Source organism: Nannobrachium achirus, assembly GCF_963921795.1.
Source record: "Nannobrachium achirus genome assembly, chromosome: 9".
NCBI lineage: Eukaryota > Metazoa > Chordata > Actinopteri > Myctophiformes > Myctophidae > Nannobrachium > Nannobrachium achirus.
The window spans coordinates 6,282,266-6,354,354 of record NC_137818.1 but is presented as its reverse complement, the minus strand read 5'-3'; the positions used below and the strand labels follow the sequence as shown (position 1 = coordinate 6,354,354).

General features: G+C 42.0%; 4 protein-coding genes across 4 annotated transcripts in view; all 4 read left to right on the top strand.

Annotated features, from left to right (window-relative positions):
• Positions 1–10,473, top strand: part of LOC308291821 (uncharacterized protein) — a gene marked incomplete at its 3' end in the record, with an annotated part of 54,713 nt that extends 44,240 nt beyond the window's left edge. The window contains exons 5-7 of the mRNA XM_080733953.1: positions 3,105–3,302; positions 9,646–9,791; positions 10,423–10,473. Of these exons, the coding sequence (XP_080590079.1) occupies positions 3,105–3,302; positions 9,646–9,791; positions 10,423–10,473 (395 nt within the window). The remainder of the gene's footprint in view (positions 1–3,104; positions 3,303–9,645; positions 9,792–10,422) is intronic.
• Positions 10,474–12,856: 2,383 nt separating this feature from the next.
• On the top strand, positions 12,857–24,564 carry LOC308291820 (atrial natriuretic peptide-converting enzyme-like; the record flags this gene model as incomplete). The annotated part of the gene is made up of 7 exons (XM_080733952.1): positions 12,857–13,063; positions 13,205–13,465; positions 18,290–18,583; positions 21,215–21,382; positions 22,082–22,213; positions 23,148–23,293; positions 24,352–24,564. Exons 1-7 carry the CDS (start codon positions 12,973–12,975, stop codon positions 24,562–24,564), a joined length of 1,305 nt encoding a protein of 434 aa, XP_080590078.1. The 5' UTR covers positions 12,857–12,972.
• An 8,582-nt stretch (positions 24,565–33,146) lies between these two features.
• Positions 33,147–46,431, top strand: LOC308291875 (protein ILRUN-like). Its single transcript, XM_080734013.1, has 5 exons — positions 33,147–33,491; positions 36,691–36,845; positions 38,108–38,305; positions 39,448–39,782; positions 42,047–46,431. The coding sequence occupies exons 1-5, from the start codon at positions 33,334–33,336 to the stop codon at positions 42,083–42,085; spliced, it is 885 nt and encodes a 294-aa protein (XP_080590139.1). The 5' UTR covers positions 33,147–33,333; the 3' UTR covers positions 42,086–46,431.
• Positions 46,432–52,889: 6,458 nt separating this feature from the next.
• Positions 52,890–58,479, top strand: LOC308291290 (uncharacterized protein). The gene is made up of 2 exons (XM_080733273.1): positions 52,890–53,273; positions 57,721–58,479. The coding sequence occupies exons 1-2, from the start codon at positions 52,976–52,978 to the stop codon at positions 58,452–58,454; spliced, it is 1,032 nt and encodes a 343-aa protein (XP_080589399.1). The 5' UTR covers positions 52,890–52,975; the 3' UTR covers positions 58,455–58,479.
• The last annotated feature ends 13,610 nt before the right edge of the window (positions 58,480–72,089 follow it).

The window sequence follows — 72,089 nt, the reverse complement described above, 5'->3', positions numbered from 1 at the left end:
CAAAACAAAACAACAGTGTTTTATCAGAATAGGGAAAACTATAGGACCTGGACCGTTGAAAATAACTCGGACAGCTTTAAATGAGTTAAATGTAGGAAGAGACAGAAAGAGAGAGAACGAGATTAAGATGATAAATGAGTGCTTTCAGATCATTCATGTTCCGTATTTTATTATTCCGACCAAAGGCTGGTGTAATGTTAGACACCACATTATTCAAATCATTAATTGCTAATTGTTCATTCCTAGTAATCAATACTGTGCCTTATTCCTTATAAATACTGCAGTTATTTTAGTGTACAGTATCAATGTTTATTCCTCCACAGACCCTCCAGAAAAGCCCTCAGTATCAGTGGATCCACCAGGAGAAGTTGTTGAGGATGTTCAGGGTAAGTGGACTAAACCAGTGGTCCGGGGACCACCAGTGGAGAGGGGGTTCCAGGTGCTCCCCAGCAAAATGATGGAGAGTTGGTAACCACATGGACCCTTATAGATCTTTAACTGAAGAGAGTAAAATGGTTTCATGGTTTCACTCTCGATAACTAAATATTTATGTTTTCGGTCTGAGAGGCTAAATCTCATCAAATGGTAGTCTGTGGCTCAAAAACTGAATAAATAATAATCCTTGACGTGAAAAAAGTAGAAAATCACTAAAATGTTTAGTTTTAGTTTTGTTTTATTTATACAACAACACACCTGCATCATTTGTTGAAGTGTGTTACATTTCTGTGTCCTAAAGAGGGCTTTTAAAGTGTCATAAATGTTTCTCCAACAGATGGTCCTAAGAACGTCCTTTTGGCAGTAAGTCCATCAGAAGATGTTGTCAAAGGAAGCTCAGTGACTTTCACCTGCAGCAGCAGTGGATCAAATCCACCAATCCAGAGTTACTTCATTTTCAAAGACAACACTAGAGTGGCACGGAAGAAGACAAAGACCATCTCTAACATCCAACCCAGGCACAGTGGAACATACAACTGTCAGGCAAAGAACAACATCGCTACAGTCAGTTCACCTGGAGTCATTGTTGATGTTCACTGTGAGTTTTTAATTTTATTAAGATCAAATGGTATTGATGACTGTGTGTGTGTGTGTGTGTGTGTGTGTGTGTGTGTGTGTGTGTGTGTGTGTGTGTGTGTGTGTGTGTGTGTGTGTGTGTGCGTGCGTGCGTGCGTGCGTGCGTGCGTGCGTGCGTGCGTGCGTGCGTGCGTGCGTGCGTGCGCGCGTGAGAGATTCGGTTTAAGAGAAAACCGAATGGAAAACTGGACAGTCGGAGGTCGCCTCCTGTAGGCAGAGGCAGCACTGGACTCAGTTGAGATTGCAAGGGAAGACTGCATGTCTCCCTGATGCAGACCACTCTGTCTCTCACGCACTGTCTTTACTTTGAAAGCAAGATTACAGGTTTTACCGACTAAACTTAATCTCTCCATCTGGTTTCCAGGCAACCATGCTCCTCACTGTATTCATCATGGCAATGAGCAAATAGCCGAAACCATGTCCCACATCTTAAATGGTTGCCATGTATACAGGCACTGGCGCCTAACTCTGTCCCCACTGGGGGGAGCACAAATCTAGGAGACATAACGGCGCTGCGCAGCGGCACCGCGAGAAATCGGTTATTTTCGGTTATAAAGTCGGCTAAAATGGGTATTTTTGGGTATAAAGTCGACTAAAACGGGTTTCCTTTAGTCATTTTCGGGTGTCTTTGGGGCTTCACATTGGCTATGTTATGCTAACTCCACACACACGCTGCAGTGGGTTCCTGGCTTACCTCAAGCCCAGGCCATGGGGGGGAAGGCGGGAACCATTGGAGCGAGTGTGTTCTTACCCGAACGGTAAAGCAAGACGGACACGCCTGATTTAGCCTGTATATCTCTCCCTCTGTCTGTCTCTCTCTAAGCTCCCGTGGCACCGTCATTCCACCAGTCGCAGATTTAATTCATTGAAAGATGTTGTAGTAGCGGAGCCCGGGAGGGGGGGCCGGGCTCCCCCGACCGGCAGATGTGGGCGAGCCATTGCTCCCCTTTGCTCTATTAATCAGGCGCCAGTGTATACAGGGGCCTCTACATATGTAGGCACGACAGAATTGTAGATTTGATATCAAAAGATATCTCTTCTATTTCTATGTCCTCCATCATGCTGTATAAGCACACTGCTGTGAAACCGAGCATGTTTAACCTGTGTAATGATGATTCTGTGTTCTCAAATATTACAGCTAACTACCCTGATGTCTTTGTTGTAAATGAAACCCTTAGGGAGGTGTTTATTCTCGAGGTTGGCTGCACTTTTGACTACACTAACAGCTTGGAAGAAGCCTTTCTAACCAAAGTGCTGAAATATCAACAGCTAGTGCAGACCATCTCACAGCTAGGCTACAGATGTAAACTTTTAGTTTTTATCTTTGGCAGCCTAGGGCTTGTGCACAAGTTGGTTGTGAGGGGCTTACTAATGGCAGGCCTCTCCAAAAGGAGGGCCAAACAGTTAGCAAGGTATTGCTCAGTGTCAGCCATTATAGGAAGCCGCTCAATTTGGAGGAGGCGTTGCTACCTCTACCCATGACTTATATTATGTCCGCTGTCTGACATGTATTGAATGAAACAATGATTAGCCATTTAGGCTCTTTGTAACTGGCTGTTCTTTCATATTATCAAACTGCACTGTCATTGTTTATGACCTTTGTATGAGGCTTCCTTGTACTTCTGTTTATGTGGTCATAAATAAACATTTCAATTGTGTGTGTGTGTGTGTGTGTGTGTGTGTGTGTGTGTGTGTGTGTGTGTGTGTGTGTGTGTGTGTGTGTGTGTGTGTGTGTGTGTGTGTGTGTGTGTGTGTGTGTGTGTGTGTGTGCGTGCATACAGTTCACCTATTGACAGAGAGAGTAGAAAGAGACAGAGAGAGAGACATGTTAAAGATGATAAATAAGTGTGTTGTTATTTGTGAGTATTGTCCAGTATTTTATTACTTTGACCAAAGCTGGTGTAATCTTCGACACAGTGTTATTCAAATCATAAATTGCTAATTGTTCATTCCTAGTGATCAATACTGTGCCTTATTCCTTATAAATACTGCAGTTATTTTAGTGTACAGTATCAATGTTTATTCCTCCACAGACCCTCCAGAAAAGCCCTCAGTATCAGTGGATCCACCAGGAGAAGTTGTTGAAGGCAGCAAAGTGACTCTGACCTGCAGCAGTGATGCCAACCCACCAGTAGACATCTACACCTGGTACAGAGACAGTAGATCTATCTCCACTGGTCCTCAGCTGGTGATGGACAATGTATCTCTGAGAGACTCTGGACAGTACGTCTGTCAGGGGTCAAACAAACATGGATCACAGAGATCATCACCTCACCATATAGATGTTCAGGGTAAGTGGATTTTTTTTTCTTTTTTTTTTACAGGCAGCAACACAACCCAACAGCATCATTTGTTCAAGACCAGTGTTGATTTTGACAGCACGTTTTGATTTAGTTTTAGTCATAGTCCTTTGAATAAAATTCCATTCCATTCCAATTTCATATTTGAGTCATCTCAGTGCCTCCGCTAGGGAAACGCACAGCACACACTGTGTGTAGGGTTAGCCCTGTTCATAGGACACACTGTGTGTAGGGTTAGCCCTGTTCATAGGACACACTGTGTGTAGGGTTAGCCCTGTTCATAGGACACACTGTGTGTAGGGTTAGCCCTGTTCATAGGACACACTGTGTGTAGGGTTAGCCCTGTTCATAGGACGGTTAGCCCTGTTCATAGGACACACTGTGTGTAGGGTTAGCCCTGTTCACAGGACACACTGGGTGTAGGGTTAGCCCTGTTCACAGGACACCACAGTGCAAGCTCTTACCAGCTTTGCAAGCTGGTAACGATCATCATCATAACAACTAATTATGTATTTGCTCCGCCTAAATAATCACGGCATGCATGCATGATGCATCCTGAACTTGTGTGCCCTGCTCAGAGCTGCTACTTGGAGTTAAAATCAACTCCAAAGACACCCGACCCACAAGACTTTGCATGCTCACTTTGCGCACGCACAGCGGCACCGAGAAGCCACTTGTGAGAAGGCAGGGCACCCAAATCACCACCCGCAGCACTGAGTAACCGGAAAAGTATTCACGACTAAATCTACAGTTTAGGCGGGCCTTGATGACATCATAATGGCTGATTTTAACACTTGTTTGCATGCTGAAAATAGCCAATCTACACTTGAGTACAAAACACTGATGCTGGCCTACAACCCAACCAAAGGTTTGACACCCCATACCTTCAAAACCTGATTGAACCCTACAACCCCACCCGTTCACTCAGATCAGCTGACACAGGGAAGCAGACAGAACCTTGGTTAAAACATGCAGGACAACGCTCCGCTTGTCCCACACTTTTATCCCTTCTGACACCCAAAATGTGGAAGGAACTTATCACAATTAGAACTGCAAACTTACTCCCTTTCATCCACCTTAAAGGAGTAGTTCAACCCCAAAATGACTTTTTTTCTATTGATTACTCATGCCATGGAGACTAGAGTTCAATAATATTTTTTGTTTTTTGTCGCATTCCTAAGACAATAATGTGATAACAATTAATTTACCCCCGTTCATTCCGGATGGTGACCCGTTTCTAAACGGGTCACCATCCGGAATCAATGGGGGTAAATTTACTCAAATCAAATTTTTGTCTTAGGAATGTGACAAAAACCAAAAAATATTATTGAACTCTACTCTACATGGCATGAGTAATCAATAGAAAAAAAGTCATTTTGGGGTTGAACTACTCCTTTAATCTGAAGACTCACCTCTTCAGACTCCACCTCAGCCCATAGCACTTACTGTAGCACTTGCTCTAGCCTCGACCACCTTGCAGGCAAAGACTAAAATGTCATTTAGATGAATACCAGAAGAGTCGCCGTAAAGAAACTCGCCCGGGCTGATGGTGTATGCCTTTTGATTGATTGATTGATTGATTGAGGTATGTAATAGACGTTTTGGATAGGAAAAGGTACAGTTCCATGACAGTAAAGTTCACTGATACAATGTCAACTAAAAAGAAACTTGGGTAAGGCAAAGCTTACTGTATTTGTTATTTTCCATTGAGATCCTTAATATCCTTCTATAACTCTGTAAACTATGCCTAAACGGTCAAACCTAACCTTATTCCTAACCTTAACCTCAGTAAAGATATGCGTAATCCTAAAGTTATATCTAACTTTATTCTCAGTAAAACAGAATAAAAATAACACACACTATCACACTGTGGTAGAGTCTGGTTCTTCTCAAAGTTGTTTTTCCAAGGGGCGGTTACAGAAAGATTCAAACTGACTCTATTGGTTAGACCTACAACCGATCAGAGTAGCAAAGGTGATATGCCCGCCCTACATGTGCATACTTGGCCCTGGTTGGTGTAAGCGTTATAATTTGTTTTTTTACCAGGAGTTACAAAAAGATTTAAACTGATTGTTAGATATACAACCAATCAGTGATACGCCTTACATTTACATACTAGGCACTGGTTGGTTTCTCATGACCTAAAGTCTGCACCACATTTGCATACAGGCCCCCGGTTGTTTCCTCATGATTTGTGAGACGTGAAATATTTGGATAGCCGTGCGGGGCCAGACCTAATCTGCAAAGGCAATTTTTCTTTGAAATGGCAGATCCGTCTGGCTATGCAAGGCTAGTGATCACAAGCAGGGGCTTGTGATTGGTTCTACTGAGTGAAGACTCCACCCCTCACTCTCTTCACACTGGGTGTGGTTTCACTGAGCTAGAGGCTTCAAAACGTGATGTCAAGAGCTCTAAGTCCATATTGTTTACAGTCTAAGAGCTCTTAGTCCATATTGTTTACAGTCTAAGAGCTCTTAGTCCATATTGTTTACAGTCTAAGGGCTCTTAGTCCATATTGTTTACAGTCTAAGAGCTCTTATTCCATATTGTTTACAGTCTAAGAGCTCTTAGTCCATATTGTTTACAGTCTAAGAGCTCTTAGTCCATATTGTTTACAGTCTAAGAGCTCTTAGTCCATATTGTTTACAGTCTAAGAGCTCTTAGTCCATATTGTTTACAGTATAAGAGCTCTTAGTCCATATTGTTTACAGTCTAAGAGCTCTTAGTCCATATTGTTTACAGTCTAAGAGCTCTTAGTCCATATTGTTTACAGTCTAAGAGCTCTTAGTCCATATTGTTTACAGTCTAAGAGCTCTTAGTCCATATTGTTTACAGTCTAAGAGCTCTTAGTCCATATTGTTTACAGTCTAAGAGCTCTTAGTCCATATTTTACAGTCTAAGAGCTCTTAGTCCATATTGGTTACAGTCTAAGAGCTCTTAATCCATATTGCTTACAGTCTAACTCTAAGAGCTCTCAACGGGGCTGCTCACGGGGAATTCCCGGGGACCACCGACTCCTGGTGGTCCCAGGAGTCGAACGGATGCCAAAGTGGTGGCGCCCCCAGTGGAGGACCCCCTCCACTGCAGCTCACATAAAATGCCGTAACTCGGGCTAGGAGCGTCCGGGAGAGCCGGGGCCGGTACCTATTCGTCCGCCAAGGCAACGCGGAGACCCCACCCCTCATTTCTCACATGGCCCTCTTCTAGCGCCACCATGAGGCCGATTCTTGCAAAACACATTTTTGGACACTGCTCCTACAGATTTTGCCCTAAAATCACACAAATCGGTACACACTATGTCTACACTCATGTCATCAACATGGATCTGTCCCATATAGCGCCACCATCAGGCCGATTTTTTGAACCACATTTTTGGACACTGCTCCTACACATTTTGCCCTAAAATCACACTGCGTGATTAGGGAGTCTTACTGGTTGGTTACAGTCTGTGAGCTGCTCCCTTGTTGTTACTGTGTCACCATATCACCATGGCGTTTTTGTTTGCTGTTGTACAGATACACAGGCTCCATGTAGCCTCATAAACCAGTCTCTCTTCCTGCCTTCATTCGAATGCAGATTCGAACTGAAGATGGGAGGAGTCAGTTTACTAGGCTAGGCTCCATGTACTGTTACACTCACACTGTATTTAACACTGTTGTACTGCCAGACAGGCTCCATGTACTGTTACACTCACACTGTATTTAACACTGTTGTACAGATACACAGGCTCCATGTACTGTTACACTCACACTGTATTTAACACTGTTGTACTGCTAGACAGGCTCCATGTACTGTTACACTCACACTGTATTTAACACTGTTGTACAGATACACAGGCTCCATGTACTGTTACACTCACACTGTATTTAACACTGTTGTACAGATACACAGGCTCCATGTACTGTTACACTCACACTGTATTTAACACTGTTGTACAGATACACAGGCTCCATGTACTGTTACACTCACACTGTATTTAACACTGTTGTACAGATACACAGGCTCCATGTACTGTTACACTCACACTGTATTTAACACTGTTGTACAGATACACAGGCTCCATGTACTGTTACACTCACACTGTATTTAACACTGTTGTACAGATACACAGGCTCCATGTACTGTTACACTCACACTGTATTTAACACTGTTGTACTGCTAGACAGGCTCCATGTACTGTTACACTCACACTGTATTTAACACTGTTGTACAGATACACAGGCTCCATGTACTGTTACACTCACACTGTATTTAACACTGTTGTACAGATACACAGGCTCCATGTACTGTTACACTCACACTGTATTTAACACTGTTGTACAGATACACAGGCTCCATGTACTGTTACACTCACACTGTATTTAACACTGTTGTACAGATACACAGGCTCCATGTACTGTTACACTCACACTGTATTTAACACTGTTGTACTGCCAGACAGGCTCCATCTGTTACACTCACACTCAGGGGAGGCCTTAGCTATGTTTCACCAGTTTCAATTGAAACGGGCCTCGGCCACCAGGGGGCCTCCAAGAGCTAGCCAGCAAGCCTTGTTCAACTTGCAAAACACGTATAACACTTTTTAATAATCATATAACCGTGTTAATATAACGCCATTTAGGTCAATGCTATAACATTATGTAGTGATATAATAATAATATATAAATAGCAGGCAGTCATTGACTATAAATCAACTTCTGTGTGCGATTGTTGCGTGGCTACTGTGGCCTGGGTGTGCTGGCGGTGGCGTGGGGGGGCCTCATCAATAGCTCTTGAAACGGGCCTCCAGATTACTAAGGCCGCCCCTGCTCACACTGTATCTTTTACTTCAGCTCTCCTGGTTCAACAACAACCAACAGTCAAGACAACAGGTAAACAATCATGGACAACAACTACACATCATTGTAAGCTAAAGGTTTTTCTTCTGATCAAAGTTATATTACAGTTTTACTGTGTATCCTATTGTCTCTGTACAGAGTCTGATGAAGTCAGGTTGGTGGGAGGAACCAGTCTCTGCGCTGGTAGACTGGAAGTGAAACACCAGAGTGAGTGGAGACCAGCGGCTGATCGTACGTCTGACTGGAACCTGAATCCATCATCTGTAGTGTGTAAACAGATCGGCTGTGGCTCTGCTGTAGACTCAAAATGGAGTCCTGGTGAACGTCAACCTGTATGGTGGATTACATCTTCCTGTCATGGTTCTGAATCTAAACTCAGGGAATGTGGAACAATGCACCATGGTAAATCAGGGGACCGACTGAAGGTGACCTGTTCAGGTAACAAACTATGACTTCAACGACACTAATCTATTCTGTATGTCTGTCTGTCTGTTTGTTCTGGTCCATAGTGTTCTATGATATCCCTTTCAGCAAACCAAAGGAACCGTGAACATCTTCTGCCATTCCCCCCCATGTACTTGCCATGATTTCTTCTATCTATCTATCTTTCTATCTTTCTATCTTTCTATCTATCTATCTATCTATCTATCTATCTATCTATCTATCTATCTATCTATCTCTCTCTCTCTCTCTCTCTCTCTCTCTCTCTCTCTCTCTCTCTCTCTCTCTCTCTAATGCATTTGGGTCTCCTTCCAGAATCGATGAGGGTACATTTATTTTAATCAAATTATTGGCTTAGGGATGCGATAATAACAAACATATTATTGAACTCAAGTCTCCATGGGGTGAGTAATCAATAGAAAAAAGTCACTTTGGGGGTGAACTACTATACTTTAAGACTAGTTTTTAAGGTTCTGTTTGCCTGTCTTTAGTGTTTAGTTTTTGTGTTATAAAGAGGATGAGCTTTTAAAGTGACATTGTAGTGGTTTGGTTATGGAGACTTCTGGGGTGGCGCGAACGCAGTAATATAATAAGGGGGGTAATAATAATAATAATAATAATAATAATAATGATGATAACTAGACTGCACTCTGTAGAGGTGCAAACTTGCACCTTGTGCACTCGTGGCCATGAATGTCCTACTTGTGCACCAGCAGAGCGTGCCTTGTTATTTATATCAGGTCGCACCAAGAATACTGGTCTCTCATTGGCTGTTGATGGTGACATCACCAGGAATTCTGGTCCCTGATTGGCTACAGGCATAAACACAAAAAGATGGTGACAGTACTTGCGCACTCTGCTGGTGCAAGTAATAATAATAATATAATAACAATAATAATAATGATGCACAACATACAGAAACTCAAGTTGAGGATAAACGTTCAGGGGTGAGGGGAATTCAATAATTTTCACGTCTGAAACGGGTGTTGCTGGAGATGTTGGGGATGTTGACCCCTCGCCACACAGCGAGGTGGTAGTCCCTGACCGCCGCGGACGCAAGGGAGCTCGCGCTGGAGACGTTATCCCCTCGCCACATGACAGGGTGGTAGTCTCCAATTACACACGACCTGGTGGGCGCCCGGTAGGATCCCCTGTACGCACGATCTTCTCCGTCTCCATCTCCTCCACCTCCTCCACCTCCCACAGTATTAATTATTGGCGACTCCTTGGTCAGAAATATCCATATTCCAAACGCCATAAAGTACTGTTATCCTGGTGCAAATACACAATTTATCCGTGACCGACTCCCATTGATCCTGGCCTCCATCCCACCGACTATAAAACAACTTGTCCTGAACGTAGGAGTAAATGACCGACAGTCTGTGAAATCGAGGGAAAACTTTAAAAACATCCTCGATCTTCTCCTTGGCTGTGGTAAACAAATCTTCATCTCGGGTCCAATCCCACAGCTGCACAGGGGGAGGTGCGTTTCAGCCGGCTGCTGGAACATGCATTACTGGCTGCAGTCTGTTTGTTCCTCCTGCGGTATATTCTATATTCACAACTTCCACTTGTTTTGGGCACGTCCAGATTTTTACTCCCGTGATGGTCTGTGCTAGGCAATAATTCACTATCATTTCATATGCAGCGCGTACTGTACAAAAACGCTGCCTGACTGCTGGTCCCACACAAAACTGGTCCCGGCCAAAACAAGGCCATTTCCGGTCACTCTCTGGTTAGTTCCACCAAAGTTTCCCGTACCTGCCTTGCAGCTGCCCCCTGGTGGTCGGATGGGCAAACTGCTCAACACATACCTGTCTTGATAACTGCTAGAGTTCATAAACAATGTTTAAAGCGTCATGTATGCATCTCAAATTTAACCACGGTCCCCCTTGCAATCAAAATCTATCCCAGCCATATCCATTAACTCCCCATGTTTTTAAGAATAGAAAAGGCCTGGGTCTAATTCATCTAAATATTCGAAGTATTTTGGCAAAGGAAAGACTGGATCATTTAAAGATCCTGGTATCTCAAACAAATCCTGATATATTGGTTTTGAGTGAAACATGGCTAAAGAAAGGTGTTACTGATTCGGAAATATCCTTAGATGGTTTTAATTTATTTAGAATAGACAGAAATGCCATTAGCCATTTATGTTAAATCAGGTTTTTCAGTCACTGTTTTAAAAGCTATTTCGATGAAAAAATATTTTGAATTTATTGGTTAACCTGGGGCCAAATAATTCTATTACTGTGATTGGGGTTTATAGACCTCCCTCTGCTGACTCTGGAGCTATCGATAAATTGGCAGAACTCATTTCTAAATACAGTAGCTCTGAAATTTTTGCTTTTGGAGATTTTAATTGTAACTGGGTATCAAAATGACTACTTGAAGGAAGTAGGCTATGTGGTAATTTAAACCTAGTCCAACTAATTACTGAACCTACCAGACCTAATCCAAGAGATATGTCACGTTCAACTTTGATAGATTTAATCTAATCTCAAAATTATTGCCTCTGGTGTTTTTGCTCTGGGAGCAAGCGACCATTGCCCTATAGCCTGTATCAGAGATACTCGGATAAAGATGACCCACGAGAAGTTATTATAAGGAGAAATTTAAAACATTTTAGTGAGGTGGCCTTTTTAGCTGACCTCTCAAATAGTAACATCTATAACACTTTAGAAATCATGGACGTAAATCAAGCCTTGGATCATTTTATACAATCTTTTAACGAAATAGTAAACGTGCATGCCCCCTTTAAAAAACAAAGAATAAAATCTAGATCTAGTCCTTGGTTTACTACTGAGCTGTCATCTGAAGATACCTGCAGTTGGTTCCAGAGCTACCTTACTGGGAGATCTCAGTGTGTGAAGGCTGGGAGAGCCCAGTCAGGGTTTTTACCCATTTCCAAAGGTGTCCCGCAAGGATCGATCCTGGGCCCTGTTTTATTTACTTTATATATTAATAATATTGCTCTGTCTCCTAATAGATGCCAAGCTAATTTCTATGCTGATGACACCATCATTTATTGTATTGCTGACTCGGCCCAGCTCGCAAATGAGAACCTGCAGCTTTCATTTAATACACTTCAGGATTCACTTAGAAAGCTGAAGCTTGTCCTAAATGCAGGTAAAACAAAATGTATGATATTTTCTAGAGCCAAGGAGACTGATTTAAATAGTTTTCGTACTACCACCTCAAATGGTTGCATTATAGACAGGGTTGCTGAATACAAGTACCTTGGAATATGGCTTGATGACAAATTTACTTTTAAATATCACATAGACAATCTTGCCTGTAAACTTAGGCAAAAGATAGGATTCTTCTATAGGAATAGAGCCAGTTTTCCAGTGGCATGTATGAAAAGGGTTATTGAAGTAGTATTTCTCTCTGTGTTGGACTATGGAGATGTCATCTATGGAAAGGCTGCTCCTTCTGTCCTCAAGCCCCTTTACACAGTCTATCATTCTGCTCTGCGTTTTGTATCTGGTGAACATTACAGGACTCATCATTGCACCCTGTACGATAGAGTAGGTTGGCCTTCTTTGGTCGACAGGCGAAGTAAACATTGGTATCTGTTTATTTTCAAGGCAATTGATGGTACCTTATCATTGTATCTTAAGTCGATGCTGGACTGGAATCCTGTGACGTATAGGACACGCTCCAGTGACTGGCCCACACTAAAGGTCCCCAAAGTAAAAACTGAACTAGGGAAGATAGCCTTTTGCTTTAATGCCCCAACCACCTGGAATGAACTACAGCTTACATTCAAGATAGGTTCTCCTAACATATGGTCATTTTAAATCCTTGATTGCAGATCTTCCTGCAAATGTCTGCAATTGTTTTTAAACTTGTTTTGTAAATGATCTGTAAATGTTTTGTAAATATTGATTGTACTCTGATGTATCTCGACGACACTGCAAATGAGGGCAACCTCAATGTCTCTCGAGTATAAATAAAGGTTTGAATGAAAAAAAAAAAAAGAAACAGAGCACATGAGCGGAGTGGGCTCTTGTCCCGCTCGCTAGTCGCTCTGGTCGGACACCATGCAAAATATTCAGACATGAAATTATTGTTATTGTTCTAGTGGAAAATACAGTTGCCTATACAGTACATTAATCAAAGACGTTTATTTGAGCATAATTATTCATCTTTATTCCTCTACAGACTCCCGGGCAATTATCTCAGTAACAGTGGATCCACCAGGAGAAGTTGTTGAGGGAAGAAAAGTGATTCTGACCTGCAGCAGTGATGCCAGCCCACCAGTAGACTACACCTGGTACAGACATAAAAGTAATATCTCCACTGGTCCTCAGCTGGTGATGGTCAATGTGTCTTCTGCAGACTCTGGAAACTACACCTGTCAGCCAACAAACACACAGAGATCATTACCTCACCATCTAGATGTTCAGTGTAAGTCAGCTAAACTTTTTGCCTTCTTTTTTTCTACTTTTCCTTTACAGACAGCAACAGAACTGCATAATTTGTTGAAGCACGTTTTTTTTGTGTGTCAAAAAGAGTGCTTTTAAAGTGACATAAATGTTTCTCCAATAGATGGTCCTAAGAACGTCCTTTTGGCAGTAAGTCCACCAGAAGATTTTGTCAAAGGAAGCTATGTCACTTTCACCTGCAGCAGCAGTGAATCAAATCCACCAATCCAGAATTATGTTATTTTCAAAGACAAGACTATAGTGGCACAGAAAGAGATATTTAACATCTCTAACATCCAACCCAGTGACAGTGGAATATACATCTGTCAGGCAAAGAACAACATCGCTACAGTCAGTTCACCTGGAGTCAGTGTTGATCTTCACCGTGAGTATTTCATTCAATTAAGATCTTTATCAGGCCTAAAATGTATGCTAATTAGTTGTGCCGGGCCAGTTAGGGCCCACTGCCCAGTCACAACTCTACAATGTTCCCAGTAGGCGAAGGAAGAACTGCCACCCCAAATTATTATTATGACCTTTTTTTATTGAAGGATAAACCCCTTGAGATGTAGCATCTCATTTTAGAGAGGGTCCATATTGAGCAAACACAGAACAATACATTACATGACATTACATTACATACAGTAACACAGTAACACAATACATCCATACATACACACAAGACAGGGTCTCTCCCAGAGGTTAATCGTTGAATGTTTCAAATCAGCCTCATGGTGGCATTAACAGGTCACTTCAGGTCCCATAAATCCTCTGATAGTGACCTCTATTCAATTAAAAAACGTCTTTCTATTAAAACATTTAGTGCCGAAAACGGAGATCCACCGAGGTCGGAGCTCTCCGTCTTTTGATCTTTTTAATGTAAGCGTATTAATATCATTGTTCGTTACTGAGAGAACGATCTTTTGATCTTTTTAATGTAAGCGTGTTAATATATATGAATACGCTTATATATATATATATATATATATATATATATATATATATATATATATATATATATATATATAATATAATATATTAATATTACTGTTTGTTACTGAGAGAACGATCCTCGGTTGCTAGGAGACCGATGCAGGCAAAGATAACCCGGAAATGAAAAGCACTTCTCCATCCAGTTCAACTTCTTCTTCTGCAGGGAAATGAGATCATCTCTGGTTCTAGGTTTCCACAGCGCCCATATTTCATTTGCACGCTGTTTAGTGGACACTAGATGAAACTACAACAGCCAGAGAAATATTCTTTCCTATCTGGGTGAATTCCAACACATTCACGGTCATGTCCGCACGGACACGGTAAAACACTGAAAACCCTGGCAGAAGCTACCGAATAATTAACTGCCAGGTATTAATGACCAGGTGCGTTGTTGAAACAAGCAGTTAAAAGTAGGTTTTCAAATACAAGCCTAGAGGGCGATGTTTACTATGATACCATGTGACTCTTCCTGGTCAGCAACAAGGAAGTTAAAAAAGAAGGAAGGGAAACCACGTGACCGCCGGGACCGGCCATGACGCTCGCTGACGCTCCCCATGGGTGTCAGAACTCACACCGGAAGTGCGATGAAATACGTGACACTGATGGAACCGGCTAGATCAGCTCATGAACAAACCTGGAAGAAACACTATTTAAGAACGACTGAGACCTTTGTCTTATAATCTGTTCAGGTATATAAAAGAAAACATATCACAGGTATTTTTTTAAATCACTTGCTTTTCGATGTGCACAGTACATAATTAAATAATAATAACAACAGTAAATAATAATCATTTCTGTCTCCAAAGTATCGCGAGATTTGGTTCCCAGACAGGAAACGGTGGATAGTCTCTCGATACTTGGCATGTTTAGAAACATACTTTGTGCTCTTTAGATACTGCTATAAAATGACAGAGTGCACACATTGAAAATCAACACAGCAGAAAAATAATTGTGACATGCCTTCTTTTATTTTCCTGAGCTGAGTATGTTATAAAGGTGTCAATTGTTCAGAAATAGTGTTTATTCATGAGCTGCTCCCAGGCTGCTCCACAGTCTTCCACTGACTCCAGTGCATTCTACCGAACTTCCGGCTGCAGTTTGGCACCCATGGTGCGACGAATCTGCCGGTTAAATTGCGAGATAGCGAAAGGGGCGTTGATGTATTTACCTCCTATTTACCTTGGTCAGCAACACAACACAACCAAACCAGACATGCTTACAGCCCCAAGGCATTTGGGGCTGTTCGCATTTTCTGGGGTTAAAATGTGCGGTGCGTGCAGCGCGGCGCTAAATTGTGGACCCTTTGCGGTCGGGTCGTGTGAATTTGCGGTCGGGTCGGTTAAACAGTGACTTACTCATTTACAATACATGTAGCAAAATTGGACTTGTTGCCTACCACCGATTGTTCTAGATATAATGAAGAAAATTAAATCTACAATAGAAATATAATATAGCCTACAGATAGTTATAGGAATATCCTAATATTTAGGGACTTGTCTTTAATATACAGGCATAGACAGACACAATGGCCGGGTTTCCCAAAGCGATCTTAAGCTTTAGGATGGTCGTAAGGCCATCGTAGCAGCAAAACTGTTATGAAGGCTCCTGTCAATCAAGAGCTTCCGCAGGCTACGACGGCTTTCGGGAAACCGGTCGAGAGTGTACAAGGGAACCAAATGGGCTGCTATGACGGGTGAGCGCACCTTCCGAATGACTTCAGCAAACCCATCGCTTGGTCTCCAAAACGATCGTAGAAGAACCTGTAAAGGCTCCTGTCAATCACGCAGACCTGTCTTACGAAGGTTTTTTTTAAAGGTGCCCTGGGGCGCCCTTAAACCCTTTGTAGTGAAGCTGATCACTATAAGTATAACTATAAAAGTATATAAAAAATCGATCTAAGTCAAGTGGATGGCAGAGTATAGCTAGCTTAGGCTACACACCTGCTATAAAAATAAGTAGGCCTAATATAGTGAGGGGGAAAAAAGAAAGAAAAAAAAAGATGAACTATATATTTGTTATGTTATGCATCTGTTGGGTTGCTTGAGAGAGCGCACCACAACACAAAATACTTACATAAAAATGAAGAGCTCCCCATTGGTTCTCAAAGTGTGGTCCGGGGACCCTTGGGGGTCCCCAGCTAAATGATATATAATACTGCACGGAAGCGGGGATAGAACCCGGAGTTTCCACTTGTCAGTCCAACACACAAGCCATCGCGTCAATCGAGCGCTGAATTTTCTTGGCAGGGCTGTTGTATTTAGTTAGGAAGTTATATGAACCAAATGGACCCTCATCTTGGGTATGTAGCCTGCTACGTGCATGTACAAATGGGACCATTTAATTGTACAGTACACTCTCTGAGTTACACGCATGATGAGGGTTCATTTGGTTCCTACTTCAACCTTGTTGCCACCGCTGTTGGCTTGGCGGACTGTATGTTAGACTGATGAGTCAAAGCCTCGGGTTCGACTCCCGTTTAAGTGCATCGCCACATATCAAGGACCCCTTGGGGTCCCCGGACTCACTTTGAAAATAAAAGCTCTATAATATAGTCTCATGGTAGCTTATATAAATATTTAAGATGATTTAGACGAACAGTTAAGTCGTAGTTTAAAATTAAAACAACTAGGCTATTTTGTGCAGCCGTTAAATCTTCCAAGTAGAGTTTAAAATAAAAACAAGGGGTCTGTGTGGTCAGTTAGCCTACCAACAAGTTTGTTAATTTTCAGCATTGTTTTCTACTTCTTTCTCGCGGGGCGAGTACAATCACACAACAGCTGAAATTCATTTGCGAGCGCAGCTGGTTGTGGGGATCAATCAGGACCCAGAGCCATTCAAGGAGAGTCGGTGCAGAGTTGCATCGTCTCCGTTCACATGGGGGCAGTGTTGGCAGAACTCTATAATACAAGGCTCTGGCCAGCCTAAGGGCATGCGTAGCCGGTTTTGAGAGAGGCGCGTTTGGGAAACAGCTTCGCCGTCGTACCGGAGTGTCCTACTACGGGCTCTTACGATCGCGGTACGACTTCGCTTTGGGAAACCCGGCCAATGCGTGCTGTGAGCTTGTAGATCGGCTATTTTCTCTACTTCTTAAATAGGCCTATTTGTTTTCTAAGATCATTTGTATTTTATTTATTCATGAAATTAGAAAAATCTTTTACATTTTTTTTAAATCATGAAATGTTAAGCTTTTTTGGTAGGGAATGTTTTTTGAAAATGTTTTGAAATAATTAAAAATGAAATGTAGGAAACCCAAAATGAAACAGTGTTTTAAATCGCAGATGATTTATTTAGTGGATTCTCCTTGCTGACTTTTTGTGACTTAATTGTCTCAGCCGAGCCTCATTATCTACTGTAGGCAGAAGGAACGGCACTAGCACAGCGTTAGTAGCATGTAGCTAAGCTAACCATAAGAAGTCCACAGTCACTCCACAACTACAGTACTACGCGACCACACTACAACAACTTTGCGAATGCTTTGAATTCTCTGCTTTGTGGCTCACAGTGGCTGTGTTGTGCTGAGCGCTGCCTGCAGTTGACATCACATGCAAGAGAAGGGAGCGCTTGTTTGTTAAAAAATAAAACGACCCGATCCACCTTCAACACTATTCTACAGACAAAACGGACGGATCCGTGAATAAGAAATAAACACTCCTCTTCTCATTGCTGCTCTGACAACACAACATCCCCTGACCCATCCAACATTTTTTAACAGATCTGCACGATGACCAATTTGGATTAAAAATGGCGATTTTCGCCGAAAAGCTACAAGTTGCATGCTTGCAACAGTGTTATCAGCGATAATGGCGTTTATCGTGCCATACTCAAAACTCTGGTCTCTAAACTACTTGAATTCACTATGATGTGTTCTATGAAAATTATTGAGGATTTAGTGGCTGTTGTTTTTATTTTTTTGCATTATGGAAGTTTAATCATATCTTGTAATTGTGTCTCTACCAGGCGATTAAAAACTCTCCGATTTCAGTGGTGCTTGTGCAACTTTGATGATTGCATTAAAGATATAAGGACAATCTGACTCTGATTATAAACCACTTGAACCTCAGCTTCTATATTTTAGGCTAGGGGGAACATAATCCAAACATCTACAATACATCTGACCACCTGTAACTGCACTGTTATGTCGCTCCCCTTCACACTGGGTGAGGTTTCATGAACAAGGCTTTACTTTTTTACCACATGTTCTGTTGTCTCTGTACAGCTGTCAGGTTGGTGGGAGGAACCAGTCACTGTGCTGGTACACTGGAAGTGAAACACCAGAGAGAGTGGAGACCAACGGCTGATCTTACATCTAACTGGAACCTGAAGTCATCATCTGTTGTTTGTAAACAGCTCGACTGTGGCTCTGCTGCTCACACTAAATGGAGTCATGGTTCTAAACGTCAACCTGTATGGTGGATTACATCTTCCTGTAATGGTTCTGAATCTACACTGAGTGAATGTGGAAAAATGCAGCCTGTTGAATCTGGGGACAGACTGGAGGTGATCTGTTCAGGTAACAAACAATGACTTCAACAACAACACTAATCTATACTGTCTGTCTGTCTGTCTGTCTGTCTGTCTGTCTGTCTGTCTGTCTGTCTGTCTGTCTGTCTGTCTGTCTGTCTGTCTGTCTGCACCATCTCATGTTCTATCTCTATCTGTATGTCCGTATGTCTGTTCTAGTCCGTTTTAGTGTTCTATAACATCCCTTCTACCAAAACAAAGGAACAGTGAACATCTTCTGTCCTTCCCCCATGTTTTAGTCTGGCCTCAAATTCATATTATTTATCTGTTTATGTAAAAACATATATTTGTATATAATACAGTAAGACGCCATAAGGAAGAGAAGCTCACATGGCTTCTTTGGCATGTATACATACCCTTCTGCTGAGCTGGTCGAGTCATCACTGTGATGTCAGAACAGGTCAGCTATATCCATATATGGAGTCTGTGAGGTCAGATGTAGAGGTATTGACCAGCTCCATATATGGAGATCTAGGTGATGATAGCAGTCTTTGAATGATTGAATATTTTATTTGACAAAAATTGAGAACAGTACAAGTATAGTCAATACAATACAAAGTAGTACAGTACAGTTAAACACCCTGTCTAAAAGTAGCATCCCACACAAGACCGTAAAAGGGTCTTGTTTATGTCAGAAGTCCATTTATGGATATCAAGGGTTTCATGAGGTCAGTGTCGTGATCTTCATATATGGAGATCCAGGTGATGATAGTCTGCAGTCTTGATTTGCTAATAATCTGAACATATATTCAGTAGCTGTTGGAACCCAGTGCTGCTAGGAGACCGAATGGCGAAATCATCAGCATACATGAAATGATTAATCAGAGTGTTACCAAGCACACATCCCATTCTAGAGTTACTAAGCTGTACAGAGAGGTCATTCATGTAAATATTGAAGAAGGCAGGGGAGAGAATCCCCCCCCCCCCCCTGCCGGACCCCATTCCCAACCTTAAACGGTGCAGATAGTGATACTTTATCGCCCCATCAAATCTGCATGCTCTGGTTAGCATACCAGTATGAGAGAATTCTAATAATAATAGACATTGTGGCGTTACCCACTGACCCACTGACCTGATCTGCCAGGTTTCATAGTAAACTGTGACATACGGTCGCAATAATATAGATTCTGGCAGCCGTGTGGCACCTGAGCATGGGTGTATGAGTATACACCCAAGCGTATGAGTAGCACAGCTTGGATGCAGCAAGTACTGGGATCTGATGGTAGGTGTGTCACTCCACCTCAGCAATCTATCTCCCAGGGGTCTAGAGCATTGTAACAGAACAGACTCCATCTCCCAGAGGTCTAGAGCATTGTAACAGGGACAGACTCCATCTCCCAGGGGTCTAGAGCATTGTAACAGGGACAGACTCCATCTCCCAGGGGTCTAGAGCATTGTAACAGGACAGACTCCATCTCCCAGGGGTCTAGAGCATTGTAACAGGACAGACTACATCTCCCAGGGGTCTAGAGCATTGTAACAGGACATACTCCATCTCCCAGGGGTCTAGAGCATTGTAACGGGGACATACTCCATCTCCCAGGGGTCTAGAGCATTGTAACAGGGACAGACTACATCTCCCAGGGGTCTAGAGCATTGTAACAGGACAGACTCCATCTCCCAGGGGTCTAGAGCATTGTAACGGGGACATACTCCATCTCCCAGGGGTCTAGAGCATTGTAACGGGGACATACTCCATCTCCCAGGGGTCTAGAGCATTGTAACAGGACAGACTCCATCTCCCAGGGGTCTAGAGCATTGTAACAGGACAGACTCCATCTCCCAGGGGTCTAGAGCATTGTAACGGGGACATTCTCCATCTCCCAGGGGTCTAGAGCATTGTAACGGGGACATTCTCCATCTCCCAGGGGTCTAGAGCATTGTAACAGGACAGACTCCATCTCCCAGGGGTCTAGAGCATTGTAACAGGACAGACTCCATCTCCCAGGGGTCTAGAGCATTGTAACGGGGACATACTCCATCTCCCAGGGGTCTAGAGCATTGTAACAGGACAGACTCCATCTCCCAGGGGTCTAGAGCATTGTAACAGGACAGACTCCATCTCCCAGGGGTCTAGAGCATTGTAACAGGACAGACTCCATCTCCCAGGGGTCTAGAGCATTGTAACAGGGACAGACTCCATCTCCCAGGGGTCTAGAGCATGTTGTGTAAGGAGATTTTGTGAGGAGTTGATTAAAGGCTTTCTGTTGTAAGAGTCTTTGTCTCTTTTCCTGCAGAAGACTAGTTTTTAGGCCTTTTAGAATAACCTGAGAAATGACCCCTTGGCTTCAATATGGTTAATGGCTAAATGTGATACGTTAGGCCTACAAGTGCAATATATAAATGGTAAAAATGGTGCATGTATTTACTATTTATATAGCACCTTTATCCAAGGCCCTTTACATTGAGCATTACATTAACCCACACACTCACTCACGCATAGACATTTTGACATTGACTCTCGTGGGGAGCCTGGGATCGAACTGTGAACCTCCCGGTTCCCAAGCGGCTGCTCTACCTCCTGAGCCACTGCCACCCCATAGAACAATTAAATAATACATTATTGTTATTGTCCATCTGACCACAACATAATCTCATGCTATGTCTCCATCTGGTCCAGACCTGTTCTCCAAGTGTGGAAAACCTGATCCTCCTGATACAGCCAAGCTTGCCAGAGGAAGGCTGTCTCGTCCTGGGGATCATCCCTGGCAGGTGTCCCTGCAGCGCAGAACCAAAGGCTCAGAGGAACCGTTCAAACATGCATGTGGAGGCGTCCTCATTGCATCCTGTTGGGTCCTCACTGCTGGTCACTGCATGTAAGGGGCACTAAATTACTGTTTTCTTACGGTATAGGGAACAGGCAACCTTAGGCATGGGCGGATTTAGCTTGTAGATTTAAACTAGACCAAAGTCAGAGAAGGTCATAAAAATAGCAAAAATAGCTGATCTACAAGCTCAATGTTCTGCATATCCACTGGAAATCTACTGTCTTGCCAATGATCTGTAGAGTACTTGAGTTCCAAGGAGATGCAGGTGGTCTTAATGAATTCTGGTTGTTTCTACAGTAACAGTTCTATGGAGATGCAGGTGGTCTTAATGAATGACTGCGTGTTTCTACAGTAACAGTAATATGGAGATGCAGGTGGTCGTGGGGAGATTGGATCATACGGACTATACAGAACATGGAAAGAATGACCAGATCATCCCTGTGGCGAAAGACATCATTCACAAGTCTTACAGGCAATCAAAGTTACCTGATGGTAGTCTATCGGCTGTTAGTAATGACATTGGTGAGGACATGAACTTAATGTCACTGACACAACATGATTAACTGTCAAGCCAGTTAGCATTCTGAATGTATTGACATAACTGTGGAGAAAGTATGCAACGTTGTTCAACATTGGCTTGTTGTAATGTAATTATATCATTTAATAAATGAGATGTATGCTCATCAGAGATGCTAATAATGTACCATTCTGCGTGTCAGCTTTACTTCAACTGAAGGCCATCCACAGTCCTCTGTGTGCCGTGGAAAGTCGCTATGTTAAAACTGCCTGTCTGCCGAACCAGCTCTTCCCTGATGGCATGGACTGTGTGCTTTCTGGATGGGGCCGCACTCGTATGTATCTAACTACACATTATCACCAGGGACGTGCTGGCCATTGGGAAAAGCGGGACAACTCCCGAACGACCGGTTCATTCCCGTCCGGTCCAGGCCGGCCATTAGGAAAAAATAATAATAAATGTCGGCCTTCGTTCCATTTTGGGGGCTGGGCGGTTTCTAAAAGTTTCAAATTTATACATTTTTTCGCAAAGCAAAGCCCTAGCTGCTTCATCATATAAGGCCGACAGCAGATCTACAAGCAGATCTACAAGCAGCTAGACAGCAGATCTACAAGCACACAATGCCTCGCGGTGCGAGGCGTTGTGTGCTTGTAGATCTGCTGTTTTCACTAGTTTAAATCATTTTTTAAATGATAAATGCAAAACAAACAGTTTTGGACATACAAGGTTTCCACCCGACAACGTCGAAATATAACTCATGTACAGTAATTGGCCCACTGGCTTGTCACTTGTCATGATCTGAAATGGCAAATCTTTGAGTAGCAGCACTCAATGAGGGCCCCTCCAACTCTTTTTCCCGGGCTGAATCAGGTGCCCAGCACGTCCCTGATTATCACTGATCTGAATCAATTACTACACTAACCATGGTATGTATCTAACTACACATTAGCACTGGTCTGAATCAATTACCATACTAAACATGGTATGTATCTAACTATACATTAGCACTGGTCTGAATCAATTACCACTCTAAACATGGTATGTATCTAACTATACATTAGCACTGGTCTGAATCAACCTGATGCCACAGACAGTTTAGAGAAGGTTCACACTTTTCTAAACCCATTGCCTTCACGAACAGTTTGTGTCATGTGCCATTGATGCATTTGGGCTCTTTACTGTCTATTCTTCTATATGCTATTAATTCATTTACCAGTGGAAAGTGAAACTTTAGATTGATATTGTCTTTCTGTGTTCTTGACCCCCAGGAGAAGAAACAAAAAGTTCCAGTAAGCTGTTTGATGCCCACATTCCCCTGATCTCTAGGGAGAGCTGTGATGCTGCCTACGCAGGACGACTGGACAATACCATGATCTGTGCAGGAGACATAGAGAGAGGAGTTGACGCCTGCACAGTGAGTGACTAGTAACAACAAGGAAAAAAAGAATGCTGCCATCAGCAGTATACACCTTCAGAGATGTTACAAACACCTTCAGAGATGTTATAAACATCACCCCATGTCCTCTTTCAAACTAATGCAAAATAAACATTCAAAATACACATATAGCTGTTCATTTCATACGTGAAGGTGCCGAGTTAACAGCATTTGTTTTCATATATTTCTTTTATATAATATAGATATATATATATATAGACAATAAAAAATAAATAAAAGATGAATCAAAGAAACATGGCCCCCTCACGTATTAGGAGGGCAGTATGAGTCACCAGAACCAAGGACGGGTGGTTTTGATGAATCTAACATGATTAAATTGAATTGAAGTTAAAATTGGTTAGGATGGGGGTGTGTCTGATCTTTAAAGGCCGTTTCTCAAAATGAGTTTTTCCTCATACTTCGGTACAAAGATCTCCACTTCAGTTGCACCCACATACACCAAACCTTCCAGTTTTATTCTTATCTATATCATGAAGATCTTTACAGAAGTGTTTGTTGATATATCATTCATAGCCTGATTTACATCACATTTTATTCCTAAAAACATGGCGAAAATAGTTTTTTTATGCCTGTTGACACTATTTTATGATTTATGGAGTGATAAAAAGAGATATCCCCTCTGTAATTAGTTTGTGTCTCTTATATGTCAAGAAAAGAAAACAATAGTTTTAAACCTGGCATTATCCAATCTTCAGATTTATGTACCTGAAAAGTGTGCAAATTGGGTATTATTAGCACATATAATGTCTAATTTGCATATATCCAAACAATTACAAACAGAAAACTTGTAATTCAAAGAGTCTTAGTCTTGATGTAAGTAATCACATATCATTTCAGAAAACTTGTAATTCAAAGATTCTTAGTCTTGATGTAAGTAATCAACTGGAAAAGTTTCATTGTGGTAGCTATTAGTTATTTTTTTTTACCCTATTCACCTGTAGTGTCTCGATCGCTGATTAATGTGATGGTATCTTACCATCACCTCTCTGTATTAAACATCCATACTGTCCTTCCAGGGTGATTCAGGTGGACCTCTGATGTGTAAAGGATTGGATGGGATTCACTATGTGGCTGGTTTGGTGAGCTGGGGGACTGCAACGTGTGGTGAGAAGAACAAGCCTGGTGTCTACGCCAATGTCCACATGTATGGGGACTGGATTAATAACACCATGTATGGTGTTGATGATTACGATACATATGAATTTGTATCGTTATATGAAGACCCCTGAGCGCAATCGACCCTGACCTCAACCTCCAACTCCACGTTAAGGTCATTCTGTCCTCATTTCATCATCTTAGAAATGTCACAAAAAAACAAATAGTTGTTGACCACCTCTGATCTGGCAAAATAATTAACGCCCTCTTCTCTTCTCATGCCTACACTACTGTAACTGTAACTGGAGAGAGTTGACCTAGACTACTGTAACTGTAACTGGAGAGAGTTGACCTAGACTACTGTAACTGTAACTTTAGGGAGTTGATCTAGACTACTGTAACTGTAACTTTAGGGAGTTGATCTAGACTACTGTAACTGTAACTTTAGGGAGTTGACCTAGACTACTGTAACTGTAACTGTAGGGAGTTGACCTAGACTACTGTAACTGCAACTGTAACTGTAACTGGAGAGAGTTGACCTAGACTACTGTAACTGTAACTGTAACTGTAGGGAGTTGACCTAGACTACTGTCACTGTAACTGTTACTGTAACTGGAGAGAGTTGACCTAGACTACTGTAACTGTAACTGTAACTGTAGAGAGTTGACCTAGACTACTGTAACTGTAACTGTAACTGTAGGGAGTTGACCTAGACTACTGTCACTGTAACTGTTACTGTAACTGGAGAGAGTTGACCTACACTACTGTAACTGTAACTGGAGAGAGTTGACCTAGACTACTGTAACTGTAACTGTAACTGTAGGGAGTTGACCTAGACTACTGTCACTGTAACTGTTACTGTAACTGGAGAGAGTTGACCTACACTACTGTAACTGTAACTGTAACTGGAGAGAGTTGACCTAGACTACTGTAACTGTAACTGTAACTGTAGGGAGTTGACCTAGACTACTGTCACTGTAACTGTTACTGTAACTGGAGAGAGTTGACCTAGACTACTGTAACTGTTACTGTAACTGGAGAGAGTTGACCTAGACTACTGTAACTGTAACTGTTACTGGAGAGAGTTGACCTAGACTACTGTAACTGTAACTGTAACTGGAGAGAGTTGACCTAGACTACTGTAACTGTAACTGTAACTGTAGGGAGTTGACCTAGACTACTGTAACTGTAACTGTAACTGGAGAGAGTTGACCTAGACTACTGTAACTGTAACTGTTACTGTAACTGGAGAGAGTTGACCTAGACTACTGTAACTGTAACTGGAGAGAGTTGACCTAGACTACTGTAACTGTAACTGTAACTGTAGGGAGTTGACCTAGACTACTGTCACTGTAACTGTTACTGTAACTGGAGAGAGTTGACCTACACTACTGTAACTGTAACTGTAACTGGAGAGAGTTGACCTAGACTACTGTAACTGTAACTGTAACTGTAGGGAGTTGACCTAGACTACTGTCACTGTAACTGTTACTGTAACTGGAGAGAGTTGACCTAGACTACTGTAACTGTTACTGTAACTGGAGAGAGTTGACCTAGACTACTGTAACTGTAACTGTTACTGGAGAGAGTTGACCTAGACTACTGTAACTGTAACTGTAACTGGAGAGAGTTGACCTAGACTACTGTAACTGTAACTGTAACTGTAGGGAGTTGACCTAGACTACTGTAACTGTAACTGTAACTGGAGAGAGTTGACCTAGACTACTGTAACTGTAACTGTTACTGTAACTGGAGAGAGTTGACCTAGACTACTGTAACTGTAACTGGAGAGAGTTGACCTAGACTACTGTAACTGTAACTGTAGGGAGTTGACCTAGACTACTGTAACTGTAACTGTAACTGGAGAGAGTTGACCTAGACTACTGTAACTGTAACTGTAGGGAGTTGACCTAGACTACTGTAACTGTAACTGGAGAGAGTTGACCTAGACTACTGTAACTGTAACTGTAACTGTAGGGAGTTGATCTAGACTACTGTAACTGTAACTTTAGAGAGTTGACCTAGACTACTGTAACTGCAACTGTAACTGGAACTGGAGAGAGTTGACCTAGACTACTGTAACTGTAACTGGAGAGAGTTGACCTAGACTACTGTAACTGGAACTGTAACTGGAGAGAGTTGACCTACACTACTGTAACTGTAACTGGATAGAGTTGACCTAGACTACTGTAACTGTAACTGTAACTGTAGGGAGTTGACCTAGACTACTGTCACTGTAACTGTTACTGTAACTGGAGAGAGTTGACCTAGACTACTGTAACTGTAACTGTAGAGTTGACCTAGACTACTGTAACTGTAACTGTAACAGTAGAGTTGACCTAGACTACTGTAACTGTAACTGGAGAGAGTTGACCTAGACTACTGTAACTGTAACTGGAGAGAGTTGACCTAGACTACTGTAACTGTAACTGGAGAGAGTTGACCTAGACTACTGTAACTGTAACTGGAGAGAGTTGACCTGACAACGAAGGCGGACTAAACGGGACTTGAGAAAATGCATTGTTTTCTCACTGTTGATGATTGTTTACGTTGACAAAACATGATGAGAAAGATGAAATGTTACCTCAATGTGGTGGTCATTAGAAAACATTATTAATGATTAGAAGAAGAAAAGCTCAGCTAACAGTAAGAACCACAATGTCATGTTTGCCTGTCCTGATTAAGGAAGCCTAAGGCGCTCTACAGACGGACAGCGGTTGCCGCCGGGGCTCCCGCTTGGATCTGCGAGGACCGCGCCGCGGTGATACACAAACACACTCGCTCTTTGAGTAAACGCTGCGCGGTATTTCACAAAGATGAACACAATCCATCTCTCACCGCCCGCGTACGCATGCACAAACGAGCACGCTCGCGGGGGATTTCACGGGGCCGCGCCCGCTCGCCTCGCCGCCCCAAAACTTCGCTGCGCGGCTGAAAAAGCCGCCCGCCTCCCGTTGAAAATGAATTACTAGCAGGCGGTGACCGCGTACCGTCTGGAATCCCCTTAAGTTGGGAGATATAGTTTTGTTTGTTTCATTTAATTAATTTGAAATACAAGAATGTGTTGTTGGCGAAGTGTTTTCGCCTCCCTAATATTTTGATAAAATGTAATATGAAATATAAGTGAAATGTGTGGTTTTAGTGTTAGGGTATTGTTTAGGGTACATAAAATACACTTTTTTTGATGAAGTGTTTCTTTTTTTTAACTTTTTGATTGATTTAGCCTGTGATAACATTTGTAAAAGTTCAGATATGTCATCAGGGTGGAATAATGTATTAAGACAACACCACCTAACTTTATGGCCTATTGATAAATCACAGTGAAATTAGAAACCTACTCCTCCAGCAGAGTGGAAAACAATTAAGCGCTAGTATAGTGGAGGGCCCCAAATAGTACGATATTTACAGGGAAATGGGCCGAAAACAATTTATTCATTTACGGACCACTGTTGCGAGAGGAAGTTTGGAGCCCTTAAATATTTTGCATTTATTTCTAGATTTGAACTTTGTAATTTTTTCCCCAATCAAACAGCTCTCAGATGGCCTCTATCGTTGGCAAAGGGATTTTGTGAGTTCCTAGAACTACAACTTATTTAGCTGTTTTTCCTGTATTACTATTATATCCTTTTATATCTTTTTTTAGCTTTTGCTGTTTTTCTGGGATTACTAGTTGAATCATTTCATCCCTTTTTGAATTTGTATAATTTTTGTGACTTTCTTTTCTGAACTTTTAAATAAACCTGGAATTATTGGAAATTAAGAACTTGTCTCGTGCTAGTTTCCTTGGCATCTCTATAATTCTGTTGAGTAATAAACCTATTAACTAACAACACTGTTTTGATTCTGTGTAATTACCCTGTACTGATAACTTAAGTGTTTCAAACCAAGCAAAGAGGGTTAACTTGTTTAAAGAGGTGGTGCCATAGTTTTGTACTTTTTCTGTTTTTCATGTGTCTAGGAGGTTGAAAGTACTTCATTAGACCCCCTGATGTGTGTGTTTTTTTTTTTTAAATGATGTATTCTCTTAGTATTTGTTTGTTTTCTCTTGGAGGCTGCCACCTTGTGGCCGAAAGTGTCAGTTAAAAAACACAGATACTGTGACACCCTTAGTATCAACTCCTCCCCAATTGCCATTCACCCAACACTGTGGGGTGTGGCTATACCAGCTGGGTCACCACCCACCATGCCATCCATGCATACTTAATGAACTGGGGGTGTGGCCACATAAAAACCCAATTTTAACTCTTTCTGTATACTTTTTTGGAAAAGAATCTTCCTCCTAGTATAATCATAATACCTGATAATCATGTTTTAGAGGGGGGGGGGGGGGGGGGGGAATCATGGCACCACCTCTTTAAAGTAGCAGTGGTCCAACAATGATGAATGACAAGCAGTAACAAGGGAAAAGAAACAGAGGAGAGGTCTGGAAATCATTTCCACCTCTTGAGGAGGAACTTCTGTTCCTAATCTCAGTGCAGAAACCTCGCTGAGCCATGGAAGTATGAAGAAAACAACAGAAGGAGACATACAGTAGGCGGCGAGAAGAGAACACAGTCCTCCTTTAAGATAGAGAGGGGAATATAAAGGGAATCCCCAGTTTGACACTATGTCACTGACATCTAAAGGGAATCCCCAGTTTGACACTATGTCACTGACATCTAAATGGAATCCCCAGTTTGACACTATGTCACTGACACCTAAAGGGAATCCCCAGTTTGACACTATGTTCATTGACATCTAAAGGGAATCCCCAGTTTGACACTATGTTCACTGACATCTAAAGGGAATCCCCAGTTTGACACTATGTTCACTGACATCTAAAGGGAATCCCCAGTTTGACACTATGTTCACTGACATCTAAAGGGAATCCCCAGTTTGACACTATGTTCACTGACATCTAAATGGAATCCCCAGTTTGACACTACGTCACTGACATCTAAAGGGAATCCCCAGTTTGACACTATGTTCACTGACATCTAAAGGGAATCCCCAGTTTGACACTATGTCACTGACATCTAAAGGGAATCCCCAGTTTGACACTATGTCACTGACATCTAAAGGGAATCCCCAGTTTGACACTATGTCACTGACATCTAAATGGAATCCCCAGTTTGACACTATGTCACTGACACCTAAAGGGAATCCCCAGTTTGACACTATGTTCACTGACATCTAAAGGGAATCCCCAGTTTGACACTATGTTCACTGACATCTAAAGGGAATCCCCAGTTTGACACTATGTTCACTGACATCTAAAGGGAATCCCCAGTTTGACACTATGTTCACTGACATCTAAAGGGAATCCCCAGTTTGACACTATGTTCACTGACATCTAAAGGGAATCCCCAGTTTGACACTACGTCACTGACATCTAAAGGGAATCCCCAGTTTGACACTATGTTCACTGACATCTAAAGGGAATCCCCAGTTTGACACTATGTCACTGACATCTAAAGGGAATCCCCAGTTTGACACTATGTCACTGACATCTAAAGGGAATCCCCAGTTTGACACTATGTCACTGACATCTAAATGGAATCCCCAGTTTGACACTATGTCACTGACACCTAAAGGGAATCCCCAGTTTGACACTATGTTCACTGACATCTAAAGGGAATCCCCAGTTTGACACTATGTTCACTGACATCTAAAGGGAATCCCCAGTTTGACACTATGTTCACTGACATCTAAAGGGAATCCCCAGTTTGACACTATGTTCACTGACATCTAAAGGGAATCCCCAGTTTGACACTATGTTCACTGACATCTAAAGGGAATCCCCAGTTTGACACTATGTCACTGACATCTAAAGGGAATCCCCAGTTTGACACTATGTTCACTGACATCTAAAGGGAATCCCCAGTTTGACACTATGTTCACTGACATCTAAAGGGAATCCCCAGTTTGACACTATGTTCACTGACATCTAAAGGGAATCCCCAGTTTGACACTATGTTCACTGACATCTAAAGGGAATCCCCAGTTTGACACTATGTTCACTGACATCTAAAGGGAATCCCCAGTTTGACACTATGTTCACTGACATCTAAAGGGAATCCCCAGTTTGACACTACGTCACTGACATCTAAAGGGAATCCCCAGTTTGACACTATGTTCACTGACATCTAAAGGGAATCCCCAGTTTGACACTATGTCACTGACACCTAAAGAGAATCCCCAGTTTGACACTATGTCACTGCCATCTAAAGGGAATCCCCAGTTTGACACTATGTCACTGCCATCTAAAGGGAATCCCCAGTTTGACACTATGTCACTGACACCTAAAGGGAATCCCCAGTTTGACACTATGTCACTGACACCTAAAGAGAATCCCCAGTTTGACACTATGTCACTGACACCTAAAGAGAATCCCCAGTTTGACACTATGTTCACTGACATCTAAATGGAATCCCCAGTTTGACACTATGTCACTGACACCTAAAGAGAATCCCCAGTTTGACACTATGTCACTGACACCTAAAGAGAATCCCCAGTTTGACACTATGTCACTGACACCTAAAGAGAATCCCCAGTTTGACACTATGTCACTGACACCTAAAGAGAATCCCCAGTTTGACACTATGTCACTGACATCTAAATGGAATCCCCAGTTTGACACTATGTCACTGCCATCTAAAGGGAATCCCCAGTTTGACACTATGTCACTGCCATCTAAAGGGAATCCCCAGTTTGACACTATGTCACTGACACCTAAAGGGAATCCCCAGTTTGACACGTCGGGGCAGAAAGGCTCTGGAGGTGTGTCATCTCGGGCTCCCAGAACGCAGGAGAGATCTCAAATTGAACAGATGCAAGACGTGGTGAGCTTGTAGATCTATTTTTGCCTAAGAAAGATCTGGTGCCCTCCCCCTGTGATGACCCCTCATTTCTCACATGGCCTTCTTCTAGCGCCACCATGAGGCAGATTCTAGCAAGATACATTTTTGGACACTGCTCCTACAGATTTTGCCCTAAAATCATGCAAAGCGGTACACAGTATCTCTACAGTCATGTCATCAACATGGATCTGTCCCATTTCCCATATTCCCTCCTGATTGGCTACCATTGCCTTCTAAAGTTTGTGTATGCGACCTAAAGGTCACTTATCTCCCGATTAGGGAGTCTTACTGGTTGTAAAATTATGAATAATAATGGTGGCTGGCCAATCGGGGGGGCACAACGTCTAATCAGGGGGCTCCCCAATGCCCCCCTGTGAAGCCGCCTATATGAGTAGGCCTATGTGTTTACCTTGTTTTAAGTCGCTCTGGAGGAAGAGTGTCTGATAAAAGCCTACGTTGTATCGTAGGTCAGTGGTTGCCAAACTTGGGTTCGGGACCCCAAGTGGGGTCCCCAAATTATTTAGCTGATGATTATCTTAATGTAATTTATTTTTCTCACTCAACAGTAAACAACATGCAACCAACATACAGTAGGCCTAAGTGTATAGGCCTACAGGGTATCTGCACATTTATAAAGTGACAATTTAAGGACTTTAATATCAAACTGGCCAAACTGTCAAATATTAAGTAAGCAAGAGGCGAACATTGTGAAAATATCCGATCTACATGCTCACAACACCTCACACTGCGAGGTGTTGTGAGCATCAGGGACGTGCTGGGCAAGAAAAAGAAAACATTGAATTCGTTTTTTTAATTCATGAAAAGAATTGTGCTTTTTTAAGGAATGTTTTTTGGAAATGTTTTGAACTAATAATAATTTAAAAACTAAATGAAGGAAATCAAAAAATTAAAGGACGCATAAAAAATTGTCTGTGACCCACAAATGGGTCCCGACCCACTGTTTGGGAACCAGTGTTGTAAGACATCTAATTTAAAGGAGTAGTTCACCCACCAAAATGACTTTCCTTCTATTGATTATGGAGACTTGAGTTCAATAACACTTTTTTGTATTTGTTGCATTCCTAAGATAACACATTTATTAGGCTATAGTAAATTTACCCCCATTGATTCTGGATGGGGATCCAAATGCATGGGCCTGGATGGGGGCCCAAATACCTCCAGAATCAATGGGGGTAAATTTACTATAATCTTTTTTTCCTTAGGAATGAATATACAAAACAATATTATTGAAATCAAGTCTCCATGGTGTGACTAATTAATAGAAAAGTCATTTTGGGAGTGAACTACTCCTTTAATCACTTTCAGGCCTTTGGTAGGGCGTTCCACATTTTAGCGGCATAGCAAAATATAATAATAACAGTTGAAAAAGGGGAACATAAATTATAATAGGCCTACAGTTGGAGGGGGTACAGCATTGTGTAAACAGGGCTATGTCACATTAGGGTATAAAGCCTTTTGGAACAAATAGCAGCGTTTCTTTTTTTTCTCATCTCAATATACAAAAAAGGGAAAAAAAAGAAAAGAAAAGAAAAGCCTCATATTTAAAATGTGTTACTCTGTTTATGGGTAACCTCGCCTCACCAGGTATTCTATTATGTAGGCCTATCCTTCTTTTATCCACCAGAGGACGCTGTGACTCCCCTCCAGCAACAGCAGCAGCAGCAGCGATGCTACAGTACCAGCAGTGGGTTCTCAACCAACCAATCATATTTTAACTGGGACCCCCCCCCCCCCCCCCCCCTGCCTGCGGCCCACTAATGGCTCCCCGACCCGGCGCTTGGGAAACCAGGCCAGGTGGTCACGTGACGCGCGTCACTTCCGTTGTTGTGGTTTGTGTGTCAGTTTGTTATGACAGTTAGCAGCAGCAGCGCTCACACTGTAACGGTAGAACCCAGAGAGACCCGCTGAGCCCGAGAGGCCTCGGACTAAAGTAGTGAAGCAAGGCCGCCCGGAGCAGCCTCTGTTCCGGCCACAGCAGGGTCCCCGCCGGCCCCCCCCGGGCTGGGGAGAAGGACGGAGGCAGACAGACAGACCAAGACAGACATGGACGCCATGGAGCTGGAGCTGGACCCGGACCTGGTGCAGCAGTTCAGCTGCCTGGGGACCACCGACAAGGACATCCTCATCTCCGAGTTCCAGAGGCTGCTGGGCTTCCAGCTCAACCCGGCCGGATGCGCCTTCTTCCTGGACATGACCAACTGGTGAGGCCGGGGATCGGGCCGCGGCCTTCTGGAGGGTTGGGGGTTTGGTTCGTTTGTTTTAGACTATTATCTATTACTGTCGAGTGTCGACATAATATCCGATACGTTTATGATATTTATGACTATATATTATTATAATAGCGGAAAAAGAACTGATCTACAAGCTGTCAGTATAGTTTATAGATTAGTTATTGTAAATATTGAAAGTCAGGTCTGCTATCTAGTGCTTATCTAGTGTTTCCCAAGCACTGGGTGGGGACCCATTTTGTGGGCCGCGAACCCTTTTTTGTGGGTCCCATAATTTTTGGTTTTCCTACATTTTGTTTTAAATTATTATTATTTCAATGAATAATGAATAGTAATAATTGAATAATATTAGTAAAATAATATCGTTTGTCCAAGTAATTCATTAATAAATAAAGGATCAAATTAGATACATCCCATAAACTAGAAGTACTAGTGAAAATAGCAGATCTACGCGTTGTGAGCTTGTAGATCTGCTGTTTTCACTAGTTTGGGGGCAAACATCTAATTTCTCTTTTTGGGTCTCGGGCTAAAACGTTTGGGAACCACTGAGTTCTAATGCATCTATGCCAGCAACCTAACTCTATTTGGATCAATAATAATTGGCCCAATCAGCTCTCACTAAAAAAGGGATTTTTCCTTATTATTGTTTGGTCGTATTGTTTTAATCTGCTGCGTTTAGGTGAATTAAAACTCTTATTTGTAATTCACCAAACACCAGGACTCCAGAATAGACCTGTTAGTTAGGACTCCTCCCCCTGTGTGTAGTCATGATTACATAATGACACTTTGTGTCTGGATTTGGGACGATAAGAGATATTATCATTTATCGTGATAAAATAAACAAAACAAAAAAAACTCACGATAAACGTTTCGTGGGGATTTACATTGATCATGATATCGTCCTCCGTCATGCACCTGGATTAATTCACCTTTATTTGCCAAGCTGCATATCCAGTACCACTTAAACCCTCTATAATTGGTAAAAGATTCTTATAATATGCATACTTGATACAATCAAATGTCTTCGAGCTCACAATGTGTCACAGAGCTTGTAGATCGGCTATTCTTTGGCAAATGTTCCGCCTCGGGATAATGGATGGAATATCGTAAATCGCAAATTTCTTTTGGTAAAAGGTAACTCTATAATTGCCAAAAAATAGCCCATCTACAAGCGACACGTTGTGAGCTTGTAGATCTGCTATTTTTTGGCAAATGTTCCGTCCCAGGATAATGGATTTTGATTATCGCGATAATGTAATAAATCGCGATTTATTTTGTCACAATAATCGTGATATCCATCCATCCATCCATCCGTCCATCTTCAACCGCTTATCCGGAATCGGGTCGCGGGGGTTCTAACTGAGACCTCCAGATTTCCTTATCCTGAGCAACTTCCTCCACTCCCTCAGGTAGTACACCGAGGCGTTCCCAAGCCAGTTTGGAGATAAAATCCTTCCATCTGGTCTTTGGTCTGCCACAGGGTCTCCTCCCAGTGGGACGCGCATCGAGGACCTTCCTAGGAAGGTGCTCGGGGGGCATCCATACTAGATGCCCGAACCACTTAATCTGACTCCTTTCCAAGTGTAGGAGCAGTTCTACTCCAAGTCTCTCTCGGGTGACTGAACTTCTCACCCTATCTCTAAGGGAGATACCAGCCACCCGTCTGACGAAACCCATTTCGGCCGCTTGCACCCGCGACCTTATACTTTCGGTCTTGACCCACACTTCATGACCATAGGTGAGAGTAGGAACGAAGATAATCGTGATTATGATACATGATACATACCCATTTTTCATGATGATTAACTGTCACCCAAATCATTGCGATTAACGATTTAATTGTGTATTTGTCGTTGACAATTACATTTCTGTTTGGCTTTGAAGTTGCACATGGCAATCATGACGCATAACTTTTAAGAAATTACTGACATATATGACAATTTTATACTTAAAAATTAATGTTACAAGTGGAAATAATAGCCAATCTACAAGCTCGCGACGCGTTGTGAGCTTGTAGATCTGCTATTTCCATACTTTTTGAAAGTGTTTGAAAATATATTAACATTTCTCAACATGGAAACGATTTTGACGATTATGCAAAATAATTGCGATTACCTCAAATAATCGCGATTATGTAATAATTGTGACAGTCCTAATCGTCTCATCTCTAGTGTGAGTGCTTTGGCACAGCGCTGGTGTATTTGAGTGTCAGCAGTAAATCACGTGATTCAGAGTAACTATATTATTATTGCCCAATCTATAAATAAAAATGCTGCTTCATGTCTTTTGGCCTGTGTGTGTCTCTCGCTCAAACACATGTTGCTGGCTGCTCTCCATGGCATACCGTAGTAGTGAGTGTATGGGTTTCTACATTTAGATTCTAGATCAGGGGTGGGCAACTTTGATGATGGGGAGGGCCACTATATTGTTACACTCACTCCAGAGGGCCACACGCATTCAAAAATAGCTAATTTAGCCGATCTACTGCGACGCGTTTTGAGCTTGTAGATCGGCTATGTCTACGACCCACCACACTTGCATGTTTAGAATTGGAACACCTCATCAGTGTTCCGATATTAACCTGAGGGCCGCATTATGTGAAGGTGGGGGCCGCATGTGGCCCCCGGGCCGCCAGTTGCCCATGTATGCTCTAGATTCAGACCACCTTGGACGCACTATATTGCTGTTGGAACAGGGCCTCCGCAGTTCAAATACAAATATTGGATTAAACAACCCATTTAGACCTCAAAGCATATCTGTGTCACTTTAGATTTGAACCACATTAAACACCGAGTGCCGTGCTGCGAGCTTGTAGATCTGCTATTTTTGAAAAATCGTGAACATTTGTGCAACTTTCAAGTCTTTAATATTTTTGACCCGATTCTATAAATGTCTTCTAAATCCTTCTTCTAAATCAGTGGTTCTCAAACCTTTTCATGTCAAGGACCCCCAAAATTACATGCATTTGGCTGTGGACCCCCATCTCAAAATATGTTGTTCCAGGGTCTTTGAATATATATTTTTAAAAGCGAACATTTGTATGTTCCCAGTTTTCTTCTGGGTGTTCCCTGGAGCTTAATGTATTGATGATATAAATGTATTGATCTCTCATTAATGTATTGATCATATAAATGTATTGATCTCTCATTAATGTATTGATCTGTCATTAAAGGAACCTCCAGGCCGCCATCGGAGCGTACTACGACTTTGAGAGTCCCAACATCAACTCTCCCTGCATGTCCTTTGTTGAGGACGTCACCATCGGGGAGGGGGAGTCTGTTCCCCCCGACACCACCTTCACCAAGACATGGAGGGTACAGAATACAGGTATTACTGTAAATATTATACACCTTAAATATATCCATATACCTTCACCCAGACATGGATATTATATATGCACCTTAAATATATCCATATACCTTCACCCAGACATGGAGGGTACAGAATACAGGTATTAAATACTGTATAAATATATCCATATACTTTCACCAAGACATCCGACGTCCAACCATTAATCATTAAAATGCGTCCGACCCGCGCCCCGACCCTCAGATTTCTCACCGTTTTTTCCCCTCTTTTCTTTTTCTTTGAGGAAGCCACTGATTTACACTGACTGACTTGCAAACTTGTTCTAATGTGCAGTGCATGCAGCGTGCCTGCTTGCTTGTTACGATTATTATGAATATTAAGCCACACTGTGGCTTGTGAAAGTGTTAAAATTGTACGTAGATTATTAAATAATATAAATAATATACCTCTGACTGCAGTGACTCGCTGCGTCTGGAAAATAGCCGACCTGTAAGCTCACAACGCGTCGCAGATGTGAGGCGTTGTGAGCTTGTAGATCAGCCACTATTGGCACAACACGCTGTGACAACGAAGTACTGTATAAGCCAGGATTTACTTGCTATACTTACTTAATGTGTGTGTTGGACGGACGGACGGACGGACGAGGCTTGCACATGCACAGTGCACTGCACACAACCACAACCGTGGTAAAATAAACGTCCAATTCGTACGTACGGTAGTGGGGAACACGGTGCGAACAAGCAGCGAGCTCCCTTCAGCACAACAACACGTTTACCTCAGCGTTTGGGACGTTCTCCGTGCTTTGGTACATTTAGCAGATGCTCTTATTCCAGAGCGACTTACAGTAAGTGATGACAGCACAAGGTAATATACATAAATTGCATAGAAATAGTAAAAACATTACATTTTTAATTTGTATCTTTATCTGTCGTTGAGGCGTACGTTATTCCTATATTCTCCATACGTAAACAAAAATGTGTAGCCTACAGTATGTACATCAAATAAAAATAGTTGAGTGAATTCTGAACCGCTATCCACCTGTTTTCGCGAGAATTTACTGTAGCATTATTTGCGGGACACAGCAGACATACAAGCTCACGTCGCGTCGCGTCGCGTCGCAGCTCACCGTTGTGAGCTTGTAGATCACACTCTGCTGCGGCCTTCACATTAGATTAGGCCTTCACATTATGCTTTTGTGTGTGTGTGTGTGTGTGTGTGTGTGTGTGTGTGTGTGTGTGTGTGTGTGTGTGTGTGTGTGTGTGTGTGTTTGTGTGTGTCAGGCTCGGAGGCGTGGCCCCCCGGCGTGTGTCTGAGGTTCGTGGGCGGGGACCAGCTGGGTCACGTCTCCATGGTGACGGTGCGGTCCCTGGACCCCCAGGAGAGGGCGGACGTCAGCGTGCAGATGCACAGCCCCCCCGCCCCGGGGATGTACCAGGGCCAGTGGAGGATGGCCACCGCCACCGGACTCTACTTTGGAGGTATGGATCTACAAGACTTTTGGGCAAAGAGATTTGGTAGAGGAAAATAAAGAATTTATTTACAGGTCCGTTTTACCAATAAATTATAGAGGGGTTTATATGCAGCTCGGCAAATAAACATGAATTGATCCCAGTGCATGACGGAGGACGATTTTTCGATAAATCCACCATACGATTATCTGTTTTTTATCACGATAAACGATGATAGTGATTATGGTCCCATCCCTACCATACATACATACTGTACATACAGTATATACCAGGCCAGTGGAGGATGGCCACGGGACTCTACAAGGGAGGTATGGACCTCCATTATTATAATTTAAAATTGGTATAATCTTTTTTTCTTTTTTTTAAATATATATCATCGTTTGGTAAGTTAATCTTTTATTCTAACTTGTAGTGTGACTAGAGAGACTAAACTGATTGATTTGCATCATGTGGGGAAGAAATACTACATGACGCTTTCTTTATTTCTTTTTTTTTAAATGTATTTATTTTCTTTTTTATAGGCTTTTTTCATGCTTAAAAAAGATAAATAGAAATCATTCAACTATTCGGCCGGGACGATTAGCGATATTATCGTTTATCGTGATAAAAAAAAAACCCAGATAATCGTATCGTGGAAATTTAATTTATCGTGATATCGTCCTCCGTCATGCACTGGAATCAATTCACCTTTTATTTGCCGAGCTGCATATCCCGTACCACTTAAACCCACTATTGGTAAAAGGTACTTGATAGTCTTTTTTTCACTCTCTATCAAATGTCCAAAAAATAGCTGATCTACAAGCTCTCAACGCTTTGCATTGCGACGCATTGTGAGCTTGTTGATCTGCTATTTTTTGGCAAATGTTCCACCTCAGGATAATGGATTTTGATTATCGTGATAATATCGTAAACCGCAATTTCTTTTGTCACAATAATCGTGATATGAAATGTTCATATCCTCCCATCCCTAACACAGATGTTACCTTGTGTTTTTCAGATGTGATCTGGGTGATCCTCAGATAACACAGATGTTACGTTATGTTTTCAGATGTGATCTGGGTGATCCTCAGATAACACAGATGTTACGTTATGTTTTCAAATGTGATCTGGTTGATCCTCAGATAATACAGATGTTACGTTGTGTTTTTCAGATGTGATCTGGGTGATCCTCAGTGTGGAGGTGGGAGGTCTCCTGGGCGTGACCCAGCAGCTGTCCTCCTTCCAGGCAGAGTTCGACACGCAGCCGCCCCGCCACGGAGCCCCGGAGGGACCCTTCAACCCCTTCGCCTCGCCCAGGAAGAGCAGGCAGCACCAGCGGGACCCCGGCGGGGAGGCGCAGGGCCTCTGGGACCCCGGAACCTTCAACCAGCAACAGCAGCAGCAGCAGCAGAACGGACTGTCACAACAGCACAACTCAGTGAACAACATATCCTCCTCAAACAGTCTGCAGCCACAGAGCAACCTGTCGCTAGTAGCCAACGACCAGGTAACACCCAAGAGGGCAATAGGGAATTTAAGGAAATTGTTTCTACTACCACAACTTGAGGCGGGACTACGGCTGCTATGAAGCAATCGCCGTTGCTGTCCAAATTGTTAAGTAAAGAGCCGTTGGCGACGGGGGTCCCACCTCTTTCACTGAACGCTTTGGTTCCCATGGCGACGCGTCTATGGAGCAGACGTTTTAGGCGCAACGTGGAAAGGGAGCTTCTGGCGTAGTAGAGATGGCTGCTACGACGGCAGGTTGATCATTTCCGGTTGCCGTTGTCATCTGCCTACAAAGCTTAAATAGCAAGAGGGCGGTACAGGCCCGTACTTCCCGTTTCTGCGTGACGTAGGTGGATACCTTTTTAGTAGGCGGAAGCATAATTGGAGTGAGTGCATCTCTCCATTCCGACATGTTCCTTTCCGACAATAACCCTATCTCTTACCCTAACCTTAACCTCTATGGAAGTGTTGCCACTCCGTCAATAAGAAGACAGCCCTAGTATTTACCTCTTGGACAGAGCGTTTCGACCCTTCGGTCTTCCTCAGTTGTGCCAAGATGACAGGAAGTGAGGTATAAATAGGATGTGTTACAGTACATATCAGGAATAGGGATGGAGCTAGAAACAACGGCCCGCTACAAACTCAATAACAAATGTATTTTAATGATAATATTTGTTACTTTTGTCAATAGGCTATATGCACATACGCCATTTTGTTCTACTTCCGGGCCTCTTTCGACTTCCTTCACAGGTGTTACCGATGATACTAATTAAGGCTGTTAGATTTATTGTACAGTGGTGCTTTCATTTCAAGGACCCCCATAACTCTATACAAATGGAATCAACAAATGGAAGCAAATGGACCCTTGCGGGTTCATTTGCTTCCATTTGTACAATCTCAGAGTTACACACCTGTATCGGGACATTTAATTTGGAACCCACTCAAGGACACTTTGAGACCCACTGGTGTAGCAGTTTCCAGTGAGCCAACATGCACAATATCAGCAACCTGACTCTGTTTGAGCAGAATGGAACAGAGCCTTCATTAGTATCATCGGTAACACCTGTGAAGGAAGTCGAAAGACACCCGGGAGTAGAACAAAATGGCAGACGTACATATACCCTATTGTCATCGTCATAGATGGTGGTTGGCCACAAACTCACAGTCACAAGTACAACTGGCCATTAAAAAAAGATACCAGCTCTGTTCAGAATGAATCTGTCATGTCACATATTTCCACACAATTTTAGAAAACGCTCAATGGTGGGCTTGATAAAAGCCCGACTCAATAAGCTGGATCTTGTAATGGAAGTTTTTGAAGTTACTATAAGTAGGTTAAACAAATCAGGAAGATGCAGGACTGCATTGTCAGGAATCAGACTTCATACTTTATTGTAGATCTCATCACAGCAGAAAGAGCCTTGCGTCTCCCTCCAGAGCTTCCCCCATGTCCCACACACATTTATACATAGCCAGGAGATGTACAGAAAGGTAACAACAGATGGTCAGTGGGCACTCCTTACATGGTCTCTATTCTATAGTTACACACATTTGAAATAGAAAGTGTGTGAGTCGGCCAGGGCAGGAATTTCATGGAGGCCATGAAGGCCATGGCCGTCGTTGCCCCTCAGTTTGGCCTTGTGCCCCTCCAAAAAATGTCATACCCTGAGGCCACAGTGGCCTTAATGCCCCAGATGACTGTACCACTTGTCAGTATGTAAACACCAGTGTCTGTTTCTTGTCATGTAGACACCAGTGTCTTTTGTTGAGTCCCCATTTTTAAACCAATCCAGTATCTTTGATTTGTGCTGAGCATGGATCAGATTGTTAATATCAATGTATTTATTTCACAGCAGATAGTCTACATATTACATTTTAAATCACTCTTAAGTTCCTTAACCCTTAAATTCAATCAATTCTTTCAATGGACCTAAATCTTGTTTCATTTGATGGCCTTCCTGCCCTGGCATTTGGCCGTTGTGCCCTCAAACAACGGACAACACCAAAGGCCAAGTGGCCACGCCCCTAAAATAACGAAATTCCAGGCCTGGAGTCGGCTGTTTGTAAAGGGTTTGTCAGGGAGGAACAGGACATTTAATGAATCAATACCACAATGATTGTTATATGAATTTTGCTACCACAGTCTGTACAGTAAAGTGCTCATTATCAATAGAAATGAACGAGCTCCATCAGGAATGCTTCACAATGTTAACGTGTGTATTTCTTTTTGTTTTCATCCCCCTCCCTCCTCCCCTCCTTCTCCAGGGTCTACAACATGGACCCTATCCGTTCGGACACTCTTAGAACAGGGAGGAACCATCCACGGGTCAAACTGCAGCTATCCATCTTTCCATCCTTCTATCTATCCATCTATCTATGGCTCTCACCGGTCAGTCAGTCAGAGAGGCGACCACGCGTTTACCAACGAGTCTGTGGCCTTAATAAGCTAGATGCAGAATAGACCAAAATTTAAAGTGAAAATCTTTAACTCAAATCTTTGCTTCTTGGGGGTCCCTGGAACAAAATATTTTGCGATGGGGTTCCGTGGCCAAATACATATCATTTTGGGGGTCCTTGAAATGACAAAGTTTGAGAACCACTGATATAGCAACATACTTTTTTTTTTCTTTTCCAGAAAACCGATTTAGAAGACATTTATTAAGGACCCCCAAAATGATATGTATTTGGCCTGCGGACCCCCATCTCAAAATATTTTGTTCCAGGGATGGACCCCCATCGCAAAATATTTTGTTCCGGGGACCACTAGAAGCAAAGATTTTGAGTTAAAGATTTTCACTCTTAATGTTGGTCTATTCTGCATCTAGCTTAAGGTCTAGATGCAGACTCGTTGGTAAACGTGCGGTCGCGTCAGAGAGAGAGAGAGAGAGACCACCAGTGTCTGACCGGCTGCAGAGAGAGAGAGAGAGAGAGTGGAAGTGTGGGCGGGGGGTTTAAATACAAACATTTTATGCAAAATAATGAAGAAAAAAAAGCGACCCCCACCCCAAAAAAACTGCCACTCCTGTCCGAGCCGTTAGAGGAAAGATGAGAGGTGCTGCAGAACCGGACACGAGAACCACGGCATAGAGAAAGACCCGGGGGATCCACTCTGAGTGCATGGGAGATCCACTGGGATCCACTGAGTGCATGGGTGAATGCTAAGTTAAAAGATGAGTGCTACCGTATATATGAGTCTTTTTAATGAGATGATAAGTTAGTTGTTTTCTTCTTCTTGATCTTTTATTTTGTTTTATTTTAGACGTTGTGTCAGAGAGTGGCGATACTACGGCGATGATCACATGAGTATGTTATAGCCCGATTTATACGTTTTAATGGGGTAGTTCAAGTTCACTCCCCTTTTTTCTGTCGATTACTCACCTCATGGAGACTCCATGGATATTCATGGATTTTCTTTTTGTTTTTGTTACATTCCTAAGCTAGAGATGGACCGACTGCAAAATTCTTGGCCGATACCGATCCACCGGTTTTATGAAGGTCTGATCTGTCAAAACCGATTTTTCCGATACCGATTTCTTTAGCTAAGAACTAGAAAATAAGGTTGCTCCAATACCCTTTTTTTCAGGCCAAGTAGGCCTTCAAGACAAACTTCAAATTGATTACCAATAAGCTAGAAGAACACGAATGCCAAATCAATCACAATAGTACAATATCCAAAATCACAGACAATATCCAGTCTAATATGACTCGTCTGGACAAGGCAGGAGGAAAGCAGGTGACGCAGGCTTTTTTTCCCCTTCTTTTTGGAGACGACATTGACACAGGATTATGGAATATATCCTTACATTGCAAAGGTAATCAGCACCATCTGTATTCTGTAGGCTGCCACTAAGTAGACTGGCTGCTACTTGCTAATGCTTACTTTAGTCACAGGACCAGAGCATCATGCTGTGCAGTGCCATAGACACAATCGGCAAATAAAACCGGTATTTATGTCAGCGACCTGCCGGTCACCGATTGGCCGGTTTGATATCATACCTGCCGATTTTTGATATTGGCCGATTCCGATTATCATCCTAATTTGATGACCAGCTACAATGGGGATTAGTCATTTTCAAAGTCACTTGTCTTTGCATTATGGAAAAGACTGCATCAACCTCTTCAGCTTCAATCAATGGCAAACGGGCGGATTTCTTTCTTCTTTCTTACAGGAACTGTAAAAAGAAAAAGGACAATGTATACATCAGAGGACAAAAAAAAAAGAGTACTTTATCCTCAAATTGAGTTCTGTCAGCGTGGCGGACTGGAGGAATTATGAACTATGTAGACACAAATGGAGACACAAAGAGCCTCCTCAAATTATTGGCTTAGGAATGCGACCAAAACAAAAATGCATTAATAAATGGAAATCTATGAAGTCAAGCCTGCGTGGGGTGAGTAATCAATAGGAGAAAAGGGGCATTTTTGGGAGTTAACTATCCCTTAAGGTCTTATCACGAGGTGTTTTGTATGGCACAAAGAAATAGCCGATCTATACACGAGGTCACACTAAATGAGAAGAACCAGTGTTCAGCGCATGTTGTGAGTTTTGTGAGCTTGTGTGTCAGCTATTCCTCTGCGCCTCACCAGCCCCTACCACGCAGGAGGAGGTTGAATAGAACAGAAACCAAACAACGGGTTTTGGGGGAACCAAATGGACCCTTTTTTGGGTTTGAGAGGCAAAATCTCATCTGTGTTTCTGTGGCTCAATTGCCGAATAAACAATGGACCTTGATATAAAAAAAGGTTGCAGTGTATGAGCTTGTAGATCGGCTAATCCCCCCCCCCCCCCCCCCCCCCCCACGTCAATAAATCGGGTATAAGTGTGTGTGTGTGTGTGTGTGTGTGTGTGTGTGTGAGTGAGAGAATTTGAGTTATGCTATGATAATTGTGTGTGCGTGTGTTGTGTGCATTGTGAAAGTGAAGCTGACGGAAATGGATAAAGCCATGTACCCTTTTTTTGCCAACGGATTCTGGCTGGGTTTGTTGTTTCCTGTTTTCTGTTTCCATGACCGGAGTTGCTTTTTTTGCAGGTCTTTCAGTCCGAGTTTATAAAAAAAATCACCTCGGTTAAGTTGGAGACGACGGAGGCGAGTGAGTTGCCGTGTCGAGCGAGTCGCTGCGTTCACTCGGACGGAAAGACCTGCACAAAAAGAGTACCGTGATATCAGAGGTCAGGTTTCTGCGCCCAATTATTAAAGGAGTAGTTCATCCCAAAAACAATGTCATATTTTCTATCAGTTACACACCTCTTCAATGTCTGAATGTGAAATGTCTTTTTAATTACTGACAGTTATTAATTGATTGATTGATTTGTTTAAGAATGTATTAGAAGTTTGCAATAGGAATAGGTTTCATGACAGCACAAATCACTGGTAGAAGGTCAACTAAAAGGAGATCCTAGGCTTATTTACACAGGAACCACTTTATGTATCTCATAACATTGAAAGACAGACGGATAGAACAGAGTACTTTGCATAGGATAACATCAATTCCAAAAGCAGAAAAAAAAATAGGGGGGAAAAAACATAAGGGGGCTATTTACAAGTCTCGAGTAGCAGCCGTCTGAGGTGACTTTTCAGACCAATTTTGAAGGAGGCTAGGGATGTGCACTCCTTTAAGGCTTGCGGTAGGGCGGCCGCGTTCCACATGTTGGTGGTATAGCTGGGGAACGAATTGGAGCCTTTTTTAGTGTTAAATCTGGGTTGAACATTTCTTCCACATAATTTCAATTTGTGGCATCATGGGTTGTGTAACTGATCGCAAAGAAGTCATTTCTTTTGGGTGAAATAGTCCTTGAACCAGGCTACATTTCTCTTTCAGTCTAAAGTTGAGCTCTGCGCAGCAGATTGTTTGTTCTTATTTCAACATGTATCTATTCCTACAATCAGGAAGCCATGTTGGAAAGACAAGCTATGTAACAATATCAATTAAAAAGGACCTTTAAGTTGTACATTCAGTCCACACAGTGTAGTTGATTTCTAAGGTTTTTACTTTTCGTTGAGGCCTCTGCCAACTTTACTGCTTGCTTCTCAGCATAATGACATGTCGTACCGTTTCCCTCCACTTGAGGGAGACATTCGGCAACACATGAGTTTGAAGATAAAGGCAGATTTCTCCTGTCACTTTGGAAAAGCTTATAGCTTGCTATAATAATGGATTAAATGTGTATTTAATTATAGGCGTTATTATGGGGAAGTATAACAGAAAGACACATGAACAGAACATTTGACTGAATCTTGGAAAACATTGTGAGATTATAATCTTTTATCAATACTCAAAGTCAAGTTACATAATGAATCTACCCGGGTGAAGATGGTTCAATATTGGCTTATCTGTTCGATCTGTCTAAGGACAGTGGTTCTCAACCTTTTCAGGCCGTGACCCCCAAAGTAATATTTGAACTGGGGAACAGTTAATTATCTGGGGACCCCCTGGGGGTCCCGACTAACAGGTTGAGAACCACTGGTCTAGGATAATCCTGGGTTGAATGTATTTGCTGAATGTTGAACAACCTGACGTTTTATTTTTATTTAATTTTCTTAGCCAAAGATTCCATACATCTATGAACCCTACCCACTTCATTGTTTGCAAACCCCCCTCATTGTAGAGCGAAAGAGAGACAACTCACAACATATCACATTGTGAGCTTGTACATCTGCTTATTATATCTGTGTGTTAGAAGATTTATGAACATTTTTGGAAAACTGACCATAAATAGAAAAATAAAATCAAAATGACTCCCTATTTTATTATTTTATTTTAATAAACAATTAAATTGAATAGCTTTGCTTGCTCTCAACGATCTATCCACTGAACGATGTTACCAAACGTTCGGCATTTGAACTGGTTTTCTAGCTGATTTAACGTATTTGGATTTGTTATTTTTTATATTTGCATATTAATGAACAATGCATATCAATGTAATCAGATTTAGCAAAATATGCCAATTTACATCGGCAGTCCCCATAACTAAAACTAAAAAAACAACATGAAAACAAGCAGACAATACTATAGTACAGTGGTTCTCAACCTGTGGTCCTTGAGGGGTTTCTAATTGTGTAGACTTCTTAATAATTAATGCAAGTAATGCAAGATGCAAGATGTTTAACAATAATTTAACTCTTGAGAGCGTAAAATAAAACAACATGGACCTGCAATTGGGTCCATTTGGTTTAATTTTATGCTCAAAAAATGGACCCATACATATGTGGTTTCATTTTACACTCAAGAATTAAAGGTCTATATGTTGAGGGTCCATTTGGTTACCAACTCTCCATCATTTAGCTGGGGACCACCTGGAACCCTAAGCCTAGGGTCCCTTCGCTTTTCGGGGTTTGATCCGGTCGGGAGTGGAAACCACTTTAACGCCATGTTGTAGTCCTAGACCAGGGGTCACAACCCAAAATGTTGAAAAAGCCATATTGGAAAAAAAAAAAAAAATCTGTCTGGAGCCGCAAAAAATTATAAAAGCATTATATATCATCATTGTCGGGTGGAAACCTTGTATGTCCAAAACTTCGTTTTATATTTATCATTTAAATAAAAGAAAAAATCACACTCGTGTGAACTGAGCGGTGGAGGCTGCGTGTGTGCGTGCGTGCGTGCGTGCGTGCGTGCGTGCGTGCGTGCGTGCGTGCGTGCGTGCGTGCGTGCGTGCGTGCGTGCGTGCGTGCGCGCGCGCGTGCGTGCGTGCGTGCGAGTGTGCCTGGCCTCAGTGGCCTGAACAACAGCGCCCCTCCCTTAACATGTGTGGTCAAAAAAAGTACTTCAGGCTACAGACAGACAGACAGACAGACACACACGGATACACACGCGGCCACGCTATGGAGACGGTGTGACCACCGCTCAAAAAATCACTAAACTAGCGAAAACAGCCGATCTACAAGCACACAACGCCTTGCACCGCGAGGCGTTGTGTGCTTGTAGATCTGCTGTTTTCACTACTTTTGTGCGTCAGTCTTGTATGATGAAGCAGGGCTTTACTTTGCGGAAAAAAAACATACACATTTGAAACTTGAAGATACAAGGTTTCTGCCCGACAGTGACGATAAAAAAATCGTTAAAACAAAAAATACATTTTTTCCCCCCATCTTTTTCCATTTTCACACATTTTTGAAAAAGCTCCAGGGAGCCACTAGGGTGGCGCTAAAGAGCCGCATGCGGCTCTAAAGCCGCGGGTTGCTGACCCCTGTCCTAGACGGACTACGCTTTGGCCGGAACTATCAAACCGGAATCAGTTTTAACGCAAAATATTCCCCTGCACTTTTAGGGCCTACCTAATAAACTCCTTGATGCGGCGTAGTTTTGCTTTTGGAAATTTTGTTTGGTGCATCTTTTAGTCCAACTCGTAGCGACTGGCAAGACTACACTAGGCTACTCTAGCATTTTAATAGGGATTGGGGAAACTAAACAAAGCAACGCCGCTTCTTCTGCTAGTGGTTCCCACCTAGAACGGATCAAAATCTGTTTTTAGCGGTCCACACAACGTGTGTGTGTGTGTGTGTGTGTGTGTGTGTGTGTGTGTGTGTGTGTGTGTGTGTGTGTGTGTGTGTGTGTGTGTGTGTGTGTGTGTGTGTGTGTGTGGGGTTGTCATATCACAGCAACACATTAAAATTACAGATCTTTTTTTTTCCATTTTTTCTTTTTTCTGTATGATGAATGTTTGATTAAATTATCACAGAGAAAATAAAATGTGTTTGTCTTTTATTATAGTCAAGGGCCCTTATAGGTAGGCCTACATAAAATGGTAATTTCATGCTAATCAGTCTAAAAGCCCAGATGTAGCCCAGGGCATGCTCTAATGATTTCGCTAGGGCGCCCGAGCTACAGTTTCATGAGTACAGTTCACTATACTGGTAGGCTACAAGGTCAACTAAAGGATACACCCACAAAAAGCCTTTTGCTTGTTTAAATTTCACAGACAGAACACAGTATTGTGCAGAAGATATCATCAGAAAAACTGTTGCAAAATGCAAAATAGGCCTAAATGGTATTTAGGGGAGAATGGGGACAAAAGTGCAACAGGCTCGTTTTCATGTAACACCGGAAGGTAGCGTCACCACATTTCTACCATATATGTAGTCCTCAGACATCCTCTATCACAGAATAAAAATGGGAGTTTTTGGACAAAGTTATTCAACCATTTTTTTTTTTTTTTACTCTTAACACCTTCTAAGCCAAGGGGAGCCCCTTAATGTTAAAACCGTACTATATCGCACATCCCCCCAGGGACTCTCAGCCACGTCGCACATTCCCGGACTTTGTCTTTAAAACCGGAATAAAAGCTTTTGATCCGAAAATCGGCGATCGTCTAACCTTCCCTAGTCACCACTCGTGCACTGATGGCTCATGCAGACCGTGCATGAAGCAGAGGTGACGTCAGCGCCTCTCCTTCTCCAAGGCACCTTCCACCCATCCGTTTACTGTCTACACACTCGAGCTCCTCCTGCAGCCATGCTTGGGGCTATGCTAGCGAAACTTTTCAGGTCTGTTCTTCAGTCACACATGGACTATTTGCGGGGACATTTACGTGAAAGGATCGCGCACGCGAAACGCACGGGGACATCGACGATCGGCCAAAACCCCCATTCTATCCCAACGGAGATCGAGAAAATCATGGTGAGTTACTGGCCTGGGGGGAAAAAAAAAAGAAAAAACAGCGGCGCTGTTCAAGATGGAGGGGCTGCGGGGTCATGTTTATAAACATAATATTATGTCTCAGATCACAATACAATAATAGAAATTTCACGGCTAATCTACCAACCCCCATTCTATTTCGGACTGCAACGTGTTAAGTAAAAACTGCAGAACCAGAGTCGTGTTCTGGTTAGTTGTGTGTATATATTAACAAAGTCAAACCTATTACACCCTGTAGACCCATTTGTACTTTAAACATATATGTAATGTTTACCTATCATGCTAGGTTCTCTTGTTTGTTATCTTGGAAAATGTTGCCAGAGAGAGGTGTGGGACGAAAGTTTGATGACATCTTTTTGGGGCTATATCACAGCAGATTAATGGCAAACGTTCACTTTGTGATGCAAGCATGACATTTGGCACAATGTCACACAGAGTGTACACCAGGCCTTGGGAGAGTGGGCACCAGGAAATTTGGGCACCAAAACGGGAATACTTTGACATCTTAGGGTTATAATGCATTTATAAGCATAAGATTTGGCACACATGTCCCTTGGAATATCCTAAAACATCCTAGAAGGGGTGCCCAAAAAAAAAACAGGAAGTGAGTTATGGACAAAAGTTAAAAAGTTAAACTGTTGACTGACTCAAAAGACATCAAAAGAATATCCAAAAGCCTAGACACACACACACACACACACACACACGGTATAGCTGCTCAGATTCACAGCTCCACTTCGAACCGAGGTTTAATTATTTCCAAATATGTGGTCTAGAAGTCATAATAATCGATATACAGAAAAAGAAAATATGGACATACTAGCTTATTACATGAACAAAGAGCACTTTATTGGCATATTTACTGCTTCCGTAGTGGTCAGATGAGCATGAATAATAATACAATTTATGAAAATAGGTACTTGGAATAACACAGAACAGAAAATGACCACGTGTTGGCTTTGCGTTGTTACATATGCATAATATATGCTACTTAAACATGCATTATGCTAATTAAACAAGGTCTTATGATTAAAATGGTGTCAGATTTGGAATTCTCATAGTAGACTTGTATGAAAATGACTACATGACTCCCAAAAGTTCATTTTTAGAGATGGCGCCGGGCGCCATTTTGAATTTGGCCCTCAGCAAAAAATGATTTTTTTTTTGCGAGGGACATGGGGGCTAAATCTTTTATAAAGGGTCCATAGAGGTCAAATCAATCATCAAACCATCCTTCCCAGAGGATAGTCACAGAACTTCAGTTTGAGACTCTACTATTAGATGGCCACTAATAGTAGACAAAAACCCACTTCCTGTTTAAAACATATTTGGGCAAGCCTTGTAGGATGCTAGGACTTTTTTGGGCACCCCTTCTAGGATGTGTTTGGATGACCCAAGGGACCTCTGTATCAAATGTCATGCTTTTATCCGCCGCTTAACGATTTTTCACTTAATTCTCCCTACTATTTGGCAATGTAAATGTTTTCTCATGCCAATAAAGCTCCTTTAAATGTAATTGGATTGCTTCCAAATGCAATTGTTATTTTTAAACCAGTGATTCTCTATTATGTCTAAAAAAATATCCCATAATATTCCACATTTTACTGCCACTTGCAAGGCTCGTGTTCCTAGACCTGGTTGCTTATTTCTCTCGCAAAGTGTGGCAACAGTCACTGGCACTGCTCTGTGTGCTCTGAGACTTTGTTTGAAGTGAGCAGCAGCAGAAGTAGGACAAGGAGAGGGAACATGATTAAATGCTGTGATATATTCTAATTAAACTCCTGGGAAATGTAGTCGAACCAGAGGTGAGTCAGTGTAATGTTTAAACTGTGCGGATGATGGATGTCTGTCTGCCGTATGTCTAAAAATAGTCACTATTAGACTGCTTTCATTGTTTATAGCATAATGCTACTCCAGTACTCCACATTAGACTAACCGCACGCGTAGCCACGTACAGTGAGGAGTAATGGGATGTTGGACTTATGGGCATCTCTCCTCCCTAGCTAGCGAGCTATAACCTCGCCTCACCAGGCTTTCAGCGAGCTAGCTTGCTAAATGTTGTTTTGTTGCCTGGTGACACACTAACGTCTGATAGATAGATTGGCAGGCAGAGCATTGTTTGGATGTGTATTGTACTTATGTTATGAATTATGTATCACGAGCTGATGTTATGTTAGCTAGCTGACGGCTATCAGAATAAGCTATCTCCACAGACAGACAGACAGACAGAAAGACAGACAGACAGACAGAGAAAAGTGGTTATTGTCTCCGCCAGGCCGAAAGGCATGGCCGAGACTGTTTATAGCAGCCCATCCCGTCTTTCCATCCTTTTCCATCCGTGTGTCCATCAGTGAACGGCTAATCTCCAGCACCGTTGGCACGATGGTATGGCAGTGAAACTTTGCACGCACACTCCCTGAAAAAAATCACGAACGACCATCATTTTGACCGGAGGGTTAGCGACTCACCCCACGGAGGTTAGGTTTAGGGTGAGGGTTAGAGTCGGGTGTTGAAAAGATGACATGTAGTTACAGCGACACGCTCCCGGTGCCAGAGCAGAACCTCTGCCCCAAATATGTCACATCGGCCTGTTGCAGCGCCACCAGGGGGCAGATCTTTTTTGCAAAACACATTCTTTGACAGCAGGCTACTCCGAGTCCTGACATATTGTGTCCAAATGTCATGCAAATTGATACAGTATCGCATTAGTCATTAAATAAAACGTGTCTCTCAGATTTTTCATATTCCATCCTGATTGGCTAAGATTGACATCCAAAGTTTGCAGTGGTCTGTTTTGATTTTACACATACATTCCCATTAGGCCAAGGAAGAAATGCAACTTGAAAATCTTCAAATTAATCTCATGGTGGCGCTAGCAGGTTGATTTGCGTATTTACCTATAACTGCAGTGATCTGTGTTAAACTTAGGGTTAGGTCTAGTAGCGACCAAGGAAAAATGTTTGCCTTGCATTTTTTGCATCTGCCTTTTAGAGCGCCACCAGGAGGCTGACTCGTGTAAAACACACTTTTTGACTCCCAAACACACAAATCAGTACACATGATCAATGAATGCTCATTTATATTTGTATTAAATTTGATTGGCTAATATACACTTCAGAGCCCATGTTGCCTTTATTATAAGGCTCAATATATTTTGCGGCTCCAGACAGATTTTGTATTTATTGTTTGGTTCAAAACAATAAATTGGAGTGTTTTAAACAAATCGGCCTCCTGGTAGCGATAAAACAGGCCCAAAAATGCGTGTTTTAACTTGACCAAGAGGAGCCATTTCCTTCTCATTGTACTCTGTCAATCACACAATCAATCAATGCTATTGTTAATCTTTGTTTTGCTCTCTCTCTCTCTCTCTCTCTCTCTCTCTCTCTCTCTCTCTCTCTCTCTCTTTCTCTCTCTCTCTCTCTCTCAGAGCACAACCTCTCCAGGGGGAACAGCATTCAAAAAAACTCCAACTCCACAAGTGTTGTTTGTTTTCAGTAGCCGTTAAGCCGCTAATTGTTGATCTTTACACATTATATAAGTACGTTACAGTTGGTGAAAATGTCTCCTAAAGGAGGTACAATTTGTCAAATGGAGTCTGTACGGCTGTCGATAAATGAACACATGACGTCGGTGGGAGAGGAGATATTGTGTGTTTTGGAGAAACAGCAGCGTGGTGTTGATGTTTGTAGTGTGAAGCTTAGTGTCAGAGTGTTTGTGTTGGAGCGCCTCAGTGCGGCTGCAGAGTTCGTTTGCAACCTTTTCCAGAGAGAGATGGAGACACTAGAAACTCTGCTGGAGAGACAGAACAAACTGCCGGACGTTGATTTTGAGACAGACATCCATCCTTACCCTGCAGGTTGGTAAACACGATTACATTATGTTCAACGTGCGCCTGTGCACGTGTGTTTGTTTGTTACGACCTGGCCTAGGGGTCACCAGGTTTAACACAGAATTGGACGGGCGTGTAGTGATGTTTCGATGTGCCGTTGTGTCGAGCGGCCAGTAGTCTGAATCACCAGTGAATGTTAACGCTGGTGAACGCTAACCTGCCGATGCTGGTGAACTACCCTAACCCTAATATGACTACTGGGGATTCTAAACAGCGGGACAAATCGGGATTTTGCCGTATTGGACTCCCTCCTTCTCAGTCCCCAAACATACAGCAGTCCTCACCTCAGACTAGGGGTGGGCGATACTGGCAAAAAGCATTATCACGATATGCTTCATGCAGTATCACGATACACGATATTATCACGATACTGTTTTATGCGAGTTTTTAGGTTTATTATGATTATTAGACCCACACAGATATTCTATAGATAATCTATTCATTTTTATGCTGCAGATAGAAAGATAGATAGCCTAATCTATGATTTTTTAATGATAACATTCAGATTTTTGATTAAACAATTATCATTTTTTACCTCAAAATATTTACTAGTTGGTGTGATGATGGTTCAGGTCATTCAAATGGGTCCCAGAAATGTTTTATGGGTTCCCTTAAAATGTTTTTTTGAGTGTTGTGAGCTTGTAGATCGGCTATTTTCAAAACAATTTGGCGGGACCTCTCTGGGGGTCTCGACCCACAGGTTGACAACAACCCATGCCTTACCATTGAAACTTCAGGGAAAACAAATTACCTTATGACCAACCAAAGTCAGGAGGTTTGTTATGATACAAGCTTTCTTTTTAGAGAATTACTCACTCATTATCATCCTAGCTTTTAGCTTTTCTACTAACACCAATGGCATGGTTTTATAACTAAGCCAATTATGTAATAGACGCAAAATAGACGCTACGATTTCACCGCGAGACGCGACGACACACGCATGCATCAATGGTGAAAACATAACAAACAAAGCACTTTACAAATCGCAGCAAAAAGCTACTTGTTTGTAGTTAATAAAAACAGAAGCATGGATTTACAAGGTGATCTAAATCATCTCATCAATACTGCCAGAGTGGAGACTCCAGCACAGCTTTGCAAGCAGTGAGATGGCTGATAGCGATAGCAGGACGGATAAGTACAGTAGTTTGCGTCCTGTTAGTTTAATGCATCCATTATGAAAAATATGCTCCAAAGAATGCAGGCCAAGCTGCATCCCTGCTTTACAAAGTCCCGTGAAAGTGAAACTAAATCGTGGGCCAGTGTGCCGTGCTGCTCGGTGCTCCTCAGCTCCTGCACACAACTCAGTCAGTGCTGTAGTGTAGACACTCTGTAGCCTGTCTGCGTGCTGCCCGGGGGAGGGGCCGTGAAAGCAGGGGACAGATCCCCAAGCTATACGACACGTTGAGCCGCGACACGTTATAGCTTGTAGATCTGTTCTTTTTGGCGAATTACACCACCGTACTATAGAAGTATAAATTAAGCAATCGAGCTGCGACTCATGGAACGTGCACTCGCTGTATATCCAGATTCCAGAGCCTTTTCTAAATGACTGTTTGTATCACGAGAGAAACGATATTCTGAAATGGCCTATCGTGGCAAAGCTGTATCGCCGAGACGATAATTATCGTCATATCGCACACCCCTACCTCAGACCATGATGTCCATCCTGCTTCTTTTCTTTCCTTCTCCACAGTATGCCTTATAACCACCGTCCTCTTCGTTTCGGAGTAATCCTTAACTTTTTCTATACTAAAATAAGTAGGAGTCCGTGCTGGAGAACTGTTGATTTAATAAACAAAAATATATGATATATTCCACAAAATCATGTGAACAGCCAGGGTTCCATCTTCAGTATCATCCGTATACAACACAATATCACATCACTGTTAGTCCATGGGCCATACGGTATCAAAAAGGTGGCAAAGGTTACCATGCATTTTATAAAAGCTCTATATCTGTAGATTATATTTTGGTATGATAACCCTTTCTTAGACACAGCTAAATTGGTGTTATCAGCCGCTAGATTTGTTGTCCCATTAACTTTACATTACAGGGAAAAAAAGCAAAAAATGAATCTGCTTTAAGTAGCATATGAGGGGTCAAACTAGGGGGTTTTCATGATGCTGAATCCATTACAAGCATCTGTTTTGCACAAAAAACATTCCTTGGGCTAAAAACTGTCCCACAAGACTGGTTTAGTGATGAAAAGTGATGAGTCATCACTTTTCACACTTTTGTGGGGAGCGTTTTAGCCCCACGGATGTTTTTCGTGCAAAACAGATGCTTGCAATGGATTCAGCATCATGAAAACCCCCTAGTTGGACCCCTCTTATGCTACTTAAAGCAGATTAATTTTTAGCTTTTTTTTCCTGTAATGTAAAGTTAATGGGACACAATGTGTTATGCATCCCTTAATACACCTCTGCAGCCTGCCAACTAAATTACTTAAAGGCACATACCCCTGGCCCTGTGTAAATAGCATAGGGTTACAGCCTCCAGGTGGTCTTTGGTCTTCCTTTTCTTCTTCTCCCATCTGGTGCCCATGTACAGTATGTCATTGCTATGTTGCAGTGGTTGTTGTGGTCCTGCCATAGTGCATGTGTCCAATCATCTTCCAGGGAGCGTGTCGCTGTTATATGTCATCCTTTCGACACCCGACTCTAACCCTCACCCTAATCTTAACCTCCGTGGAGTGAGTCGCTAACCCTCCGGTCGAAATGATGGTCGTTCAAAAGAGTGCGATTTTCCCCATCTTCCATCTACGTAGCTTCACCTCCTCACTCAGTGGCTTCATCTCAGCTCTTTCTAGCAGCTCTTCAGTTCTGACGAGATCCTACCAATGTACTGTATACAACGTAGGCATCTTTTAGGTAACAAATCTACAACGTAGGCATCTTTTAGGTAACAAATCTACAACGTAGGCATCTTTTAGGTAACAAATCTACAACGTAGGCATCTTTTAGGTAACAAATCTACAACGTAGGCATCTTTTAGGTAACAAATCTACAACGTAGGCATCTTTTAGGTAACAAATCTACAACGTAGGCTAGGCATCTTTTAGGTAACAAATCTACAACGTAGGCATCTTTTAGGTAACAAATCAACTGCTTTGTCTCCTTTGTTAATTTTCCATGTTTCACATCCGTATAGCAAGACTGGCCCCACTAGCATCTTGACACAGTTGAACACATGGGTGTTTACCCCTGTGTGGGCACCTGCTAAAAAATTGTTTTGGCGATTCAGAGGTCTGGACGTGCTCTCATTGAAGAGGTTTTCCGCGCTTGGAAATCCATCCGGCGAGGCAGCGTCGCTTCATCTCGATGACGTCGGGGCTTGTGATCAGTGTGGGTGGGGGAACTCATGTGCGATTCCATGTAAACCAGCACTGCAGCCGGACTGTACCGCACATTCCCAAACAAACATCGCGTCGCCCGTCGCGGTAATATGCGATCGTAACGATCTCGCTATGAAACATCAGTAGCAGACATGTTTTACTGTGTTTGATTACTAGTTTGTAGCGCTCTTATTATGCCCGTTTCTTTGGTTAGCAAGTAGCAAGCAACAGGCTAGCCACTTGCCAGCCACATAACACCAATAACAACTACATCATCTGTTTGCTACTGTTGTGATTGGTCAGGCAGTGAACCAATCGCAGAAGACTGCCTCTTTGGCAACACCCATCCCAGAAACTGCGGTGGATAGAAGCACGTTCAGACTGAATAATGGAGTGAAACGAAATGTCATTTCAGGCTATACCTGCACTTGAACTCTTACTAATACAAACACCTAAGCTTAACAGTACCAAACAGAAATACACAGTTCTTACCTATAAAGAAGAACTAGGCAAGTCTGTGTGCGTATGCAAACACATTCTCCCCTCCCCTCTATGACAGGCATCAAACAGGTCTTTTGACACTTTCATTGGTGAGATAGATCACTAACGAGCACTTGGCACTTTTATGGCCCAATCAATTACCTCAGTGCACAACCCATTTGGAGTTCAAAATTTGCCATTGAGAGCTATAGCCAGATCCCCCTTACACAAAACGTCCCAAAGGATGAATGTCAACTTAAACAGTGTCTTTCTGAAAGGATACACCACCGCAAAATATAGTGGCTGATTTAGGGAAATATTTGAATACATATATAAAAATAGGATGCATACAATGCAATGGGCGCCCAAAGTCCCCGGATGTAGTGTTCCGTGAGGCAGCATAGGAAATTGATTTTTTTTTGCTCACTCGCGGCCGCCGCAGTGCGTATGCTATCAGTTACCATGGGTAACCAGTAACGGGGCAGTGGATGTGTTAAGATACTCCAACTACCACGCCAATGACACAGAAGTAACTCTTAATGAAAAGAGACGAATATACAATATATTTCATTGTTGCTTTCATTTTATATTTTTCCCCAGATGTCCTACACTTCACCGTGTGTAAAGAGGAGGTTTCCCCTGAAGAGGAGAGGAGCTCCAGTCTGGTCCAGGAGGAACCAGAGCCTCCACACATTAAAGAGGAACAGGTGGAGGAGCCACTTCAAAGACCAGAAGAGGTTGATCGGCCAAGGCGGACATTACTAGCAGTGAAAAGCGAAGGTGACGACGGTGAAAACGGACAGCCCGTAGCCAGCACCTCAACAGAACACATGAGAACACAAGCTTATATCAAGTACTGGGTACCGGCAGCACAACCAACTACCGATGACCAGCTCCTCTCCGCTGCACACTGTTCCGAATATGACATCGCTGAGAACAGTGACGAGTGGGAGACCGGTGTAGATCAGTCACCTTTGAACACACTGAAGACACATTTGAGCATCACGATGTCCCAGGACCCGAAGTCATCACAAGAAGAGACCCACTCCGCGCAGATTCACAGAGGGAAGAAAAGCTTTAGTTGTACGGTGTGTGGCAAAGTATTTAACCATAAGGGAAAGCTGCAGAGGCACATGAGGACGCATACGGGGGAGAAGCCCTTTGTCTGTGAAGTTTGTAGCAAAGGTTTCAGTCAGTCGAGTAGTCTCAAAACACACATGTTGACTCATACGGGGGAGAAGCCCTTTACGTGTACGGTTTGTGGGCACGGCTGCATTCACAAGGCTAACCTGAAAAGACACATGAGGACTCATGCGGCGGTGGAAAACCCTTAGCTGCAGTTTGTGGCAAAGACTTTGGTCCGAATGCACATAGATTCATTAGGCCTAGTATTATTGAATGCTTTAACCAGTGAAAAATAGCAGATATACAAGCTCACAGCGAGCTTGTATATCTGCTATTTTTGAAAAAGTCGTGAAAATGTGTGCAAATCTTTGACTATATGTATTTTCAAAGCGAATGCTTTTAACTCAAATTTTGCTTCTGGGTGGTCACTGGAACTAAATATTTTGAGATGCGGGTCTGTGGCCAAATACATATCATTTTGGGGGTCTTTCACATGAAAAGGTTTTTTAGAACCACTGACATAGTAGTCTCTCAAGAACAGACTAACTGAGCTCCAGTTAAGTGAAAAGGACCTTTTCTTTGACGATGGCTGGCCAGATTGCTGACATAGAAACATAGGGTTTTTAAAAAAAATCTTAGAAGGATTCAAAAGACACTTATAGAATCGGGTCAAAATTCTAATTTTCACGATTTTTCCAAAAAAATTGTTAAAGCAAGAAATAATAATACACAATGATGTGTACCCATTCTAAATGGGTTAATTTTACAGATAAGCTGTTGGATGAATGGAAACAAATGCTCTTTTATAAAGGAGCAATCTGAGTTGATAAATGATACCAGACACAGACACATAATGTGATCTAGGGCTGGACAGATCCACAAGCTCACAGAGCTTGTAGATTCGCTATTTTCAAATAGCCTAGGTATACAATAGGGCAAAAGTCCTTAATGTATATTGTGTAATATTGAAGTTTTCAAAAGATTTTTTTGGAGTTAAAAGTATATATTTTTTTTTATCCGAGATGTAATGGAGTAGAAGTAAAAGTATTGGACATTGGAAATACTCAAGTAAAGTACAAATAACTCAAAATTGTATTTAAGTACAGTACTTAAGAAAATGTACTCCGTTACTTTACACCACTGATGAGTTCACATCAATATCGCCATCAATCAATATCAGTAAAAAAGACAAAGCCTATCCTTGCCTCCCCCCCTTTTTTTTACTGTGAATACCATTTCTTCTTCATTATGTTTTCCGACTGACTTATGATCATTTTCCTTGCATAGTACTGAGTTTTATTTGTCTGTCATTTAATGTTATATGAATCAAGTTCAAAGGGACCCTAATGGAAACAAGCCTAAAAAGCTTTCTTGTGGTGTTAATCCTTTCAGTTGACCTTGTACCAGCGAACTGTACTGTCCTGTACGTGTTAACTATGCAAACTTCTAATAAGGTATTCAACCAATCAAAACCATCATTTATAACTTTTGCCTCAGTTATTTTACGATGTATTAACAGTGATAATGCATTGTTGCGACCTTCAGGTCGCAGTTACTATCAAAACCTCCACCGGCTGGCTGTTTGTCTGTCAGTCTGTCTGTCACACGTCACATGTCACACTTTTGCCCTACTCGTATCTCCGCCACCGTTGCCCCTATCCATGCCAAACTTCGCACACACACTCCTTGGCTGCCACCCCTCATTTCTCACATGGCCCTCTTCTAGCGCCACCATGAGGCCTATTTAGCTAAACACATTTTTGGACACTGCTCCTACAGATTTGGCCCTAAAATCACGCAAAGCGGTACACAGTATCTCTACAGTCATGTCATCAAAATGCATCTGTCTCATCTAAAACCACCATCTGGCCGATTTTTAAAAAACACATTTTTGGACACTGCTCCGACATATTCTCCCCTAAAATCACGCAAAGCGGTACACAGTATCTCTAAAGTCATGTCATCAACATGGATCTGTCCCATTTCCCATATTCCCTTCTGATTGGCTACCATTGCCTTCTAATCTTATCTCCCGATTTTACAATTATTATAATGTATCACAACTATGATCATTTGTATGAAGCAAAAAAGAAAAAAAGAAGTCTGAGTATCCTGTAATTATGAAGTAATTGACCTAAATACTTGACCTTATGATAAAAGGCTTCATAATGTGTCATGATTGCATTTTCAGTACTAGAGACTGTATATTTTTATAGACTGATTAAAATGTTGTTTATTGAGACCAGGATTACGTGCATGTTTTTGTGAGGGTATCAACCCTAGGAGACACGGGGAGAACATGCAAACTCCACACAGAAAGGCCCTATCGCCAACCTGTTTTTATACTTGACCTTATAAGTCATTATTACATGCTTAATATGTTGTGATTATTGTTATACAGTACATCTTTGAGTGTTCATGAGGGTTCTTACAATGCATTATAATATTCTGATAACACTATAATTTTAAGTAAACTTTCTCCTTTCATAACAAATTATGTGAGCATAAACAACACATTCTACCTATAGGCTGTACACAATTCCACAATCAATTACACTCAAAGGTGATGAGGACCAATACAAGGTTAGTTGTTTTTTAACCCCTTAAACCCCTTTAGTGATAAAGAGTTTCCATCTATAGAGTATACTCCAGATCTTTTTGCCACAAATAGCAGATCTACAAGCTCACCATGTGTCGCAAAAGTGACACATTGTGAGCTTGTATATCTGCTATTTTAGGCTAATGTTCCCTCCAGAATATGGAGGGGTTGAAGTGGTTAAATCAGTAGGTGGTTAACAGGCTGTGTGTTAAAGGAATATTTGCGACCATAGGTCGCAGTTTAGTATCAAAACCTCCACCGGCCGTCCGTCCGTCGGTCGGTCACACGTCACACGTCACACCTTTGCCCTGCTCATATCTCCGCATCAGTATGACATCACACCACATGTGTACACAAACCTTTGTGTACGTTGCTGTGGCAACAGTCTGTTGTTGCTGGTCTGTTAGTGTACGTTAGCAACCACCTTAGCAACCATGGTTTTACCCTGATCAGGCTTTTGGGAACAAGCTGGACAGATTTTAAGTTGCTTTATTCAGAATAGATCATATTTGATATTCATTTCCTATACAAACCCATTGTAACCTGAATTCCATTTTAACCATGCTAGATTCATGAAAAGCGCCAGTCCTTTTCAATTATACAAACTGAGGCTGTGTTTCATTCAAGTCAAAGTAAACAGAGTCAGGGTGCTTCAGTAGTAGCCTAGTATCATTTGGTGACACCTCAGAATATCCTTGTAAATGTAACAACGTGTTTGTATCATTGTAGAATGTAGAATAGGTTTTTAAATGTCATATTATCTAGACGATATTTACGATAGACTATGCATTTAAATATCATAACAATCTATCACTGTCAAATGTGTATTTAAGTTGCCCAACATCCAGATCCAGAAAAAGGTTCATGCTCAACAGAGTTAAATAATTGATTTCATTTTGTCTAACATTTTTGTTATTCACTAAATAATGGAGGGCAGTCCTTTATTCACTAACAGTTACACACCCCCTCCACCAGGCGGAGACAGACAACAGTTTCTGAATCCTTTGCTGCTCACGCTTGAACACGTTGACCCGAAAGTGAATGCCCGTTGTTTATGTTCATCGCAAAATGGTGGAATCGGGATTCCTCGACGCGTAGGCACAGCTTTACACTATATATAAGTATATTTGTAGGACAGGACGTTGTGTTCTACAAGATCTCAGTCCTTACGATGATATATTATGACAAATTATCACTTTGAGCTTTAATGAGGGCAGGAGGATAAGGTAGAAGTTGCTCCTGTCCTGTTCTAATCTTGAAGCTTCAAGCAAGCTGCTCAACGAGACTCTACGGAACGGAGGGAACAGAAATAAATAAACGCTGAGATATGTTATGATTAAACTCCTGGGAAATGTAGTTGAACCAGAGGTGAGTGTAATGTGTATCTGTATGCCGTGTGTCTATAAATATAGTCCATATCATTAGACTGCTTTCATTGTTTACAATGCAAGTGGTTATTGTCTCCGCCAGGCTGAAAGGCATGGCCGAGACTGTTTTGCACCGTGTGTGTGTGTGTGTGTGTGTGTGTGTGTGTGTGTGCGCGCGTGTGCATGTGCGCGCACGCGATTGAGTGATTGAATAGTGTGTGCCAGCGGCTACGTCATTGTAGTCCTTAGCGGCCATCTTTTGGGACAAAACACAGGTGTTTCAATTGTTTGATTGCATAGAACTAATGCTTTACTCCAATCAGAACACCTGTGTAAGGCCGTGTTTACCCAAGAAATGGCCGCTCTTATAACTACATTTGGCACACCCTATAGGAAAGGTACAGGACAGTACAGTTCAGATTCCGTAATAGATTTCCCCCCTAAAAAAAACTGCACTAATGACACTTGTCTCCCAGATTTAGTTAAATGGTTACTATATCGATCTTAAATCATTGAATCGAACCAGTATTGTGAACCATGTATCGTGATGCGTATCGTATGACTATAGCTATTCAATTTATCGTTACACCCCTACTGTCAATCACATAATCAGTTGCTAATGTTAATCTTTCTTTTTTGCTCTCTCTCTCTCTCTCTCTCTCTCTCTCTCTCTTTCTCTCTCTCTCTCTCTGTTCCAGAGCTGAGACAGTGCACAACCTCTCCAGGGGGAACAGCATTCAGGAAACTCCACGTTTGTCATTTGTTTTCAGTAGCCGTTAAGCGTAATGTTGGATCTGTTGATCTTTACACATTATACAAGTATATTACATTAGGAACAGAGAGTGAAAATGTCTGCTAAAGAAGGTAAAATTAGTCAGATGGAGTCTGTACGGCTGAAGATAAATGAACAAATGACGTTGGTGGGAGAGGAGATATTGCGTGTTTTGGAGAAACAGCAGCATGGTGCTGATGTTTGTAGTATGACGCTTAATGTCAGAGTGTTTGTGTTGGAGCGCCTCAGTGCGGCTGCAGAGTTCATGTGCAACCTCTTCCAGAGAGAGATGGAGACACAAAACAAACAGCTGGACATTGAGCTGGACATCCATCCTTACTCTGCAGGTTGGTAAACATGTTCAACACATTATGTTCAACACAGGCTGTGTGTGCTTGCAACAGTTTGAAATATTCAAAATTATATAAATATATGAGAAACACTGGCAGGACCCGATTACCTGAGAGCCGAACCGAGAACCTAGCCGTTTGGGTTCCAAAATATTGACTTGTCCCTCGGGGCAGGGTCGGGTATGGTCCAATTGCCCTGGGTCTCGTTCGGGGCGGTTCTGAAATACATTGCTTTTAAAAGATACTGTTTATTTAAATATACGTATTAAACCCTTCAACTTTAAAATATATGTTATCTTTAATGAGACATGCATTGTAATTACGCTCCCAAATCCATTTTATCGATTGTTCTAGCTTATTGAATGAAATTACGTCGATGCGTAGACTCCTGGATCTATCTGAATCGGACTATGGTTCCGTTAAAAATCGGTTGTTTTGATCAGTCAGATCTTTATCAGGAAAGTGAGAGCACAGTAAAAACTAGAACGCTTTTTAAACCGATGTGCATACTCTATTTTCCTTTGTTGAGAACTGTAACCTGGGCACTGAAGTAGATGTGTGTGCACTAGCTTTTCATTGAACTGAGGTAGCACTACATGAACAAGATGTTAAATTCAAATTCGGTCTCTCATTGTATCTTTTCCCCAGATGTCCTGCGCCTCCCTGTGTGTAAAGAGGAGGTTTCCCCTGAAGAGGAGAGGAGCTCCAGTCTGGTCCAGGAGGAACCAGAGCCTCCACACATTAAAGAGGAGCAGGAGGAGAAGCTGCTTCAAAGACCAGAAGAGGTTCATCGGCCAATGCTGACATTACTATCAGTGAAAAGTGAAGGTGATGATGGTGAAAACAGAGACACAGAGCCTGTAGCCAGCACCTCAACTGAACACATGAAAACACAAGCCTATATAGAGTACTGGGTACCACCAGCACAACCAACTAGTGATGACCAGCTCCTCTCTTCACACTGTTCTGAATCTGACATCACTGAAGACAGTGATGAGTGGGAGCCCAGTGTAGATCAGTCACCTTTAAACACACTGAAGTCACACAAGACACAACGCGTGGAAGGACAGAGATTGTCTTCGAGCAACAAGATGAAATCGTCTAAAGAAACTCACTCCATGCAGAGTCGCACAGGGAAGAAAAGTTTTAGTTGTACAGTCTGTGACAAGCTGTTTAATGGCAAGCATAAGCTGGAGATACACATGAGGTCTCATACGGGGGAAAAGCCATTTATTTGTTCAGTTTGTAAAAACAGTTTTCGTAGCAACGGTGAGCTAAAACAACACACAAGGACTCATACGGGGGAAAAGCCATTTGTTTGTACCGTTTGTGGCAGAGGCTTTAGTCTTAGCTGTGTTCTGAAACGTCACATGAGCACGCATACAGGGGAGAAGCCCTTTAGCTGTACAGTTTGTGGCCACGGCTGTATTCACAGGGGCCATCTAAAACAACACATGAAGACGCATACGAATGAAAAGCCATTCACTTGTACAGTTTGCGGCAAGGGCTTCAGTCAAAAGGGCCATCTAAAACAACACGCGAGGATTCATACAGAGGAAAAGCCTTTCACTTGTACAGTTTGTAACGAATGCTTTCACGACAACAGCAATCTGAAACAACACATGAGGACTCATACGGGGGAAAAACCATTTAGTTGTACGGTTTGTGGCAAAGGCTTTGGTGTCAGCGGTGGTCTAAAACAACACATGCGGACGCATACAGGGGAGAAGCCATTCTCTTGTACAGTTTGTGGCAAAGACTTTTGTAAAAACAGTGATGTGAAAAGACACATGAGGTCCCATACAGGGGAAAGGCCATTCGTTTGTACGGTTTGTAACAAAGGCTTTAGTGTCAGCAGTGATCTAAAAAGACACATGAGGTCCCATACAGGGGAAAGGCCATTTACTTGTACAGTTTGTAACGAATGCTTTAGTGACAAGCGTAGTCTAAAAAGACACATGGGGACATGTGTGGGGACGGGGAAATAACCTTTAGCTGCTGTTTGTGTCACTTTTAGTCGGGGAGCCAAAGGCCCAAAAGCTCAAAGAAAAGGGTTTTACCTGTGACGTCATAACATACTTTTTATTTTTATTTTTTTCTATTCATTTGGTCATTAACACATGGGCGGCCAAGGTTTATAACATTTATAGCTGTTGCTGGTGCCACCATTGACTTACGTTATGTTTTGATGAGCCCCGCAAGCTTCGTGCGTGTGCACGTGCGTGTCCAGAGAAGATTGAGGAGGTACTCCATTTGTTTACAAACGCTCGCGAAACTCGCGGTAAAAAAATCGCGGTAAATTCGCGGTAAAGTGTCGCCGTGAAAACAATCAGCTCTCTGCCTCCATGGGGCTGTTTTTACCTCATTCTCAGATAAAGCCGTTCTTATGTTTCAAAGTAGAATCTAAAGCCATGTAAAATCCTTCCGTGTGGGGAGAGACAGGGGGCTTCCTGCCCTGGCTGGGTGACGTAATGGATTCAGGGCATGCAAAGGGAAGCTGCGGTCTCGAAAAGTTAACTATTTGTTGACTCGTCCCTCGACGATATAACTTCCTGTGGCAGGGTGACATCTAGTGGCCATAACTCGTCCCTGAACGCGTTTGGCTCCCCAAGTGTTAAGGTACACAGAATGAGAGGCCTGCTCTGTCGGAATCATTGCAAAAAGAAGTTATGGACATTTGTATATTCACTGTCCCATCGACTTCACTATACAGGAAAATAAAAATATAAAAATAAAAATGAATACATCTGCTTTAAGTAGCATGTGAGGGGTCAAACTAGGGGTTCTTCATGATTCTGAATCCATTCCTTGAGCTAGATTTCGTTCGGCCTCTCAACTGTGAAAAGTGATTTTTACATCACAGGTCCTCTCAAATTTAGGGCCCGTGACTCCCGGCTATTTGGTCCAATTGCACATAGATTCATACGACAAAGCTGTAAGTAAACAGAAACAAATGCTTTTTTTTTTTTTTTTTTTTTTCATCAGAGTTGATAAATGATATCAGACACATGTATGATCTAGGTCTGGGCCTTATGACCTCCAATACATTTGGAACTTAAACAACCAACCGCAACTCAAATCACACTTGCAAGTTAATTCCGTCGTCCTGTGCTTTCTGCCCTTAGTGCGTCTTACTGGTTACTATCATTATTGTTTGTTATTCACTTGTTGGCCCTGTATAAGGAAGGAATGTTATGATTTTTTCTTTTTTTTTTACGATACCCTTGTTTTTTATGATGCCCTCATCTTGGCTGACTGAATAATAAAATATGGAAGCTTGTACGTTCATGTCACCTTTATTGTTTTTTTTTATTTTTTTTAATCCAACTAAGCTAAACTATAAAATAATGGTTAAAGCCTTAAAGGGGTTGAAATCTAATGTTTCCAATATTGGTTCATGTATTTTAATTATTTTATACTTTAGCTATTGAAAACTAGCAGATATACAAGCTCACAGCGCGGCACCGAGTACCACACCATGAGCACCGTGCAATTTTTAAAGATTTACATTTTAATTTTTTTGTGCAAATATTTGAATATATCTTTTTAAAAGCGAACATTTGTAACTCAAATCTCTGCTTCTGTCGGAACAGCATATTTTGAGATGGGGGTATGCGACCAAATATATGTAATTTTGAGGGTCCTTGACATGAAAATAGTTTGAGAACCACTGATTTAGAAGAAGGATTTACCTTAAGTCAAAATATTCAAAGACGTGCACAAATGTTCACGATTTTTCAAAAATAGCAGATCTACAAGCTCGCAGCGTGGTCAATAATGGTCAAGCGGTTCAAATCTAACATGACAGATTTGCGTTCCCGCTCTTTACAGTTCTACTGCCATATCAAAAAGTAGCTTACCTTTGCGATGTTATAGCTGCCGCCTGTAAGTGATTTTTTTTTCACTTACAGTGGTATTTACAATCTTATCCATGCTCAGCCCTGCACCAATCAAAGTAACTGTATTGGTTTAAAGATTTCAAAATCTCAACAAAACACACTGGTGTAAAGAGACACCGGCTTCTACTGTCTGTCTACATATTGACAAGAAAGAGACAGAGGAGAAAGCAGTCCAGTCAGATGGGGCATTAAGGCCACTGTGGCCTCAGGTCATGCCATTGGTTGGAGGGGCACAAGGTCTAACTGAGGGGCAACGGCGGCCATGGCCTTCATGGCTTCCATGAAATTCTAAAATGTTTTCTTTTTGCTCAAAACCCAAAAGAGAAATTAAACATTCGCCCAGGATACAAACTAGTGAAAATCGCAGACCTGCAGGCGCACAACGCATTTCTTTATGTGAAGAGCTTGTAGATCGGCTATTTTCACTACTTTTTTAACATTCGTTTTCTAATTTAGGGAATTTCTTAGATATTTCTTTTTATTAATGAAATTACTTAGAAAAATCTTTGCATTTCTGTTTTGTTTTTTTCATAAAATTCATAGATTTTTGGGGAATGTTTTCTTTTTTTCCCTTTCGTTTTTTATGGTTTGAAGTAGGCCTAATAATAATAATAATGATGATGAGACCATTGCGGTGTATGAGACCATGTGTTGCGGAGGCTGATGAAATGTTGCGGTGTATGAGACCATGTGTTGCGGAGGCTGATGAAATGTTGCGGTGTTTGAAACCACCTGTAACACATATCATGTTATAATGTATTTCCCAAAGTAATTTGGGATCGGCACTAAAAGTGTTAACATTAGTTAAGGTAACAGTGATTTGTAATACACTGAAATTGCTCAGGTAATAATAGGTAAATGTGTCCTTAGTTCAGTGTGTAGTGTTGTTATGAAAGTAAATTTGTTCCATTTGTCTTCAACCTGTAAATACATCAAGAAGCAAAAGACACTTGTGTGGAACTCCTGGTTTGCTAGGATGGGGTTCAATTCCCTGCGGTGTCCTGCTGATTGCCATTACAGGAATATTGATTTGGGGGTGCAGTATAATTGTGGTTCTATACATGTAGTGGTCGTATTGATATTTTACATTAGATACAGTGTCTGTATCTAATGTAATGTCTGTCTGTCAGTAAAACGCTGCCTAACTCAACACCAAGCTCATGATTTGTCTTAGCGAGCTATAGAACATACTGAAAGATTGGATTCCAAGTTATCACACTTTGAACAATCTAGTGTTAGATTTAGAATTAGAATTAAGGAGACAGTAGCAAAAACATGCTAACATGTTAGGGTTCCAGGGGTCTCACAGCAATGTGTCACACATCCACACGTCCGTCTCGACGAGCTATACAACATACTAACAGATAGAAAGATAGAAAATTAAGACTTGAAATCTATGTTTTGACGACATTTCTTGAATTAATTTCATATCCGCGCGTTCGTCTCGACGAGCTATAGAACATACTAAAAGACGTTTCCGAATTATCGCACTTTGAAAAATCTAAGATTAGATTTAGAATTAAGGAGAAAGTTTCTAAGACATTTTAAGTGTGCATGCAGCTCGTTAAGTGTGTGCAACCTTGTGTAGTGGTTGGTGTTAGCCTTAGAATTTTTTGAATTAGCATTTGTTAGCATTAGCATTTGTCGGAAAAAGGTATGTTTCCAGAGGTCGCACAGCAATGTGTCACACATCCACACGTTCGTCTCGACGGGCTATACAACATACCAAAAGATAGGCACTATCGGAAATGTAAGACTTAAAATCGATGTTTTGACACCTTACTATAGTCTTATGTAATTTTGGGGGTGTATAAGATTATCTGAAAAAAAAGAATTAATTTCATATCCACGCGTTCGTCTGGAAGAGCTATACAACCTACTAAGAGACAGGCGCTTAAAACCTATTGGTTTCCGAGTTATCGCACTTTGAAAACTCTAGGATTGCATTTGTCGAAAAAAAAGTAGGGTTCTAGGGGTCGCACAGCAATGTGTCACACATCCACCCGTTCGTCTCGACGAGCTATACAACATACCAAAAGATAGGCACTATCGGAAATTTAAGACTTAAAATCTATGTTTTGACGCCTTACTATAGTCGAATGTAATTTTGGGGGTTTTGAAGACAATCTGAAAAAAAAAATGAATTAATTTCATATCCACGCGTTCGTCTCGAAGAGCTATACAACATACTAAGAGACAGGCGCTTAAAACCTATTGGTTTCCGAGTTATCGCACTTTGAAAAATCTAGGATTGCATTTGTCGAAAAAAAGTTGGGTTCCAGGGGTCGCACAGCAATGTGTTACACATCTATGTTTTGACGCCTTACTATAGTCTTATGTAATTTTGGGGATGTTGAAGACAATCTGAAAAAAATGAATTAATGTCATATCCACGCATTCGTCTCGAAGAGCCATAGAACATACTAAGAGACAGGCGCTTAAACCCTATTGGTTTCCGAGTTATCGCACTTTGAAAAATCTAGGATTGCATTTGTCGGAAAAAAACGTAGGGTTCCAGGGATCGCACAGCAATGTGTCACACATCTATGTTTTGACGCCTTACTATAGTCTTATGTAATTTTGGGAGTTTTGAAGACAATCTGAAAAAAAATAATTAATTTAATATCCACGCGTTCGTCTCGAAGAGCTATACAACATACTAAGAGACAGGCGCTTAAAACCTATTGGTTTCTGAGTTATCGCACTTTGAAACATCTAGGATTGCATTTGTCGAAAAAAAGTAGGGTTCCAGGGGTCGCACAGCAATGTGTCACACATCCACACGTTCGTCTCGACGAGCTATACAACATACCAAAAGATAGGCACTATCGAAAATTTAAGACTTAAAATCTATGTTTTGACGCCTTACTATAGTCTTATGTAATTTTGGGGGTTTTGAAGACAATCTGAAAAAAATTAATTAATTTCATATCCACACGTTCGTCTAGAAGAGCTATACAACATACTAAGAGACAGGCGCTTAAAACCTATTGGTTTCCGAGTTATCGCACTTTGAAAAATCTAGGATTGCATTTGTAGAAAAAAAGTAGGGTTCCAGGGGTCGCACAGCAATGTGTCACACATCCACACGTTCGTCTCGACGAGCTATACAACATACCAAAAGATAGTCACTATCGGAAATTTAAGACTTAAAATCTATGTTTTGACGCCTTACTATAGTCTTATGTAATTTTGGGGGTTTTGAAGACAATCTGAAAAAAAAAAAAAAAAATTCATATCCACGCGTTCGTCTAGAAGAGCTATACAACATACTAAGAGACAGGCGCTTAAAACCTATTGGTTTCTGAGTTATCGCACTTTGAAACATCTAGGATTGCATTTGTCGAAAAAAGTAGGGTTCCAGGGGTCGCACAGCAATGTGTCACACATCCACATGTTCGTCTCGACGAGCTATACAACATACCAACATATAGGCACTATCGGAAATTTAAGACTTAAAATCTATGTTTTGACGCCTTACTATAGTCTTATGTAATTTTGGGGGTTTTGAAGACAATCTGAAAAAAAAAAAATAATCATATCCACGCGTTCGTCTAGAAGAGCTATACAACATACTAAGAGACAGGCGCTTAAAACCTATTGGTTTCTGAGTTATCGCACTTTGAAACATCTAGGATTGCATTTGTCGAAAAAAGTAGGGTTCCAGGGGTCGCACAGCAATGTGTCACACATCCACATGTTCGTCTCGACGAGCTATACAACATACCAAAAGATAGTCACTATCGGAAATTTAAGACTTAAAATCTATGTTTTGACGCCTTACTATAGTCTTATGTAATTTTGGGGGTTTTGAAGACAATCTGAAAAAAAGGGACACGAAAGACCTCTACTGATAGGTCTCGGCGAGGCGGACGCGGTGGTCTGAAGGCCCGGTCCGCGGCAAAAAACGGCCTCGTCTCGACGAGCTATACAACATACCAAAAGATAGGCACTATCGGAAATGTAAGACTTAAAATATATGTTTTGACGCCTTACTATAGTCTTATGTAATTTTGGGAGTTTTGAAGACAATCTGAAAAAAATTAATTCATTTAATATCCACGCGTTCGTCTAGAAGAGCTATACAACATACTAAGAGACAGGCGCTTAAAACCTATTGGTTTCCGAGTTATCGCACTTTGAAAAATCTAGGATTGCATTTGTAGAAAAAAAGTAGGGTTCCAGGGGTCGCACAGCAATGTGTCACACATCCACAAGTTCGTCTCGACGAGCTATACAACATACCAAAAGATAGTCACTATCGGAAATTTAAGACTTAAAATCTATGTTTTGACGCCTTACTATAGTCTTATGTAATTTTGGGGGTTTTGAAGACAATCTGAAAAAAAAAATAATAATAATTTCATATCCACGCGTTCGTCTAGAAGAGCTATACAACATACTAAGAGACAGGCGCTTAAAACCTATTGGTTTCTGAGTTATCGCACTTTGAAACATCTAGGATTGCATTTGTCGAAAAAAGTAGGGTTCCAGGGGTCGCACAGCAATGTGTCACACATCCACATGTTCGTCTCGACGAGCTATACAACATACCAACATATAGGTGTAGTGATACGCGGAAGCGGGGATTGAACCCGGGACTCCCACTCGCCAGTCCAACGCACAACCAGTCGTGCTAATAGGGCTGAGCCCGATTAGCAGGGCTGTTGTCGCTGGTTCATGGCTGGTACTAACTGTGGGGGCTACAATCACCCCCCTGATCTTTGGAGCGCACCCTCGCGCTTCACACTTCACGCCGCGGACTGCCGCACGCGACGTGGACCTGTCCCTCACGCGAGGATACCACGCCCCTCATCCTGCCGACAACGCCAGATTGTAGTGATACGCGGAAGCGGG

Bases quoted from the DNA above. Each gene is read 5' to 3' on its own strand.
- LOC308291875 (XM_080734013.1), top strand. From the start codon at position 33,334: ATGGACGCCATGGAGCTGGAGCTGGACCCGGACCTGGTGCAGCAGTTC. The intron at 38,306-39,447 runs GTATGGATCTAC...TGTGTTTTTCAG, and splicing joins CACCGGACTCTACTTTGGAG to ATGTGATCTGGGTGATCCTC. The intron at 39,783-42,046 runs GTAACACCCAAG...CTCCTTCTCCAG, and splicing joins CGCTAGTAGCCAACGACCAG to GGTCTACAACATGGACCCTA.
- LOC308291290 (XM_080733273.1), top strand. From the start codon at position 52,976: ATGTCTCCTAAAGGAGGTACAATTTGTCAAATGGAGTCTGTACGGCTG. The intron at 53,274-57,720 runs GTTGGTAAACAC...ATTTTTCCCCAG, and splicing joins CATCCATCCTTACCCTGCAG to ATGTCCTACACTTCACCGTG.